We start from the raw sequence: 72,089 nt of genomic DNA on the forward strand, positions 1-72,089 counted from the left end.
GAGAGTCTATGTCTGATAGTCCAATCGACGTCAGAAGCGGTGTCGATGTTGGCTTCACATTCTCCATGTTGAAGCGCTTTAGCACCTTGCGGATGTATTCAGACTGGAAGAGTCAAAGAGTTTTTGGTCGTCCGATTTCGCTCTATCCTCATGCCCAGTATGTGTTGGGCTTGTCCAAGTTCCTTCATCGCGAACTTTGCGTGAAGGCTCCGCTTCAGCTTACCGATCTCTGCTTGATTGCTTCCTGCAATCAACATGTCATCGACGTATAGGATTAGATAGATCCTTGACTCGTCGGCCAGTTGCCGAACATACATGCATGGGTCGGAGTCTTATCCATTCTGCCGTATGTGGGAGTCAAACTTCTGGTACCACATTCTCGGCGCTTGTTTTAGGCCATATAGACTTTTCTTTAGTTGACATGCAAGGTGATTGTCCTCCCCTGTCGCCGTGAAGCTTGCCAGTTTAGACATGTATATGTCTTCTTTCATATCTCCATGTAGGAATGTCGTCTTTATGTCCATCTGCTCGAGCTCTAGATCTTCTGTTGCCACAACTCCTAGTAGGAGTCGGAGGGTGGTCATCTTGACTACTAGTTAGAATATCTCGTCGTAGTCGACCCCGTATTCCTGTTTGAATTCTTTCGCGACAAGTCGAGCTTTGTACTTGGGTTTCTATGAGTCAGATACATACTTGTATCCGAAAACCCATTTGCAAGGTAGCGGCTTCCTTCCAGCTAATAGTTCGACTGGCGCCCATGTCTGATTCTGTTGAATCTAGTCCATTTCGGATTTCATGGCTTGTAGCTATGTTTCGGCGTCCAGTGCGGCCATAGCTTCTTCATATGTGCTTGGTTCGCCTGCATCCGTGTAGTTGACATAGTCGAGGCCCGGTTGATAAAACTTCGTTGGCCTTCGAGCTCATCCAAATCTCCTAGGTGTCGTAATATCTAGTTCACATCCTTCGATCGGTTCCAATTGACGATCGGTATTTGTTGAACCAGTTGTGGCAGGAGTCTTGTTAGGTGTCCCGCCCCCGGTTTGGGATTTCGGCAGTGTCTAGTTGTCCTCCCCTGTGGTTGTCATCGACTCTTTTCTGACTTGTCTCTTGGTGACTTTGCCTTTATCGATCCTGGTTGATTCGGTTGTGTCTTTGATGACTTTGTCTTTGAGTTCGACGATAGGACTTGTTCCTGATTCGGTGTCGGCAGGGAAGTTGGTAGCTTGTTGGAGTTCGACGGTTTGTCGAGTTTCCGATTCAGCCCGGTGGGTCGGTCCTTCTACGACAGTTTTGTCATCTTCGAAGGATACCTTCTTACCAACTATTTTCTGTTGGTTCCGCTGAGAGAAGATAGAGTCTTCATTGAAGACTACGTCGTTGCCCCGGATCAATTCCCTGTTCTCAAGGTCCCATAGCCGATAGCCGAAGTCCCCATCAGTTCCATAACCGAGAAATATGCACTTTGTTGCATGGGATGCCAACTTCATCCTTTTGTCCCTTGGGATGAATGTGTAGGCTTCGCATCCGAATATATGGAGCCTATCGTAGGTCGGTTGTTTGCCTGACCATAGTGCCTATGGCACTTCGAGCTTGATTGCTCTTGACGACGCCAGATTTATCATGTACACTGTCGTCTGCAATGCCTCAACCTAGAATTCCAACTTCAGTCCCGCTTGCTAGAGCATTGCCGTCACCCTCTCCTGGATCATCCTATTGATCCATTCTGCCACTCCATTTTGCATGGGTGTGTAGGGAGCGGTCTTTTGGTGTGATCCCTTTTCCGGACATGTACTGTTTGAAGGCTCTAGAGGTGTACTCACCTCCGTTGTCGCATCGGAGTGTCTTCACTTTGTATCCCAACTGGTTCTCCACTTTAGATATCCATTGAGTGAAGACCTCAAGCACTTCATCTTTGGACTTGATGGAGTATGCCCAAACTTTCCGTGTACAATCATCTACGAATGTGATGAAGTACCGGGAGCCTCCTAGTGATCGCTCTAGCATGGGCCCACATACGTCTGTGTGCACGAGCTCTAGGGGATGTCGTACCGTCTCGTAGTGGAGAGAGTGCAGACTTTGGGTCTGATCCCATATCGACAATGCTCGCAGAAGTCCGTCTTTGCCTGGAGTTTCGGGATGTAACCGACCGACATCAGCTGATCAAGTCCGACTTGAGACATGTGGCCAAGTTGGCCATGCCATAGGTTAGGGTTGGTTTTCTCGGCTACGTTCACGGCCCCTTTAGGGTTGATCGCCATCAATGGGTATAGATTATTATACTTGTGCCCACTACCGATTTTGAGGTTTCCTTAGCTGATCACCCATGTCGACTCGTGTAGAGTCGTTCGATACCTATCTTCGGTTAACATGCTGATGGAGACCAGACTCCTTTAGATTGGGTACGTGCCGAACTCGGTGCAGGGTTATTGTGTTGCCATTTGGCAATCTAATGGAAACCTCCCCGGTTCCGGCTATCTTGCACTCCTGCTCGTTTCCCAGTCGGGCTATGCCGCTGGCGTCGGCTGAATAGTTCGAGAACCATTCAATGTTGGGGGTCACGTGAAATGTGGCGCCAGAGTCTAGTAGCCACGTGTGTGCAATTGTGCACTATAGAGGACTTCTCCGATCATTGAGTCCTCTAAGGAGAGGATTTCTTTGGATCGAGTGTTGGCAACGTTGATCTGGTTGCCGACTGGAGAGTGGTCCAAGTCAGAACGTCCCTGATTCTGCTCGGATCGCCAACCACTCTGTTTTCTTTTTAATGACCAACAGTTGGAAACATTGTGGCCAGCTTTCCTGCAGTGTGTGCAATACTCGCTTGATCGGCCCGTTTTCAACTTCGACCGTTGTCGATCGCCCCTTGTTTTCGACCTGTTCTGTCGGCTTGTTCTTTCATTCGACTCTGTTGGTCGAGTGATGGGCTTCTGTCGACTCATTGATGGTTAGTCCCATCGATTTTTTCCTGATGTCCTCTGTGACGACTTGGCTGATTGTTTCGTCCAAGTTTAGGATCAATCGACTATTGGCGAATGTCGGGCAGAATATGTCCCAACTTGCCGGCAAGATCAATAGGAGGGCAAGGGCTTTCACTTCTTCTTCGAAGTTGATCCCTTGTCTCGAGAGCTCAGACAACACCCGGCTGAAGGTGTTGATGTGGGAGGTCCCCGGATCAGGCTCTTTCATCTTCATATTGAACAAATGTTTAATCAAAATTAATTTCGAAGATGAGGACTTCTTTTCATAAACGGCATGTAGCTTCTCCCACAATGAGAACGATGTCGTCTCTTTCTCCATGTTGAAATAGACGTTTTCGGCCAGATGCATTCGGATGGTGGAGCGTGTGATTTTGTCCGTTGATCTCCACTCCTTGGTTGTCATTGAAGCAGGTTTTTCACTATGTCGAATGGCTTCAACCTGTCTTCGAATGATCAGCACATCCTGCATCATCTCCTTCCACAAGGCAAAGTTTTTGTCGTCGAATTTTTTGATTTCAACTTTTGTTCCGGATGTTGAAGCCATATTCTATTTGTGAACTTGAGATTTCTGACCTGGTCTTTTCTTTCAGCTTCTTTTGTTGTCTGTTGCCACCGAACAACAAAGATTTGGCTCTGATACCAGTTGTTGGTAACGTGTGCGACTTGCGGAAACGTGTATGGATCTGTGTCGGTTCTGAACAGCAAACAACACAGACAGAAAATAGAATGGCATGGACTTACACTGTGCAAGCTCTAATGGAAAGCTTTATTGCTTCGTTCTCTCTCTCTCTCTCTCTCTCATTGAGATACAATGCACAGAGACTTAGTCTCTTTGTCACTAGTCATTCTATACAATGTTAGGAATTCGCTTATATACTAAGCCCTAACTTATTGACAAGTTCACACTCGGACGGATACAACTTGGAAGGAGTCAGTCTTTTATGCCAACATGCCCATGCACCTCTCCTTTCACAAAGGCGTTCAAAATTGTGTCTCCCGTGTATAAACCTTGCTTGTGTGTTCGCGTGTTTTGTAACAAGGGAGCGTTCGGGCTTGCCCATGCACCTCTCTTTTCACAAAGGCATTCGAAACTCTGTCTCTTGTGTGTGTAAGTAAGCCTTTTCCTTGTGTGTCCGTGTGTAAACCTTCCTCACGTGCATTCGTTCGCCTTGTGACTAGGGGTTGATTCGAGCTTGCCCATGCACCTCTCCTTTTCACAAACACGTTCGAATACTCGTGCCTTGTTTGTGTAAGCCTTCCTTGTGTTGTGTGTGTAAGCCCTATTTCCTTCCCGTCCATAACCCCGGCGGTTCCGCCTCATGATCCGCACATAGTGACGGATTTTCATGACAACGGCAAGCATGGACCTCGAGGTAGAGCAACTAGGCATCAAGACGGCATTCCTACATGGCAACCTCGAAGAAGAGATCTACATGCATCAACCAGAAGGATTTCAGAAGAAAGGGAAGGAGCACCTGGTGTGCCGGCTGAAGAAGAGCTTATACAGATTGAAGCAAGCTACCCGGCAATGGTACTGGAAGTTCAACTCCTTCATGACCGACAAGGGTACCACAAGACACAGGCCGATCACTGCGTGTTTGTGAAGAAATTTGACGAAGGAGATTTCCTGATACTCCTATATGTGGATGATATGTTGATCGTCGGACGAGACCAAGGCAAGATTCGGATGCTGAAGAAGGCTCTGAACCGGACCTTCTCAATGAAAGACTTGGGTCCGGGAAGACAGGTATTGGGAATACACATAATTCGGGACCGGTTGAAGAAACAGTCGTGGTTGTCACACGAGAAGTACATGACAAAGGTGCTTCAACGGTTCAACATGTCGGACGCAAAACAGGTCGGATCGACACTTCCGGCAAATAGCAAGCTATCCAGAAAACAAAGCCCGAGGACAAAGGTAGAGAAGTTGGATATGACGAAGATAACAAATGCCTCTGTCGTTGGAAGCTTAATGTACGCAATGGTGTTCACCCGGCCGGATATTGCGTATGTTGTTGGAGTAGTCAGCCGGTTCATGAGCAATCCCGAAAAAGAGCATTAGAACACGGTCAAGTGGATACTCCAATTTTTGAAAGGCACCTCGAGTATGTGCCTCCGGTTCGGCTCCGGTAAACCCCAACTTGACGGATTCATGGATTCGGATATGTCGGCTAATGCGGATACTAGACGGTCTACATCCGGATATGTCATGACTTATGCAGGGGGAGTAGTTTCATGGCAGTCAAGGCTACAGAAGACGGTTGCGTTGTCCATGACGGAGGTGGAGTACATGGCAGTTGTGGAAGCCGGCAAGGAGATAATCTAGATGAAGAACTGCATCGGAGAGCTAGGGATCCAACATGAGGAATACCGGCTCTACTACAACAGTCAAAGTGTCATCCACCTTGCGAGGAACGCAACCTACCAATCCCAGATGAAACGTATCCAGCGGAGGTACGACTGGATCTGGGAGAGAGTAGAAGATCAAGAGTTTGTGCTGACAACGTTCCACACAAAGGAGAACGAGTCGGATATGTTGACCAAGGTGTTGACAACCGACAAGCTGGACGTGTGCCGAAAGTGGATCGGGTTGACGAGACATCCCATGCCGGAGTGAAGGGGGAGATTGTTGGGAAATCGGTCCCTCCGGATGGGATCCGATTATGAATGAAGAGGACCCGGTGAGAATCGGAAGAGATCCGGAAACCGGATCGGACGAACCTGGTGAGAACCGGAAAAGGAGACATATTTGTAAATATGTTTTGAGTAAGCCTATTGAGGCTATATTTGTAAATAGCCCTAAGTTCATATGAGTATAAATATGACCTAGGGAAATCACAGTTGAGAGAGTTGCCATATTGTTGTATGTGTATATTGTTGTAGAGAGAGTGAGACAGTAGCTACGAGCACTTTCTGTTGTAACCGTCGGCCGGCGAAGATCACGAGCACGAGGTCATTGCCTCTATGTTTCCACTTTGTATTTCCTCTCATATAGTGATTGTTCGGAGTCCGTGAGCTCCCGTGGTTTTTCCCGATTAGGGTTTTCCACGTAAACATCATGTGCTTCTCTATCGTTATTTTGTGTACATGCATCCATCATACCTATTTCCCATTTCTGTGTTTGGTCCTTCATAGAGTGATTGTGACTCGGTTGTGGCCGAGCAATACTTCCACACTATTTCCTATCAATTTGGTATTAGAGCAAACAACACAGGAAATGGAAGAGTTGTTCGGCGACATGTTCAAGCTCAACGGCTCCAACTACTCAGTGTGTAAGTCGAAGATGAGGGACATGTTGGTGGTTAAAGATCTTTGGTTGCTGGTACAGTTCGGGGACAAGAAACCGGATAAGATCGATGTCGCGACATGGGAGGTGATGCACATGAAGACGACGACGTACATCCGGTGCTTCATCGACATGAGCGAGCCTGTACAACAACTTCAATGAAGAAAGTAAGGGTCATGAACTCTAGGAGAAGATCGGCATCATGTTCCAGAACAAAAATGTCGTTAATCGGGTTTCAGTATTCCAGAAGTTAGTGAGGCTCCGGTACCAAGATGGCTCCAGTATGGCGAAGCACATGAATGCCTTCCAGGGGCTAATACACCAAGCCACCTCGTTGGAAGTACCTCTCGCGGATGAGGTACTTGCATTGCTCTTGCTCGGTTCCCTCACGGATAGTTGGGAGACATTAGTTGTCACGTTGGGCAACGTCGCGCCGGAAGCAAAGTAGTTGTCCCTAGCAAGGGTAAAATCAAGCTTGCTAAATGAAGAAGCTTGCCGAAAGGACTGGGAGTCCAAAACTGATCTGAAGGCCTTGGTTACGGAAGATGACCACAATTGGGGAAGAGGCTAATATCGAAGTCCCCAAAATCGAGACAAATTGGGGACGAGATCAAAGTCAAGGGGGAGGCCTACTTGCTTCTACTGTGGGAAGCCGAGGCACTTCCAGAAGAACTGTCAACATTTCCAGAAAGAGAAAGAAACCGACACTACCGAAGAAGAGTTTGGACTGAAACGGTTCGGACCAGAGAGGCCCAGATTGGAAAGGAACGTCGACGATTGTGACAAGTGAAGAAGAACTTATGCTCATTACCAAGGAGAATGAGTTAAACCTTGTCGGCGACGAGACAACGTGGGTTGTCGATTCCGGAGCGTCGTTCCACCTGACACCGGACCGGAGGTGCTTCTCATCCTACACAACCGGAGATCACGGTTGTGTCCGGATGGGGAATGAAGGCACATGCCGAATTTTCGGCATAGGAGATGTGTTGTTGATGACATCAACCGAGGAAGTAATGGAGCTCATTCATGTCTTTCATTTTGAATCTGCCTGATAGGAGCGTTTTGACCTTATTAGATCCTTTCTTCCGATGACTAGATCATCCACGTAAAGGATGATGACAATTGGGTTGTTCGACTTGTTTAGGATGTATAGGGAGTTGTCCGATTTCGACAATCGGAAGCCGATTTGGTGAAGATATTAGGTGATCTTCGAATGCCAAGCACGCAGTGCTTGCTTGAGACCATACAACAGCTTCTTGAGTTGGCAGACTGCTTTTGGGTGTTTGTTCAATTCGAAACCGGGTGATTGAATCATGATGAGCTCCTCTTCTAATTCGCCTTGTAGGAAGGCATTCTTTACGTCCATTAGGTGGAGGTGCCACCCTTTTGTAGTTGCGAGAGCAATGACTGTCCGAATAGTCGTCATTTTTACCACATGGGCAAAGGTCTTTGTGTAATCGACTCAATGTGTTTGGGCATATCCCTTCGCTATGAGTCTGGACTTGAAGCGATTTACTGCGTCGTCGACATTATATTTTACTTTATATATCCACCTACAACCAATCGCTTTCTTATGTGGAGAATGGGGGACAAGATCCCATGTCTCGTTTTTGCATAGAGCCCACATTTCGTCATTCATGGCTTTGATCCATCGTGGATCGTTGGCTGCCTCCGAAAATATTTCCAGTTCTCGGATTGTCGCCACCTTCATCATAAAGGCATAATGATATGCCATATACTCATCATAGCCGAATCGACTAACCGGGTTTTTCTCTCAGGTGGAGTGACGGAGCTTCTCGTTGGTAGAGACTAAGGCTTTCTTTGCTCCATTCATCTGGATGATTGGGATGTCAATCTTGGCCTTTGAACTCACTGTCAAGGGAGTGAGTTGACTCGTTGTCAATCTGATCTTCGTATTCCGGCATTTTGGCCTTCCCTTTGTCTAGCTTCGAACTCGGTCGAGATGTGCTTTAGTCACTTGGGGGCTCTTGTGGTTCACTCAGTCTTGTCGTAATCTGACTTTCTTCGAACATGTGCCTCATTCGATCTTCGTGTTCAACCAATTCTGGGTCGACTAGGGTTGGAGTCGGAGTTGTTTCTAGCTCGTACTAGGATGCCGACTCATCGAAGACGACATCTCGACTCACCTGAACTTTTTGGGTGGATGGATTGTAACATTTATAGCCCTTTTGTTCGAGTGAGTACCCTACGAGGATACATTTCTCCGACTTTGGATCAAGCTTTTGTCGCTTCTCGTCGGGAATATGTATGTAGGTGATCAAGCCAAATATTCAGATATGTGATAGATCCAATTTCTTTCTAAAGAACTTATCGTGAGGGATTACATTGTGTATCTAGAGGTTGTACATATGTTCATGAGATAGACGGTTGTGTTAGCCACTTCTACCCAATATGATTTCGGTAGGTTTTTCTCGTTCATCATGGCCCTTGCCACCTCTACTATGTGTTGATTCTTTCGTTTGGCTACTCCGTTTTGCTGAGGTGTGTGTTGGCACAAGAATTCTCATCGAATTCCTTCCTTTTAGAGATACAATGTAAATTCATCTGAGAAATTGCCCCCATTTGATCGAAGGCATCAGACATGTCGACTTGTGGCTATTTTGATTTCGTTTTTAAACCTTTGGAAGTGTCTGAACACTTCACTCTTCTGTCGCATAGGGTAGATCTAACATGCCTTTAGAAGTCATCAATGAGCATGACATAATATCAACAACCATCGAATGTTGCCGTCTAAGGTCCCCACACATTTGAATGTACTACATCTAGGATTCCTTTGCTCACATTCCTCTCTTTCGGGAATGGTTGTTGGTGTTGTTTGCCGAATTGGCAGGCTTCACATACACCAACCATCTCCTTTTTAGTAAATGTCGGGAGTCTGATTACGACTCCTTTCGATTGCATTCCTTTAAGCTTTTGGAGATTGATGTGGCCAATTCTCTTGTGCCCAGTTTCAAGTCGGTGTCGACTTTGAGGCCTTATCGGTCTTCTTTCTCAATAAAGCATCCGTCATTATTGAATCATACTTACATGCCTTGTTCGACAATCTGGCCAATTGAGACCAGGTTTTTCGTGATGGTTGGGACATGCAAGATGTTCTTGAGGTAGGTTTGTTTGTCGTCATTCCCGAATGAGACATTTCCGATATGCCGAATCGAGGGAGTTGTGTCATCCCTGGTTTTGACAAAGCCGGGTTGATTGGGCTTTCTCAACTCTCGGAACCAATCTTCATGAGACATCATATGATTGGATGCTCCCGAGTCTACAAACCATACATCTTCTAAGGATGAGGTACTAGTTGGATCCTGTGCCAACATCGAATGAGCTTTGTGCCTCATTACGAACATTCTGCCATGGTCGCCATAATCAGAATTCGTGGCGTAATTTGTGAGTTGTTGGCTGGTCGAAGTTGACTCTCGCTTCTTCTTTCAACACTCCTCTTCATAGTGGCCGAGTTTTCCACTGTGATGGCTCGGTTCGGCGATATGGCTCCCCCTTCTGCCGAACTCCCTAGGATTGTTCTTATCATCTTGCCATTGGTGGGAGTTGAGTTCTCGGGTCGGTTGACCCTAACGCCCTCAGCCGAATCCTCTTCTATCATCCGATTGGGAGTAGAACATCTGACCATCTAGTGTGTTGCTCGTTTGTTGAGCATGATTTTCCTCCACCAGGAGTATAGATTGAAGGTCAAAAAAGTAAGGAGGGTTCTCCCTTGTGAAAATGGCCAATCTGATCGTGTCAAATCGAGGTGCCAAGCCGCTGAGGCATATTTGCACCATTTCGCCATCATCAATGATGACATTTATTGACATGAGGGCATCACACAACTCCTTCATCTTCATGGTATAGCTGGTGATTGACATGTCCCTTTGTTGCATGTTATTGAACTCTTGTTGGAGTTGGAGTTTTCGTGTAGCCGTCTTGCCCATAAAAATCTTCTTGAGATTGCCCCAAGCTTCTTTCGGCATTTTCGCCTCTTGAATATAGCTGAGCATGTGATCATGGACGCATGAGGCAAGACAATACAACACAAGGCTTGTGGCCTGCTCCCAGGTTGGGTAGTCGACGTGTGTTGGGTTGTGTTTCGTGAGATCCCTCTATATAGCTCCAATAACCTTGTCCGACAAGGTATTGATGCATCTTGTACTTGTTGATCGTCGGTGTGCAACGCAAATCAGTTGAATAATCTCGATTAGAAAACCACACACTCTGATACCATGTAAAGAGAGAGAGACGTAGTTGGTGTTGTGCAACAGAAGCAAACTCTTTGTGTGTGCGAGTGCATATAAAGCAAAATAGAGAGAGGGACAGAGAAAGCTCAGAACAAGAAGCTATATTAGAAAAATATGATTACATCCAATAGTAACTAAGTTACAAGGAGTTGGTTTAAATACCAACTAGTCTAGGGCAAGTGCCCTTTCTACTAATTACAAAACTAGCCTAGTATGATGTCCACTGGCTAGTGTGAACACTATCTCTATGAGAAGTTGAGTTTGATTCTCAACAAACTGGATGAAGTGGACGGGAGGAACCTCAAGTTGAGCTTGAGGGGGAGTGTTGAGTGACAAGCTCGACATGAGCCGAATCGACTGAAGAGAGTCAGTTGACGAAGCTGAAAGCTGGACCAGTTGAAGAAGCCATTATGGGCCTACTTTCCTATTTTAGTAATAGGATATTATAGGCAAGTTAGTGCCAGAGCTCATAAGTGAGCATTAAAGTACTAGTCAATACTTGTGCCAGCCCATTGTTAGGGGTTTGTATAAAAAGTGCTCTATGAGCACATTGTATGTACTAAGAGTTTTGTAATAGAATTTTTTGGTCATTGTTTGCTAACTCAGTCTCCCTCTCCCTCACTGTGTATTTGTCCCCTACACTCATTTTCTATGTTTTACCTAACTATCTGTTGTTTGCCGATTGAGCCGACTGCTTGTTTAAGCTTCCACACATAAACTTTTACAAAAATGAAGATATATTTCGAATGAGACATGTTTTTTTTGTACACTGGTTGATGAAGATGGCATACATAGGTTCATTACATGCCCGATTGCTAAAGCCATTTGGGTGGTTATATCACAAATTTGGGCATCAATGACATGATGTTTTTTGTTACCTTTTGAGTGGGTTTTCATAGATGGTGCTAAAGCTCTACCCACACCATCATATCATGTGGTGTTTGATTACCTTAGGTATTGGGGGAATGTGGTTTAACTAGACCATGTTTTCATAGATGGTGCCAAAGCTCTAGCAACACCATCATATCATGCGGTGTTTGATTACCTTAGCTATTGGGGGAATGTGGTTTAACTAGACCATGAGAAATGGGTTCTTGTTTGATGGACTTCGTGGGGTACCACAACAAACTCTGTAGGATGAAAGGGAGATTGATTTGACAATTTGCAACTATGTTGTATGGAAATATATATATACATATGTATGTATTTATGAAAAAAAAGAAAAGAATGGGGGGAGGAGAGACCAAACCAACTGAATAGAGGGGAGGGGGGGATTCGGCGTAATATTAATAATAAATTATATATCATTTTCTGGGGTAATTCCTTTGAGACAGAGACAGACACAGAGACAGAGACAGAGGCAGAGGCAGAGGCAGAGGGCAGAGGCGAGAGGAAGAAGAGAGAGGTTTAGGGTTTGTACGCAGTGTTTCTGAAAGGCGGACAAACTTCTGTTGCGACGAAGTGACGTCTTTAGGTCAGCGTTAGGGCGTCCTGTTTCTTACTGAAGTTAAAAGGTACTTCGGTCTCTCTCTCTCTCTCTCTCTCTCTCTCTCTCGTTCTTCTCCATTTTGAAGGAAACGTTTCTCTTTCTTTCATTCATCTTGTCATGCCGTTCTGTTCTGTTCGTCTTCTTCAGAGGATTCTAAACACTCTCAAGAATTCCTTTCGTGCCGAACCTTCTTTCAGAAATTTGCAGAAAATAACTTTTTCTTCTTCCTGTAATGTGTCTTTTTTTGCTCTCAAGAGAGTCTTAGTTTTGGCTTCTCATCCAACAATTTGTCTCGGATCCTCAAGATATCGGTTTTTCTAGATCCTGAAGATATTATTGAAGAATCTCAACATATTAGTTCTTCATTCTTTGGGCGAGGATGAGAATACAAGAAAGTGGAAGGAAGCACAGACATTCAGACTCCCTGGTTAGCTCAGTTGTAAACTCTCTCTTTTTTTCTTGTGGATGTGGCATTCTCATTTCTTTGTTTCAGTTTTGGGAATTTGATTAACCTTACACAGATTGTCACTTCAACTTATTGCTAGCAGTGACTAATTTTCTTTGATTTCCCTATCTTCTAAGGTAGAGTTCACAAGGAAACCTAAATTAGGTTTGCCAAAGTTTATATTTCAACATATGTGTCAAATGTTTGTTCGTGTGGCCTGGAAAAATATGTTACTAAATAGTAAGGCATCAAATATATGATTAAAATCCCAATCTTGGTATATATACATCACAAAAATATCAATTGTGGTAATTTATATGGAACATTTTCACCAACATTTACACCTTGGAAACTCCTAGCATCTGAGTGGAAGTTTCAAGCAAGGAAACCAAAAAGATGATGATATATGTCATTTCCCTAGAAAATCCTAACATGAGACATCTTCACATGGACATCCAGATGGTTGAGCAGCTATTGAAATCTATGCCATCAGTATCCCACAACTATGTGACCATCTTGTACATCCATGTGAACATCTTCTACATTTACTGGCAATTTTTTGGCAATACAACATGCATGTGAACATGTATCATGGATGAAATTGATATGGAACAATTATGGCTTTGAAAATTTGTTGCCACACCAAGAATTGCCTGCCTTGACATATGCACTTGAGCTAGTAACTGATTCAGGAGCGGGAATTTTACAACTAAGAATGAAGAAATCTTTAATTACATTATGTTCTTTACCAACATATTTCCCTTCTGCTACGTATATTGTTTTTCCTTTTTATCCAAGATTTCACATTCCAAATTTTGATATTTCTTTCCACAGAAGATGCATTATATCCAAAATTCCTTTCAACTGTAACCAGACAACCACATTTAGAATCAGGATTTAGAGATCTCAGAGGATGCATAACATCCAAACTTCCATTTCAACTCTAATCAGACAACCGCCTTTAGAGTCAGGATTTATGCTTTAGTCAAGAATGTAGAGATCTTGAATTTTAATATCCTTTCCATTCCTCGCCCTTGTTGCAAACTACCACATTTCCCCTTTCTACAAATGCAAGATGTTTTACATCCAAATAGTTTCACCTAGAAACAGGCAACAAAGTATTTAATTATTCTTCATCATAGCAGAATATCTTTTTATTTTGCACGCTTTAGGAAATTGATCTCTGCTAATTGCTGCTGTAGTAACCAAACGAAAATGGAATTGGATCTGAAAATCGTGAATCATAACATATTTATAGAACCTTGTGAAAGGTATTTCATTGAAAGTCAACATATTCGTGACACGTTAAATGGACTGTTTTGCATTTTCCATCTTTTCTGATCCTTACTGTTGGTGGTGTTCTTGCAAGTGCAAGCTTGCCTTTAACTCTGTCACAGAAGGGTGTTATTCGAAAGCTGAGTTTAATCCCAATAATATTCAGCATCATGTCCTTTTTCACCTCACAATCTCAGCAAACCGCTCATTAGCAACTGTTATCATGCCTTGTTAGTGTTTATGCATCAAACCACAATGGGACTGGAACTCACAATATTCAGCATCATGGCTTTTGCACCTCACTATCTCTGCTAAATGCTCGTTAGCAACTTTTATCATGTCTTGTAAGTGTTGATGCATCAAACCACAATGGGACTGGAACTCACACTATTCAGCATCATGTCTTTTTCATCTCACCATCTCTGCTAAATCCATGTTAGCAACTTTTATTTTATCATGTCTTGTAAGTGTTGATGCATCAAACCACAAAGGGACTGGAACTCGCAACATATTGTGGAAGATTTACCAGAACATGGCTACATCCTAAAGGGTGTTATCTCCACATGCAGCCCCACAAAACCATCATATTCATTACTTGTGTGCAGGAGTTGTCTCTTTTTCTTTTCGGGTGAGATCCTCTCTTGTATCGGTTTTTTGGTATTCTTCATTATGGCAAAGTCTATCTGTTGCATCTCTGGACGTGGTAGAAACTCGTTTATCCCTTTAGCCTATACCTGTTCTTTGGTGTTGATGATTTGAATGGAGATGCTACATTATTTTCCTAGGCTATGGATGGGAAAGTTGATGATCTGGCACTTCTTGGGCTACCTACTCCAAGCGTGACTGTTACTCTTATATTTCTTCATTGTATGTTTTCATTTAGTTTTCACCTCTATTTTCAACTCTATAGGTTTGTCTTTTACTTCCTATATTTCCATGTCTGAATACTCATGTAAGTCCTCTTGAGCTTGAAGTAAGCTTAGAAGTTTGGGGATGGTTGGGGCTGAAGTAGTACCCAGAGGATCAGGATTTTTCAAAGGGGGGAATGGTTATACTTGAGTAATTCAAAATCATCCACAAATTCTAGGCATTCAGTTTTGAGATTGATTGGTCAATATCTGTATAAATCCTCCTTAAAGTTGAAGAAATAAAACCACAGAACATGAAGCTGATTAAAAGGAATGTGAATAAACCGTCTATGGGCCGACGATCCATCTAACCACTCAAATCCAGCTACCTAACACAGTTCTGGAGGTGAATGAGGGGGATGTTGTAAGTTGTGTTTTTCGTAAATATATTCTGGAGGCAATGAGGTTTATGCTGCAAGACTTTACTTTTGATGCTCAAAATTTAATGGTACTTATGTGATTAAGTGTCAAGTGATAGTCAACTTACATTAACGTGGCTCAATCTTCAGCTTTCATGGTACTGCAGCAAATAACGCCTTAGAGGTAGATTTGTGGAGGTGAATATATGAGTGAATCCAAAGATAAGATGATTCCTAACAGTGGATGGCATAACTGTACACCAAAACAAACCGAACAGTGGATGATAATCCAAAGATATGAGCGAATCCAAAGATAAGATGATTCCTAACAGTGGATGGCATAATAGTGCAGACATGAATCTAAACCTAAAGAATACCTGTGTGGCGTGCTAGCCAAAACACCAAATTACTTAACATGAAATATTCTTGTTTCTGAAAAATATGTAGGCTCAGATATGGGACATCATTGGCCCCTTTATTTTAAGATGAAGGTGATAGTAAGGAACTATGCAACATTATTTCAGGAATACAAGCCTTGTTGCACTGCAAATGAGATATGTTGGATTGATTCTAAGCTCGTAGATACTTTCTTAGCCACCCAGCTTTTATATACTCTCAGTTAGCCACACCAAAGCATAAATCTGTATATGTATATATATATACATACATATTTATGCTAAGCTTTTCTCTCGTCCATCAATTTACTTTTCCTAAGATGATATTAGATGGGGCTTATATAAAGCATTAAGGATAAAGAGCACGGCAGTTCACAAGATGTTGATTGAACTCCAATGCTCCTTTTGTTAATGACCTGTAAAGTGCTCTCTTACCCTAGTACAATATGACTCAATGCGATTCAAACATGTGACATTGATAGATTATATTGGATCTGTGGTTGATAAGGTGCATGTTGTGAGAGCAAGCAGCTCTTTGGCGTTGTAAGTTAACTGTACTGTCATACCTGATTGGGCTTGAATTGGAGACACTGGTAAGCAAACTTAAGAGAACACCAAGTTGAATGAAGATGGCTAAATTATTTCCATGGTTTATAGCATGACTGGACAGATCAGTTCTTATAATTGAAACCTAAGAAACATATCCAATCTTTCAAATGTGTTTCTAGTGCTCGTTCTTTTGGAAGATTCTATAATATTTTATTTTGGTTTTATTATATGATTGTAGAAAGTTAATACAGACATTTTGAACAATTTATTAAGAAATACCATTCCATCAATGCATAAGTTGCAAGCTCAGTGATTTCAAACAGCATGGGCTGGCTGTAATAATAATCAACATTCTCAGTCTATATTCTCTAACATTTAGTCCTGGCCCACCTCTTTAAGAATTTCACATTGCATCTTGACGTCAATTAATGATGGCTTTAAGTATGAAGAATGGTAAACAATTGGCCACCATTTCAGCATAGCACTCCCCAGAGTGTTTCCAAATTTATCTCCATTCAGACAAAGTAGTGTAGCTTCGTTTTCCACACTGTCAAATATATGTACCTTGCAAACTTGATTGTATGTCGATGTTACTATGCAGAACAGTGTAGATGTATTTTCCAAGCATTGTTTTGAATCCTTGCATAGCAGCCTGAAACTTGTTTATTGATGAATATTTTTAAATGGCAGCCCAAAAACCATTTGATTGATGCATTTGGTAACTATCTGGAATATCACTTGCCATAGTTTCAAAACAAGGAAATTCATTATAAATATGTTAGACATGCTGAATGCCTATGGATATGGTGAGGTTGTAAATTTTAGCGGACAATTAAGCATGTTACCCATGAGCATTACTTTGTCTGACGATAAATTAATGTTGTGCATCTATCATTCTGGACACCTATTAGCTAGCTATTAAAAAACGTTTCATGATGACTGGTCAACATGCTTCAAATGAGCCTCATAACTAGACCTAAATTGCTTCCATTTGTTAGACACAGAAGATGTTTGCAAACTAAGATTAGAGAAAAGCATATATGGTGATGGCTGCTCCACTTGCTTCCAATTATCCTCACAAGTAGGCTTCTAATGCTCTTTTTTGCATAGATACAGAAGAGGTTTTCATTGTTTCAGCAATAAATGGTTTTGAATCAGCAGCTGAATCAGATTCCTGATGCTAACCAGGTCCACTTTCAACAAAATGTCCTGATATTCTTCCATACCAACTGATTGCGAACCATTTGATGTTTTCTGTACCTTTCTGTTGTAGCTTGCCATGCAATAACTGCAAATTGCATCATGAAGGCATTGCCCCATAAATACACTTGTTCCTAAATGTGAAGTCAATGTACTGGAAAGTCAGACTAGCTTAGCTAGACTTTATTAATCTTAGTTACCAAAGAAGATATTCAAATTTGTTATGGATTATCTATCTGTTGGTTGAAGTCAAAAGGCCAGCACAACGTAAAGATCACAATCCAGAGAATTTTTTTACCATTGAATTCGATCTCAAACATTTTTAGTTTGCTTTCAAATCCTCTTGTAATTTGGGAACTTCAAATGCCAAAATATGGAGGAAATATCCAATACAATCCATTACTGTTGTAAAGCATTTACTTCCTGATTAGTGCACAATTTTGGTAAATTTCCTTCATATCTGAAAACATGGTCCATAAACCTTGACAAGGTTGCGAAACAACTTACCAGTAACAGTTGGCAATGGTTCGGTTTGAACCGAACCGTGAAACTGCGGTTTAACAGCTTAACCGTTTAAATGGTTCGGTTTGGTTTCAACTGTTAGAAACTGCGGCTAGTGGTTTTTTTTTCTAAAATTTTAAATTAAATATTTTTTTAAAACAATCTTTTCATTTTCAAGCCTTATTCTCACATTTTAGGAAAATCTTTAAAATCTTGAAAAATTAAAATTAAAAATAATGAAATAGTTTAAATTTTAAATTTTTTAAAATTTTAAAATTGAATTTTGACCTAAGTTGAAAACCGAAACCGAATCATGAAACCGCGGTTTTAATGGTTTGGTTTTAACGGTTTCGTGGTTTGGTTCAAGTTTCAACATTTTTAAATGGTTCAGTTTCAAACTGTTGCCGATTGTTACTTACCAGATACACCATACAACTCCAGGATTTTGCAACATCCTAGAGTAACTCTTGGATAGCTCTCATTTGTATCATAGCATAGTTAGGATCTCCTAGTCATCCAGTGAGAAGAGAAGGGACCTAATCTTGGAAATATACTCATAGGTTCCGTCTTTTCTCACAAGATGACTAGGAGGTCCTAGCTATGCTATAAAAGAGGCACGAAAAGAGAAGGGACCTAATCTTGGAAATACTCTTAGTTCCTTTCTTTTCTCACTGGATGACCAGGAGATCCTAGCTATGCTATAAAAGAGGCATGAAAAGAGAAGGGACCTAATCTTGGAATACTCTTAATTCCCTTCTTTTCTCACTGGATGACCAGGAGATCCTAGCTATGCTATTAAAGAGGCATGAAAAGAGAAGGGACCTAATCTTGGAAATACTCTTAGTTCCCTTCTTTTCTCACTGGATGACCAGGAGATCCTAGCTATGCTATAAAAGAGGCATGAAAAGAGAAGGGACCTAATCTTGGAAATACTCTTGAAAAGGAAATGAGGCGTCTATATAGACACTTTTTCAGTTGAAAAGTAAATATAATGTTCACTTAGGTGGCATTTGAGATGCATTAACCTTACTTTGGATTTCAGTACAAGGCGGTTGAATTTATTGGATGATTACAATTTTGTGTTGGATAATGAGAAAAATGGTTCCCTTTTTTTGGTCTGTATGTATATACAGCAGCGTGAGACCTATTTTGCGCGTCTTAACTTAAATTCACAACCTTGAGCTGAGGCTCCACAGCTTCTCCACAGCACATTCTTTTCCAAGGATGATCATAAACATGACATGAGGATGTATTTTTGAATCTCATCATTCACGAGTCATTGGAGGTCTTTTTAAATGTTAAAGAAAGAATAATCTGCTGCAATGACCTGAAACTGATTTTATGATTCAGATGCTCATAGTCAAAAGATGCAGTTTTCTATCCACTAAACTGAACCAAAGACTTACTTGCACATATGCTAAACTAAAGCACTCACTGTAGCCCGCCAAAATATATGAGTTTCAATAACATCAAGGGAGAAGTAACTTAAGACACAGATGTGTATGTCTGGTGTATCACATCATCTCAGCCCATATATGCGATCTGTACCTCTGGACGAGTTTTTTTCTTCTCCAAAGCTTCATACCATATATCCTGTTTTAATCTGTCTTATGTAATTTTCTGTTCCAAAACCTTCAACCAAATATCCTATTGTCAAAAGTTTCCTCTCTTTCAGCAGCATCTTTCCCCCAACAGCTCCACAACCTTCATCATGTGCACAAACGTGCCGTGCTGTTCACATTATAGTTCATGCCACAAATTTTCATTAATTTATGTTTCTTTCAAGCTCGACCCTTGACCCTTTTTCGCATACCACTCATGCATCCGCATCAATGTTTTTTTATGAGTGTGGTTCTGTTGATGATCCTCAAATTTGTGATATGCAATATCTTTGCATTCATCATCTCTTGACAAGATCCAAAGACCCATGGGACTGTTGATTCTTGCCCCTTCCATAAAAGAGTTTGGTTAGAAAACAGGGGTCTCCCCACACAGTAGAGATGGTTTCTCTTTTTTGGTTGGCACTTCTATTTGAGAAGTTTGAGCTAACTAAAATTGTATCAAAGGGGACTTGTTTACCTCAACCATAAGACCTTTTATGATTGGCAGTTTTGAGTACCTTGCCCCATGGGACTGATCCAAGCCCACTTTCATATAAAAAGTCACTCCAAAAACAAAATTTTCTACTAAGAAATCACACAGTAAATGGTTCTTCATCAATGTTATTGCCCTGTAGTACTCCCAGGCATAGTGAACATTATCTTTATTCCAAGCTTTGCCATTTTCCACCATTTGCCATGACTACCCACATTGTACAGAATAATTAGAGGTACAGAAGTTAGAAAGATGAATTACAAATGCATTTGGATAAATCAAAGCACTCAAAATTTGCCCCTTGTTCAGCATTGTTGCTCTGTAGCACTCTATGGTTTATGCTTGTTAATCGGTATTGTTGCAAACCCTAGACAACTCCAAAGAATGGGTCATCACATTCAATCATCATCCTCGCTTTGAAGAGGTTGGAGCAACAATGATTTTCTACCTGGAAATTGCACAAGAAATGGTACTCCCAGGGATTCTGTACATTATCTTATTCCAAGATTTTCCAGACTCTCAATTGAAAGTTCCATTACCTTTTGGAATCTGCAGCAGCCTAATGAAGGCTTGCTAGAATACAGACAAGATAGACCTGAGTGAATTCTGGTATGCAAGATTTTTATCATTTCCGAGAAATTCTTGCTGTCATATGCTAACCACTATACAAATTGTAATATTACAAAAATCACAAATAGTCGTTTTGAGATTTTTAGCAGCAAAGTTAATTTCTGAAAATTTTGTTTCAGGGTCCATAAATTTGAAAGAAAATAGAGCTTTCTCCATATTTCACAATGCAGGCTTAGAATTGGTAGGGGCAAAGCATATCCTTGTAGTTTCTTTTGTCGATTGTAACCTACCTCAGAATATAGGATACCGTTGACAAACACCTATTTAAATTAAGGATACCGTTGGAAAATGTACCTCCGTTACCCAACCTAGGGGTTATGATGCTCATATAACTAGAGCTTGTAACGTGGATTTTTGTGCCTACATAATCATGCTCCACGTTTGCAAATTGTCCCTTTGACCTAATTTGCAGCCTTGCCACCTCGAAACATAATTTATATTCTCTAAATATTCTGCCAAAAGCTTTTTATCTATTGCCACTTGAAAAAACTCTCTTGAGGTGCATTTAGTTTGCTTAATACGTTTTTATTCAACAACTCGAAAATACATAAAGTATAAGCGACATAACTTAGAAGAGATTAGAACAATGATATTCGGACATTTAATATGAACCAGGAATGTAGTGATTTAATCTATATAAATTGAATCATAGTAACCTACCTATTTATGCAATTTAGGCATTTGGAGGGATACCTCGGAAGCAATGACACTCTAAACGAATGCTTATTTGAGGAATTGAATTTGGTATATTGAAACCAACATGTAAATTAGCAAAAAGTACATGAAAGGAATCGGATATTGAGCTTATGACACTCTAAAAGAATGATTATTTGAGGAAATTGAGCTTGCTATATTGAAAGCAACTTGTGTCAGTTAGCAAAAAGTACATGAAATTGAGCTTGCTATTTTGTCTAGCAGGTTTTGTACAAGATATTCCATATAGCATTCAAATGCTGGGTTTTCTACCAAATCTAAGATTATTTTCAAAACCTCTCCATGTTTGTACCAATTTGCAAGATCTATAAACTAGAACAGAAGTATTTTATCCCACAACGTAGGACATATACAAGAGTAAATAATGTCATTAAGACTTGGTAACATTTTCAGTGATACAAAAAATGCTGTGGAATGAACATTGTACTCTATTTAACTTTATTGTGTTGATTGAATAACCAAAATTGCAGGGATATTTTATTTATGTTTCCATGTAATTTCCAAGTTGAGTTAAAATTAGTAAAGAAAACATTTGGAAAAAACTATGGCACGAAAAAAGCAGGACAGGTCTAAAAGAGATAATTTTGCAGGAACAGCATTTCAACAAGGGTTATGTGCTGAAATTTGGTTGTCTGGCATGTATCAGAGTCTAGTATATTTCGCTTACATGCATGTTGTACAGAAGGACTCCTTTGTTAATTGAACATATTATCAGTGATATAAAAGAAGTTCATAGAAGAGAGCATTTATGCCAACTACATTATTTTAGCTTGAGTCAAAGCTATGTATCCTTTTCGTATCTCTAGTAGTCATAGTAGCACAAAACAGCCAGGGGAACAAAAATGGTGAAATGATGTTTGGGAGTAGTCTTTTGTGAGGCAGTACTGCCCTTGGAAAACATTGTTAAGTTAAAAAAGTAGATTTTTAACGATGTGCTATGTATATATTATTTAATTGTTTTCCTTGTCTCTGATCTCAAATATTTCTAAATGCTGTATACAACATTTTCATAAATGTCCCTGTTGCTCTAATTTGTGTAAGCCGGAGAGAGAGATCATGGATTAACCATGGCTACCTTGGAACAGGGAAGGCTCCCAGTATATGATGGATCAAGCAGGCATGGTTTAAAATATAAAGACAAAGAACATGAATCTCAAATAGTTCCAATTCGGAAACACCTTGACGAAGCTTTGCCATCTCAACATTTGTGGGTGGGGAATGTCTCCTCTAATGTAACAGAAATGACACTTGCTGAGCAATTCTCAAGGTTTGGGGACATTGAATCTCTCAGGCTTTACTCATCAAAAAATTATGCTTTTGTGACCCTAAATACTGTAGAAGATGCAATGTATGCAAAAAAAGGACTTCATGGTACAGTATTGGGAGGGCTTGCAATCAGGATCGAGTTTGTAAAAGGAGTAAGCATCAACTTTCAAGCATTGATTTCTCTTGAGGCAGTTTTTTCTGAATACAATGCTGTGTGTTTACTTTGGTGTTATTTCGTTTTCCAATCACTTTTGTTGTTTCCTACAGCTAATAATGTGCGTCTATTTCTGTCATTGTTGTTAAGGCCTTCACCACTTGATATACTGCAGGATGGCAAATTCAACAACCAATATCAAGTGAATCAGGATAAACAGGCTCTGTTTCATGTTAGAAGTCCAAAAGATGATAAGACTATGATAAAAGAGAAAGGATTGGAAGATGGTAAAGCATCACAGATGAAAGATGCACAAGCAAACATTAGCTTGGATACTGGAAGTAAGCCAACTCTGGACAAACCAAAAGGGAACAGAAGTGGAGATCCAAGTGAAGTGTTATGGATAGGCTTTCCCCTTCACCTTAGGATTGACGAGAGGAAGCTTCACAAACTTTTTGCACCCTTTGGGGGAGTTGAAAAAATTACCACTTTTCCAGGGCGAACATATGCATTTGTGAGGTTCCAGAATGTGAAATCTGCTTCTCGGGCTAAAGATGCACTTCAGGGAAAACTTTTCGATGATCCTCGTGTAAGCATCAGTTTTGCAAAAAGTGAAGTGGGTCCAGTTGATCATAGTCAGGGATCAAGCAAAGTATTTTCAAGTTTGTCTACAGAAGTTGAAAATGTTGCAGTCAGACATACTCTTCCAGAATCTTCAACTGGGAAAGGGGAGGTGGGAATGAAAGAGTTTGCCCATCCTTCCACTGAGAAAAGGGACACTATCACATCAATACCAGAAACTGGAAATCCGTCAAGTTTGCGAAATAAATATATTGGACTTAACTCAAAGATGCCTGGTAGTCCCTACAGCAGCTCTAGGTCAGGGATTGTAATGAATGAAACAATGTTCTCTAGAGGTGGTCCTAAGAGCAAAGTGTATATAAGTGACGCTTCAAATAATGGATGGAGGTTAAACACCAATCTGGTAAACACAGAGATGTCGAAAAGAGATAGCCAACAGATTAATAAAGTTACAGTTCATGAATGGTCTGAGGTACAGGTCTGCACTACTGAGCAAAAAAGGCACAGGGGTGGCAGTGATTATTCTGATGGTGGACCAACTTCAAAACTTGGGTATACTGAACTTAAACGACAAAGGCTAGACAATAACCAACCTAGTCAGAAAGAGGTAGATGATATCGGTCTTTGGGAAGCAAATAATGGGATGCATTCCCTATGGGATAGTAAATGTACGCACGACGATGAATGTAACAATAGTCAGTTACATTGGGGATGTGCTGATGTACACATGGCTATACTGCCTAAACACGAAGATGCAACAATAGCTTCAGGTTCTAAGGAGAATCATGAAGAGGTAGGCAACAGGGATTTACTACTGAAGATGCCATTCCCTCTCTCAAATCCAGACCAAAAGATGGTGTCTCTTGATGAGGAAAGACTTCCAGTGGCCCCCTTTCATCCATTATCCAAAGATATTCAGCCACCACCCAAAGAATTATTCCGATGGGAAGGTACCATTGCGAAGGGTGGTACAGTAGTTTGCCATTGTCGATGCTTCCCTGCGACAAAAGAGATTGATGTTAAATTGTAAGTATGCTTATTCTGTCATATTCTGCTCATTTGTTTGGGTGCTTACACTTCTTGACTATTGGTTGGCTCAACTGACTATGCAGCCCTGATATCTTGAACTGTACTGCAAGAACAAGCCTGGATATGCTTGCTCAATACATCATGCAGGTTAAAAGCTTTGCAGTTGTCTTATTTATGCCGCAAGGAGTGACAGATGTAAAACCATACCAGGAACTGATGGCTTTCTTAGCTGACAAAAAGCGAGCAGCTGTGTGTAAGCTTTCAGATGAGCACACCCTATTTTTAGTCCCTCCATCTGATTTTATAGAGGAATTTCTGAAAGTTCCTAAGAGTAACAATATTTTGGGAGTAGTGTTAGGACAGCAGCAGTTCCTCTCTGACGTCCCTCAGCCTTTGTCAAGTCAAACAGTGCTTTCACAGCATGATAAAACACTTGTACTGGATGATTTGAAAGAGTTAAGCTATCAGCAACTTAATCCCAACTCAACTTCCGAACATCCTTTCTTTAACATACCTTGCATTTCGGATCCCGATAAGAGTGTTGGTCTAAATAAGAACTTGATTGGCTCTCATTCTCATGGAAAATCAATCGATAACAGGGTTTTGTTTCATGGTCCTGTGTCAGATAGTAACAGGATGCCATATTCAATGCAGGGAAACCTCATTCTAGACAGTAACAGGATGGCATATAAGAATTGGGGAAACAGTCCCATGCAACAAGATCTACATGTTAGTGATAAGGTAAATTTTCCTCAAATTAAGATGCAATCGCACAAGGATATTTCAAACCATACATTGCAGTCTGAGACATTCATTTCCAGTGAGGAACAATCCCGACCTGATCTCAGCTACAGCCAAACGCGAGTCACTATCGATAGCCGAAATATATCAGTTTGTGCACCTTTCCATAACCAGTCTTCTATGGTGGAATCTATAGTGCAACCTACGAAGGCTACCTCAACTCTGCAGCCAATATTGTCGTTGGCCCAATCGCAACAATTCACCTATAATTCACAACTGCCTCCTTCACACAATCTTAGCTATGATGCCAATCAAGGGCCTTGGGAAGCATCATCTAACTATGGTTTGAAACCAGTGCCGCCAGCTGGCAATCTACAACTACCTGTGCCACCACCACCACCACCTTCATTATTTAGTGTACAACCTCCCTCCCTCCCTCTGGGTAGAGAAAAACAAACTGAACAACAGATGCTCCAAATCGTTGAGAATCAGGAACAAACTGAATCGAATGAAGGTCAGAAAAAGTTTCAAGCAACTCTGGAGCTTGCTGCGGCATTACTCCAGCAGTTACAAAAGCAAACAAAACTTTAGACTGTTGTCACGTCTTGATTTTGCGCTGGTTAGGCTTAGAGAAATTGGCCATGTCTCCAGGGCATGTGTACACAGCTTTCAGCATGTATAACATCGTTTAGAATTTGCGTTTGGTCATTTGTTTCTATGTTAACTAATGACATAAGCTCTAGAATACAGCCTTGATTTTAATGTTCACAAGCTTTCTCATCTCTGACCGTAACCACAACCAACCAATGTGGTAAAGTGACAACCTGCAGTTTGAACATGTTATATGCCATTACGAGTCTACAAATCAATGCTTCACACTGAGGACATTCCATATAATCAAGCATATGTGACATGGTGATCATAACCAGTGCATTTCTCAAAAACTACTTTGATCCAGTATCCACCTAGTACTGTTGACAATCAGAATTCAAAGTTTTGATAATATAAGCTTTTGAGCTTTGGTAGTGTCAAACTGCCAACAGTCTGAATCAACCTTCTTGGTCACAAATTTCAAGCAACACTATATATAACCTCTGGATATGATTAAAGCAAGAAAATGACAAAATCAGAATCTCAAATTCTCAATGGTTTTGATTATCTAGCTACCTTGTATCTATGGTGTTGTTTTGGTGCGAAGCTTAGTGATTTGGTCTATTATGCAATATTTGTAGCAAAGAAATATTTTGCTTGATTACACATAAGCTTGGATATATGCTTTGGATAATTTTTTGGCAAAGACATAGCAATAGATATGAATGCATTGTTCAATTTGTGTGCTAACTATGAGGAAGCAAGAATAGCTTATGAATAACACAACCAAATACATATAAAATGGGAGGGAATTCTTAGCCATGGAAAGGAGGAAGAAGAAGAATTGAATTTAGGAGTGAGACAAGAAGAGTCTTAGTAGGAGGATGTTCATGATAGAGGAAGGAGAACAAAGAGTGAATATTATGGATTAGGATGATATTAGTTATTTAGTATGTAGTTGTGTTTAGGATTTAAGGAGTTACTATTCTGATTATATTAGTAAATTTTAGTGTTCTCTTCTCCGTTCTTCTCTTCTCTTTTCTTTTCTCTATCACCCTTTATCACTCTGATGTGTATTTTTCTCTACATGTACAAACAACTCCACCGCTTCTTCCTCATCCTCCAGCAAGATGATTTAGAGCCCAAAGGATGAGACAAAGACGCGCAAGAGAAGAACTATTTTAGAATGGTGGGTGTCATGATGCAATGTGGCATGTCCAAAGGAAGAAAAGTGTGAAAAAGAAGTTTTAGAGGGGTCAAGATTATGGTTGAAACGATCATCAATAAAAAAGGGGGGGGAAGAACAATATTGAATTAACGACAAATTATAGCTCAAATAGTAAGAGCTAGACATTAGTAACAAAAGGGTTAAGTGTTAGTGAATGACTAGGGGAAAATAGTTGCATAGGTAATGTTTTAAGAAAGCATATGGTAAATATGAATGGTTAAAATACATTTTGTCAAAACTAGAGGCCTATGGAAAGAAAAAGGCCAACTGCATATAAAAAGAGAGAATACTATTTTTCTTCCTTAAAAGGCCATTGTTGGGTTTGGGATTTGAATGCCCAAACTTCAACAAGAAGTTGAATCACGTTGGCGCATGGCAAGTCTGCAATGTCAAAGGAAACTATTTGCCTTGATCAAGCCCCGTGTTGACACTGGTTGTGTGTCTGGTCGATTGTGGTCGACTAGTATATGCTTATGTAGAAGCAAGTGTGGATCTTGTTGAGGAACAAGCAAGACATAGAGTAAGCGTGAGGATCAATGTAGCTCCTCTTGCCCTACGGAAAAGGGTTCGCCCATTGTAAAATCTTGTGTGAATTTGATTGGCACTCAAAGATCACACAATATCTTCATCAAATCAATTTTTAAATGTTAAATGACATTTCCTTGTACATTCGAAACTATAAAACTAGCATGATATTTATTATCTTGTATGTCAATGACTTGGTCATTAGTGGAGAATACATAATCGAACTTCAACGAGGTCAAGATGCTCCTCTCTTACAAGTTCGAGATGAAGGATTCAACGAAGCAGTTGAAGAACCAATACACAATTATTGTGACAACCCCAATAGCATCTAGTTAGCATAGAATATGATCTTTCATGCTCGGACTATGCACATGAAGGTGCTCTACCATTACCTCGAAGGTGCATCATACCAAGAGACATCAACCTCCAACATATTGGTATTGATCTTCAGACAATCAGACAAGTGATATCTTTAATCAAGCTCTCGTAGCTAAAAGGCTTTAACAATTCTCAACAACATTTGGTGTTTGATGCTTGACATGCCAAGCTTGATGGGATGTTGAAGAAGATGATGAAGGTGATGATGAGTCTAACAATCAACTAAATGACAAAGACTCTCTCTCTAGAGTCGGTATAAATGGATCACCCCACTAGAACCACTCTCATCTAAAATATTGTACTATAAGGAACACTTCATGCACTTCTCTAAGTTAGGTTTTATTACGCGGCCAAAATAGATGTATTCTTACCACATGCACTAAGGGTTGCCATTGGACAACTTACAATATCATCTCACCAACTTGAGATTGAGAATGGTCGTACTAATGGAGTCCCTAGGGAGGAAAGGATATGTAGGTTATGCCACATAGAGATAGAGAATGAGTACCACTTTGCATGCAAGTGTCCCACCTATGCCGAGATAAGGGCAAAATACCAAGACATACTTAGTTCCTCTCCTACCCTCCCCAAACTATTCGATACTCTATATATAAAGAATAAGTTACATCCTAGAGCTAAAACAACACAGAGAGAATAAGTTACAAAATGCTGAAAATAATGTTGCTAATGTTCATTAACATGTAAGAAAGGAAGTTTTTCAGGAACAGGGGGAGACAACGAATGTCGACACACCTGCACCACTCAGCCTTTTCCTTGATGAAGCAGAAAACCAAACAAGAACCAAACGCCCTCGGATGTCGGGTTTCAAAGTGTTGGGAAATTGGTCTCTCCGTATTATAGATCTAAGTACTAAAGTAAGCTTAAGATAAGGATAAAGTAATGATAGATAGAAAGGAGAAAGAGAAAGAAGGGTGCCGATCAACCCGACCACCCTCGAGCAAAGGGATCGAGACGGACTCGAACCTCGATCGGCGTCCCATACCACCGCCGTGGCGTCGAGTCGTACTTGGTGCTGGCGCACTCGCTACAAGAGTTGACCCACCACACGAGCAAAGTCTCGATGTAGTCAAAAGATGATCAAATGAGGGTAGCTAGGCCTCTTATTTATAGCGATACCCAAGGCCCCCAAGCAAGTTCACACTTGACCTAATGGGTTGTCTCAATCCCGAGGATTAAAAGTAATCCTCCCCTTCTTTACACTCTCATTTAACCCTCACACTTATCCACGTGTATAGAATACTACGGTAAATTCTTACCACGGGATATTATATGGTCATGCCCGTAACATAATCCCCCTCTTTAAAACATTGCACTCTTGCAATGGAAAGTTAGGGAAGTTAGTTCTAAGAGTATTTTCGCGTTCCCATGTGGCATCTTTTATTGATTTATCCATCCATTTTATTTTAAATTCTCGGATTTCTTTAGTACGTAATTTTTTTGTTTTAACATCGAGAATTCTTTCTGGTACATGTGGTTTAGAAGATAATTCTTCAGAAGTAACCAGAGTTTCAGTCGTAACTGTATTGTCGCCAGAACCTAGAAGTTCTTTTAGACGACTCACATGAAAGACTGGATGAATTCCGACACCATCGGGAAGAGCGAGACGATAGGCTGATGACCCAATGCGTTTGAGGACTGTAAAAGGTCCACAAAACCGTGGGGCTAACTTAGCGCACTTACCCGTAGACAATGTCTTAGAATTGTGAGGTACACGTAAAAATACCTTCTGTCCAGGGTTGAATACACGAGGTTGCCTATGATGATCAGCATAAAAACGCGCTCTATCTTGAGCTGTTTTTATATTATCTCGTGCAATATGCAACATATCTTGCATATCCCGAAGAAAGTTTTGCGTACTTCGCAACTCATCATGATGTATATTAACATCAATCGGGGCTCGTGGCTGAAAACCATACATCAACATAAAAGGACTATATCCCGTCGACGTATGCTTGGAGCTGTTATAAGCAAACTCCAAAATTGGGAGATAACGTTCCCATTTTGTTGGTTTTGCACCAACGTATGCTCGAAGCATGTCCTCAATAATTTGATTTACTCGTTCTGTCTGTCCATCGGATTGAGGATGATCCGTGGAGCTCATGCTCAACGTAGTTTCTAACTTCTTAAAGACTTGTGTCCAGAAGTCACTAGTAAACTTTGGATCTCGATCACTCACGATATCCATCGGTAACCCATAAAAACGAAACAATTCGTCCACGAATTGGTAAGCCAATTCAGGAGCTGTTACCGTGGTTTTAGTAGCAATAAATCTGGCCATTTTAGTTAGTCGATCAACGACAACCCAGATGGCATCATGATCTTTTTGGGTGCGAGGAAGGCTAACAATAAAATCCATGGATATACTTTCCCACTTATTATTGGGAATGTCCAAGGGATGTAAAAGTCCTGCGGCTTTAAGTCGCTCGACTTTGTTAACCTGACACTGGTGACATTTAGTCACATAACTATGTATGTCAGGACGCATCTTAGGCCAATAAAATTGAGTGGAGATGAGAACGAGTGTACGATGTATTCCAGGGTGCCCTGCTGAGGGTGCATCATGGCATTCAAAAAGAATCCTCTTTTTGACCTCGGGTAAATCTGGAACACAAACCTTCCCATTACGGTAGAGCAAACCGTTAGCAATGTGGAAGTATTCCTTCAAGGATGTGGTGGTGTCTGTTCCAGACTCAACTCTTGCCTAGTATTTTGCGAAATAACTGTCATCAGGATACTTTCCTCGAAGGTGATCATAAAGATCTGATGATATTTCAGTGAAGGTAAGCGTGTTAACTTCACGGATGCGACTTAGTGCATCAGCGACAGTGTTCATGGAACCTTTACGATATTGTATGGAAAAATCAAAGTCCTGGATGAGATCAGCCCATCGTACCTTACGACCTTTCAGGTCTTGTTGGTCACAAAAATATTTCAAGGACTCATGGTCCGTAGTTACCACAAAGTGATTTCCATAAAGATAATGGCGCCATGTTTTGAGCGCATGTATAACTGCAAATAATTCCTTTTCTTGAACGGTATACCGACATTGAGCAGAATCAAGTTTCTTACTCTCGAACGCTATTGGTTTACCATCTTGATATAAGACAACACCTATAGCATAATTGCTTGCATCGGTTTCAACCTCAAAAGGTTTTGAAGGATTAGGTAAAAGAAGTGAAGGAGCCTTGCAAACCAGGTCCTTGAGTTCCTTAAAGGCGAGGTCTAGTGTACCATTCCACACAATAGGTTTTGTAGACTTATGCGTTTCACCTTTTAAAAGATCAGTAAACGGCGTCGTCAATTGGGAGTAATTACGAAGAGACTTTCGCAAAAACCCGACAAAACCAAGGAATGATCGAACTTCTCGAATATTCCGAAGAGTGGGCCAAAGCTTGATTTTCTCAATGCGAGAAGGATCAATTTCAACTCCTCGTTCGGTTATGAGATGTCCTAGATAAGTGATTGATTTCTTGAAGAACTCACATTTTGAGATCTTCGCATAAAACTGTTTGTCACGCAATGTTTGTAAAACAAAGCGGACATGTCTAGCATGTTCTTGTAATGTACGGCTATAAACTAAAATATCATCCAAGAAAATAACGACAAATTTTCCAAGTTGTTCTCGGAAAATGTCATTCATTTCTTGTTGAAAAGTAGCCGGAGCATTGGTCAAACCAAAAGGCATAACCAAAAACTCGTAATGGCCATAGCGCGTACGAAATGCCGTTTTAGGAACATCGTCCTCACTTATTCGTATTTGATGGTAGCTAGTACGGAGATCAAGTTTTGTAAAATACCGAGCTCCTTGGAGACGGTCAATTAGATCGTCAGCCCGGGGCAATGGGTACGAATTCTTGATCGTCACTTTATTCAAGCGTCGGTAATTAATACACATACGCCATCTGCCCTCTTTCTTTTTAACCAAGAGAACTGGTGCACCCCATGGAGATTTACTATAACGTATATAACCCATTCATAAAAAGTCCTTGAGTTGCTTAGATACCTCATCTTCTTCGGATCAACTTAAGCGATACGGAGGTATACTTATTGGTGCAACACCAGGTACAATATCTATACGATGGTCTATATTACGTTTAGGAGGTAACCCATTAGGTAGTTAACTTGGAAAAACATCATGAAAATCATTTAAGATTTCATCAAGTTGTTGTTGTTCAAAATATGTTAATTGAACTGGGACATTATCGATATTGTAAACGTGAATGTCCGGATCAAGTACACAATAAAATAACGTAGAGCAAGACAACTCGGATATTGATGGACACGAGGAAACAATCGAGAGGGATTGTTTTTTTACACATTGAATAAATTGCGTACAATCGTTCAGTACAAAAGAAATGGAATGGCGAACCCAATCAATAAATAAAGAAGAGTTTTTATTATAAAACCAGGGATAACCTAGTATTACATCGGTGGTACAAAGATTCATTACATGGAAGTCTACTTCCTCTATATAAGTATCAATAGAAATTCCTAATGAATGAATCGCCCCGTTGATGTATTGTACTCTTCCATCAACCAAGTGCACCGTGTAGGTGTGATAACTTACGGTGGGTTGGATTCCCCATATCTGAACCAAACGATCATTCACAAAATTGTGTGAGCTTCCCGAATCAAATAAAAATTGTACGGGAGATCCATTGATATACCCGTTTGCACGTAGTAAATCATTGGGACCCAATACATAGTGAGGGAAAGAACATTGACAATTACTTAAATGATGTGTATAGACCTGAAGGAGATTAGGAATCTGACCTTTATGGTCTACAACTTTAGCTTTGTTGTCGTGCTCTTTCCGTTGGAGCTTTTGACATTGATCTTTTGTATGACCCTTCTTTTTGCAGAATACACAAAAAGGATGTTGTCGCTTACAATCGCGATCCAGGAATTCGTTGGGTGTCTTGCGTTTCCCAACAAATTGTGACTGCTTAGTCCCGGGCGCTTCGTTGGGTTTGTTATGGTCCTTCTTCGAAGTGCGTTGATAGCGAAGAACTATTTCAACGGCCTCTTCGAAGGATTTTGGATCCTTATCGTACACTATCCAATGATAGTCCGAATTGGGGATGCCATTGACAAAACAAGCTATCAACCAATTGTCCCCTTCTAGACCCGATTTTTGGATTTGGGTTCTAGCATGGTGAACATAGTCTTCTAGCGAGGAAAATTTCCTGCTAGAGAGGTTCATTAAAGCTTGTGCTGCCTCGGTTCGAGAGGGAGGTTGCAGAAATTGGCCCTTAAAAACCGTGACAAAATCTGTCCAGGTATCGGGCAATTTCCCCATAGTACGGAGCCCACGCCACCAGGCGGCGGCCTTACCCCCGAGTTCTCGGCCGACATATGCAATCTTCGTATTATCTGGCGTGGGATAGAGCTCAAAATGAGACTCCCATTGTCCCAGCCATGTGCAGATTGCTTCTTCGGTTCTTTCCTTTTTGTCTCCCGTAAATGGCTTAACGACAAATGATGGTTCACCTTGTCGCTCATCAGGTCTATTAGTCTCACGTTGTAGACTAATGACACGTGCCTCAAGAGCACTCTGAGATTGCCGAAGTTCGGTCATCTGTTGAGTAGTGAAACTAAGGTATTGGGTTATTTGTGCCAAATACATCTCAGTGGACATTTGTCCAGGAGCATTCCCTTGAGTTCCTTCCGCTTGAGCGGATGACATGGGGTCGTTAATTTGAGCCATTAAAGATTATTTCTGGAAAAGAAATAGGACAAGGTTAGAGATATAGTCATAACATCATGTCGTGATGTAAACATATCATGGGCGAGCATTAATCGATATCATTATCTCACGTCAATACCCCTCTAGATGTATGAGATGAGGTTCAAGATCAGGTTACTATGGTAACACAAAGGTGTTTTAAAAACCATGGGGGTGACAAATAAATGTCTTTCCCTGATCTCTATATCGATTTTTTCATGGTGGCTCCCCGAGGCTCAACCATGTATGTTCGCGTCATGAATTGTTTATACACGAAAAAAATGTTAATAATAAACTATGTTTCGGTGCCCACATATGTGGTTTCGGCTCTTTAAGTCCTATTACGAGGACCCCGAGGTGCACTTAGACCTTAAGTCTAAACATGTGTTATAGTCATATGTATCAAGGATGTTGTATGGTCTTGGTCATATTTGAACTCGAGACCTCGAGAACAAATACATTAAACACTTGAGCCAACCAAGTAAGTTGCTCTTCTCGAATGCTTAATGTTTGATGCGTATAAGAGATATGCGAGGCAATTGATCATATATGTTTTTTTTTAAAAGAACATATATGTCAAGGGTCCTTATTTCGTCCTCATTTACCAAAACTATGTTGGTACGTTACCTAACCTCAAGTCTCGTAATTACGATGGCATACGTCAAAGTGCAACCTAATGGTGAAGCCAAATGAGCCCTTGTTTCGTAGTAGGCTCACGTGGGCCATCACATGGTCACGTCATTACGAATGCCTCTCGTAAAAACGAGCTCATGGTGGCATCGTATCCATGTAACGAGGGAGGGATGTTGGATACGTGCGTCATTGGAGCGACCTCACTTGAAGTGGGTCAAGCCCTACGTACTCAACATCAATTTGGCTATTGGCGTTTCTTTACGTAACGAAATCGAGGTCGTCAACGGGGTTATCAACAATAAAAAAATGTTGAAAAAGGGATGGTGACAACGCCATTCTCACAAAAATGTGAGGACGGCCACCAACATCCTTTTCCCGACAAGGACAACTTTCGATATAATCACGTAATAACGAATATACACATATGTTTACTTATCACATATATACGATCAAATACGTATATATGTGACCACATATGCCTATATTAAACATATCGTTATATTAAATAGCCACAAATGATGTGATCGAGATACGTAATCGAGGTATATACCTCTACGCACACGAAACATCCACAAATAAGAGATCATCGTAATACGCAATTGAGGTATTGACCTCTTACGCATACGAGACCAACCGCATATCATTTACAACAAATCAACAACTCATACGCAAATGTAACATATGTTCGTGAACGTAATACGTAATTGAGGTATTAACCTCGTATGCATACGACACTCATCACATATTATTAATATGTCAAACGAGGTATTGACCTCGTGCACATATGTAAACGTTTTAGATAATCAATTAAAGACCACTACAACATCATTGACTTAATGAAAAAAATTACATATAAACTAAACACATGATTAGATGGGAGAAGAGAGAATAGAAAGAAAAATTATGGAAAGAGTTACCGAAGTTCTTTGTTGATCGTTGTCTGGATCAAGGCCGACCGCACATCGATCGATCAACATCAATCAAAAGACAAATGAAAAACAAAGAAACATTAGTACGTAAATCTGATACCAAATATTATAGATCTAAGTACTAAAGTAAGCTTAAGATAAGGATAAAGTAATGATAGATAGAAAGGAGAAAGAGAAAGAAGGGTGCCGATCCACCCGACCACCCCCAAGCGAAGGGATCGAGACGGACTCGAGCCTCGATCGGCGTCCCATACCACCGCCGTGGCGTCGAGTCGTACCTGGTGCTGGCGCGCTCGCTACAAGAGTTGACCCACCACACGAGCAGAGTCTCGATGTAGTCAAAAGTTGATCAAATGAGGGTAGCTAGGCCTCTTATTTATAGCGATACCCAAGGCCCCCAGGCAAGTTCACACTTGACCTAATGGGTTGTCTCAATCCCGAGGATTAAAAGTAATCCTCCCCTTCTTTACACTCTCGTTTAACCCTCACACTTATCCACGTGTATAGAATACTACGGTAAATTCTTACCACGGGATATTATATGGTCATGCCCGTAACACTCCAGATGGGATCCGATGATGAATAAAGAGGACCCGGTGAGAACCGGAAGAGATCCGGAAACCGGAGGAGACCCGGTGAGAACCGGAAGAGAGACTCGGTGAGAACCGAATGAGAAGACATATCTGTAAATATGTTTTGAGTAAGCCTATTGAGGCTATATTTGTAAATAGCCCTAAGTTCGTATAAGTATAAATATGACTTAGGGCAATCACTTTGTAATGAGGTAGTTATCATACTGTTGTAATTGTTGTCCAGAGAGCGACAGAGAGAGCGACAGAGAGAGAGAGAGAGAAAGAGAGAGAGACTGTGTGTGAGATACAATGAGATACTCTGTTGTAACCGTTGGTTGGCGAAGATATAGAGCTCGAGGTCGTTGCCTTCGAGGCTTTGATTGTACCTTTCTCCCATAGTGATAGTTGGAGTCTGTGGGCTCCCGTGGTTTTTCCCTATTTGGGTTTTCCACGTAAACATCCTGTGTATTTCCTTTGTGGGCTCCTTTGTGTACTCTCCATTTCCCATTACTTGGTTGAAAACCGGACGCTAACCAGTAACCGGATGACACTCAACGAACCGGCTAGATACGGACAAGAAACCGAACCAACCGAAGAAGAAGAAGAAGAAGAAGAAGAAGAGGAAGAAGAAGAAGAAGAAGAAGAAGAAGAAGACACCGGAATCAGACAAGATCCCGAATCAGATTCGGATTCGGAACAAATGGAGGAACCAACAGTCAGAAACCAGGGACAGACATATCCTCTCCGAGAGAGAAGAGCCCCCTAGAGAATTTTGGATGCAGAGCATGTGTTGCTAATAGATGAGGGGGAGCCGGAAAGCTTCGAAGAAGCAAAGAGAGACACCCATAGCTGCAAGTGGTGGAGTGCCATGCAGGATGAGATGGATTCCCTACATGAGAACCACACATATGAATTGACGGAGTTGTAGAAAGGGAAGAGAGCACTCCGGAATAAATGGGTGTACAAGTTGAAACTGGGAGATGCCGGAAATCCACCCAGGTATAAGGCCCAAATCATGGTGAAAGGCTTCCAGCAGAAGAAAGGAGTGGATTTCGATTAGATCTTTGCCCCGGTAGTAAAGATGACATCCATCTGGACGGTATTGGGCATAGCGGCAAGCATGGACCTGGAGGTAGAGCAACTGGATGTCAAGACAACATTCCTACATGGTGACCTCGAAGAAGAGATCTACATGCACCAACAGGAAGGATTTGAGAGGAAAGGGAAGGAGGACCTGGTGTGTCGGCTGAAGAAGAGCCTAACCGGACTGAAGTAAGCCCCCTGGCAATGGTACCGGAATTTCGACTCCTTCATGACCGACCAAGGGTACCACAAGATGCAGGCCAATCACTGCTTGTTTGTGAAGAAATTTGATGGAGGAGATTTCCTATTTCTCCTCCTGTATGTGGATGATATGCTGATCGTTAGACGAGACGAAGGCAAGATTCGGATGCTGAAGAAGGCTCTGAACCAGACCTTCTCAATGAAAAACTTGGGGCCGACAAGACAGATATTGGGAATGCACATCATCCGGGACCGGTCGAAGAAGCTGTTGTGGCTGTCACAGGAGAAGTATGTGACAAAGGTGCTTCAACGGTTCAACATGTCGGAGGCGAAACCGGTCGGATCGACACTTCCGGCAAACTGCAAGCTATCCGGAAAACAAAGCCCGAGGACAAAGGCGGAGAAGAGGGATATGATGAAGATACCATATGCCTCTGCCGTCTGGAGCTTGATGTACGCGATGGTATGTACCCAGTCGGATATTGGATATGTAGTCGGAGTGGTGAGTCGGTTCATGAGCAATCCCGGAAGAGAGCACTGGAACGCGTTCAAGTGGGTACTTCGGTATCTGAAAGGCACCTCGAGTATGTGTATCCAGTTTAGCTCCAGAAAACCCCAACTCGATGGTTTCACGGATTCAGATATGTTGGCTGATGCAGATACTAGCCGGTCGACATTCGGATATGTCATGACTTATGCAGGGGGAGTTGTTTCATGGCAGTCGAGGCTGCAAAAGATGGTTGCATTGTCAACCACGGAGGCGGAGTACATGGCAGATGTAGAAGCCGGTAGGGAGATAATCTGGATGAAGGACTTCATCGGAGAGCTAGGGATCCAACATGAGGAATACCGGCTCTACTGTGATAATCAAAGCGCCATCCACCTTGCAAAGAACGCGGCCTACCATTCTCGGACAAAACATATCCAGTGGAGGTACCACTGGATCCGGGAGAAAGTAGAAGATCAAGAGTTCGTGCTGACAAAGATCCACACGGAGGAGAACGGCTTGGACATGCTAACCAAGATCATGACAACCGACAAGCTGGACGCGTGTTGAAAGCGGATTGGGCTGACAAGATATCCCATGCCGGAGTGAAGGGGGAGATTGTTGGGAAATTGGTCTCTCCAGATGGGATCCGGTGATGAATAAAGAGGACCCGGTGAGAACCGGAAGAGAGAGCCGGTGAGAACCGAAAGAGAAGACATATTTGTAAATATGTTTTGAGTAAGCCTATTGAGGCTATATTTGTAAATAGCCCTAAGTTCATATAAGTATAAATATGACTTAGGGCAATCACTTTGTAATGAGGTAGTTGTCATACTGTTGTAATTGTTGTCTAGAGAGCGACAGAGAGAGAGAGAGAGAGAGTATGTGAGATACAAAGAGATACTCTGTTGTAACCGCCGGTTGGTGAAGATACAGAGCTCAAGGTCGTTGCCTCCGAGGCTCTGATTGTACATACCTTTCTCCCATAGTGATAGTTGGAGTTCGTGGGCTCTCGTGGTTTTTCCATATTTGGGTTTTCTACGTAAACATCCTGTGTATTTCCTTTGTGTACTCTCCATTTCCCATTTCTGTGTTTCATTCTCATAGAAGTGATTCAAGACTCGGTTGTGGCCGAGCAATATTCCATGCTAATCCTCGACATAAAGCAACTCGACGTGGTGTAGAAGAAATAAAGAAAATAAGGGAACTTGAGGTACACCGCCTAGAAACTATGGCTGGGGCGCACTCTATACACTGAGACCATGGGTCACACCCACACCAAAACCCTTTGAGTACAATACTATGAGTACAAGACGAGTACTTTACATCCTTCAATAAATACTGATTTAGTGTAAATACAACATACAACATAGTACAATGTGTCTATGGAGAACACTTCACATGGATTAAAAGATAATTAGTACAATTCTCTTAAGGATGGACAATACTATGAGTACAAGACGAGTACTTTACATCCTTCTGTAAACACAACATAGTACAGATACAACACACAACATAGTACAATGTGTCTATGGAGAACACTTCACATGGATTAAAAGATAATTAGTACAATTCTCTTAAGGACAGACAATACTATGAGTACAAGACAAGTACTTTACATCCTTCTGTAAACACAACATAGTACAATGTGTCTATGGAGAACACTTCACATGCATTAAAGATAATTAGTACAATTCTCTTAAGGACGGACAATACTATAGAGTACAATACGAGTACTTTACATTCTTTAGTAAATACTGATTTAGTAAAGATACAACAAACAACATAGTACACTTTGTCTATGGAGAACACTTCACATGGATTAAAAGATAATAGTATTGTGTGTGAATAGTTACAAACATAATTAGTATGCATGCACTAACACAAGAATTACTTCCTTACACATTGCATGATAAGTACTAAACATATGGATTAAAAATTACCTGGCAATAAAGTAGAACGATCGTGCCACCTTAAACTGCGAGGCAGCACCATCAGACCAAACCCAATGACGGTTAAAGGTTAACCCTAGAGACAATAAATCTGCATGGTGAAGCTTAAAACAATGTTGAACAAATAGTGTATCATGCTTTTTATCATCTGAAATGTAAAATATTGATTTCTTATGTAACTCACCGTCTTGCCTCCAATAGCAAATATGTACAAGTATTGTACATTGATCATTGTACCAATGCATTGATTGAACCTCATTTTGAACTTTAAATGTATAGTTTTCTGCAAAGTCAATAACGGATACGATGACACCCGTTGGTAAGTTATTAATACATTCCTTGAATTGTGAATTTTGCCAATAACTCCGGAAGTTATGTGGAATGAACTCCCCAAGTTGTTTCTTAAATTCTGAGACAAGGGTAGCAACACATGTCTCCTTATATACTTCCTTGATACGCTTAGTTACAAGTCCCTTGCCAATATTTTCAGTCACATACTCTAAATATTTCCATTTCACGATATGACTGTTTCCCAAATCAAACTCCTGCCTACAAAATAATGGTAGCGGACAAACCTTACATGTTCTTAATAGACATGTGCGACGATGCCACTCACATGATGGTTCTTTTTCACAAACACAAGACCTCCATAGCTTAGAAACGGATGCATAAGTCATGTTTCGTGCGTTACACCTATTATCCTCCCCATTTGGTCTACAAACCTCACAAGTGCAGACACATAATTCCCCGTGTATACCCTTAGAATCAGTACGCATTGCATTCACTCCTAGCCTTAACATGTCCATCTTCACGTGGTACACACAACAACATGTATTCCTCTCATTTAATTTTCTAACATAAAATGGTTTCAAACCTTGGAACTTGCGGAATCCAACAGTCAAGCTTGGATGTTGGTCTTTAAAGTTCATGTACAATTCAGCCTACATCAACCAATATATATAGCAAACATTAATATACACTTGGTCAAAACACAAATTTATAGAATGTGAATTGATATAAAAAAATGGAATACCTCTGTCATCTCCAAGAAGTGTCTAGGGTGAATCTGGTACTTACCTTGACTTATTCGTTGTCTACACACGTCCTTCTTATTTGGTGAGACACGCATATTTTTGGCCCAAAATGAATCCACTTTCTCAATAATCTCGTGAGATAAGGCATCGCATCGTCGTCTACGTCCCAACCCCAGCCACTTGAATTGGCTTGAGTGTATATTTCTGCGATGTTTCCTCAAGTTCCTTCTTTGAATACCCAGGGCTAAGGCAACTTTAGTATCACTATATTTTTTTTCTCTCGCACCGTTCACAACCATGTGTAGGGCTGCCCTCTTTGCAGCAAGTTTGTCTATGCTCTCTACACCTTTCACTAGGTCTAGGGATGACTTCATAGACTCTACAATCTCTTCTGAAACACATTGGTCCCTAAATTTTATTCTCTCCATGTCTTCATTCAAACGTTGATGGTGTAACACTCTACATATAATATCCCTACGATCCTCTTCACTAAATCTCTTCGTTATTTCTACCAAATAATGGACTATGTGAAGAACCACCCGTCTCTTGGTCCTTTCAGATATACATGAGTTACTTGACAACTCACTCTCGTTGGGTCCCCCATTTGGTCACTAGATTTATCCAAAAAAATTAAGCATCCGGCGAGAGTAGTTAATGTTATATAGACTACACTAAGAAAACACAGTCAAATGTTTTTAAATGTGGCCTGCAAAGTGAGAAATAATTTGTTTTGAACATTAGAATTACGAATCAAATATGACAATTGTAAAATCTAAAAATTTAGTACTGAAAAATGAAGAAATGAAAATTTTTAGTCCTGAAAATAAAAAAATGGATGGAAGGAACCTCCAATGGTGGCGGGAGCGTTGATTTAGTGTGATATGCCGCCTCGATTTGCTGGAAGGAACCTCCAATGGTGGAAGCACGACGTACAAATTTGACAATTGTAAAATCTAAAAATTTAGTAGTGAAAAATGAAGAAATGAAAAATTTTAGTCCTGAAAATAAAAAATTGGATGCAAGGAACCTCCAATGGTGGCGGGAGCGTTGATTCTGTGTGATAGGCCACCTCGATTTGCTAGAAAGAACCTCCAATGGTGGAGGACGCCTTGATTCTTTGTGATATGCCGCCTTGATTTAGTGGAAGGAACCTCCAATGGTGGAGGGCGCCTTGAATCTTTGTGATATGCCGCCTGGATTCGGTGGAAGGATCCTCGTCTCGATGGAAAAAGCCCCAAATCACCACGACATAAACTACAATCGGTGGAAGTAAGAAAGTCGTTGTCGAAGAAGTCACTATTGGCTGTTATAAGAGGCCTCAGAACAGTCTCTGTTCCTCAACCTAAACCCTAACAAAAATAGAAACCCTAAAAAAACCAGAAATCCTTAACTCAAAAGCTCCAACCTGACATGGATGTCTGAGATTTACTCCCTAACCCCTAACAAAACTCTTAGATTGGAGGAAAAGCAGAAACGTGACATGGATGTCTAAGATGAAGACCTCAGAGGGATAGAGGAAGAGGAGTATGAGGGGAACCACCAAAATCGACGTGAGGGGAAAATAGCCCCCAAAATAGAAAGAACATCTCCTCATGTGTTCCCCCCACTCCTTGTAGTAAATGACACTTGTACTACAGTCACCCCACTCTCCAAAATCAATTTTTTTTTTTCTCTGATTTTTTTTTCTGAATTATTCAGCACTAACAGTATCGAAAGTACTGACAATTTTTGTGGCAAAAAACAATACTTTTTTGGTACACTGTAGCGTGCTTCCACCGTAGGACAATATACGTTGGCATAGTCGTATGTTACGATATTTGGCGGATTTCGCCCCGCCATTACATGCTGCCGTCCACCGTACACCTTTCAACTGGACGACAACTTAAGAAAAAGCATACGATGCGCTTAAAATAATCCTAACTCAAGCACCAGTCGTACAACCACCAGATTGGGGGAAACCATTTCATGTTTTTGTAGATGCCTTAGACATAGCAATAGGTAGTGTGTTGATGCAGCTCACGGAGCCGAATTGGTACAGACCAGTGTATTACGCCAATAGGAAACTATCAAAGGCGGAGGAGCGTAACTAATCCACACCAGAACGAGAAGCGTTGGGGATGATATACAACATCAATAAATTCCGACATTATTTACTGGGTCGGAAATTTATGTTTCACGTGGACCATACGGTGTTACTATACCTGGTGGGAAAGCAAGTGCTAACAGGAAAATTGGATAGATGGATGTTGTTGCTCTAGGAGTTCGACTTTGTTATACAACATCGGCCTGGTACGCAACACGCTCTAGCGGATTTCTTAAGCAGGATAGATAATGGAGAAATGGTGCGAAAGGATGACGACAACTTTCTTGATGCAGACATCATACGGATCACAACTATAGTGACACGTACGGAAAAAACTTTTCCCAATCGTTGGTTGATGGAGATGACATTCTTTCTGACCACAGGATTACCACCACCGCAATTAAGGACGAACGAAAAGAAACGATTGGCCGTCCGAAGTCGTAACTTCTGTTTGGTTGAAGGGGTCTTGTATCACAAAGGCAACGACAGAATCTGGCGACGCGGAATACGCCAGGTTGAGAAAGATGCGGTTTTACGCGAAGCTCACTGTGGTACGACAGGAGGACACTACGCGGGCAATGTTATGGCTCGTAAAGTCTGGCAAGCCGGCCTATGGTAGCCGACTACGCAAAAGGATGCGCATGAATATTGCAAACAATGCGATCTATGTCAATGGATGGGCCAGCCCAGGGAGGTCGCAAGAATGCCTCATCAACCAGTGTTGCCGTTGGATCCATTCCAGAAATGGGGACTTGATTTCGTGGGGCCGTTTACACCAGTGGTAGCTTGGACTGGCAATAAATATATACTCGTGGCTACTGATTATTGTACCAAGTGGGTGGAAGTGAAAGCACTATGAGAAAATATCGTGGCAGTGACAATGAAATTTCTTTACGAACACATCTGGTGTCATTTTGGCTGCTCTATCGAGCTCATCAGAGACCAAGGAAGCCACTTTCTAAATTCGGTCATCCGGGAGCTGACACAACACTATGTCATTGTCCACAAGAAAAGCACGCCGTATTATCCATAGGCGAACGGTTTAGCGGAGTCCACGAACTGTTACAAACCATACTAAAAAAAATCGTCAATGAGAACAAAACAGATTGGGATACCAAATTACACAGCGCGTTATGGGCATACCGAACCAGCTATAAGACTAGCATACAATCCACGCCTTTCCGGCTAACATTTGGGCTGGAGGCCGTAATGTCAGTCGAATTTGAAGTACCCAGTCTGCGGATTTAGGTACGAGACTGGCTATCAGAAGACAAATCCGAACAAATCCGGCTACAACAGCTGCTCGAACTAGGCGAGACACGATTACAAAGCATGGCCATACTAGAACAAGAGTGGCGTCGGTGTAAAGCATTCGTGGACCAACATCGAAATGCGCGTGAAAAAGATTTTGTGGTCGGCAAAGCGGTCTTAGTCTTTCAAACACGGATGGGGCAAATGGCAGGTAAATTAAGATTCTGCTGGACGGAGCCGTACTAGATAGTTGGCGCGGAAAACGACACGTTTCAACTAGGCACCCTGGCCGGCGAAGTGTTACGACAAAAGGTGAATGGGTTTCGACTAAAGCCCTACCTGGGACCGACGCCCCCAAACCCGTTCCATGTCGTAAACGACACGGCTGAAGTATCCGCGTATTAATTAAAGGGACCCACATGTATTATAGTGTAACAGTAATATTGTATTTAACCGTTAGAGAAAAGAAAAAAGAAAGAAAGAGAGAAGATAGTGACGCTATTAAAAGGGCTTGATGCATGCGCAACTTCTAGAGCAAGAACACGCGACACCACGATGGCTCACAGACCAATGAACCCTAGGCCACAAAAAGAAGAAAATAGAAGGTTTTTTGCATAGTACAGAAACCAATCTTCAGCCTTTAACCCTCCTCGCTCTCGTCGCTCTCCTCACTCACCTTACTCCCCATCATACCACAGAGCCCACGTCTGTCATAGCCAACAAACCTCACCCACTACCCACGAGTCTCACCCACCCATGATGCCGATCACTATTTTTGCTGCGTTGCGCAGATGGCTCCTCGAAAAGAGACTGGATGGATACATCAAAGTCATCGAGGCACCTGCTCACCCTGAAGCCCGAGAAATTGCCAGGAAGCTCAATATAGACACGGTCACCAACGCTACCATCCGGAAGAAGCTTGACTTATCATCGCTTGGAGAAAAACATTTCGACATCCCTCCTGCGGAAACCTTGCAGAAATATTTCAGGGCATATTCGGTGTTCGCCAAAGCATACAAGACAAAGGAAATCCCCGGATCCCTTCTTTTGAGAAATAGCCAAGTTCTTGCTGGAGGTAGAATGCGTGCACGTAAATGCCTATGGGATGCCCAAGCAGAAGGCAGGCATCATCATTGATAACTTCGAAGGGCGCACGATCGATTGGGGGGTAATTACGGGACCAACTTTACGGGAAGGTGTGCACGCGTATCAGGGCGGCAAAAGGCTAAGGCCAATCATACAAGAGTATTTGACAATACTATTTCCACCCCGAGGTTTGCCCGCACCACAACCCAACCAACCCACACCGCCGCCACATTCCGCAAAATGGAGGTTAGCGGAGTTGGCTACCACGGAATGGGAAGATGAACCACAATCTTCCTAGCCTAGCATGCAGACAACATAGGGAGAACGGTCGGCAAGCAGGGAGGAAGCTCCACATGAGTAGGAAGCCGAGCAACGCTAGGAAAGCCTGAGGCCGAAACGACGTACGCTAGATAGGAAAGATTGGCGCAGACTAGTAATAGACACAACCGCGGACACAGACACGACCTCTTTGGTCGACAGTTCCGCATCTACGGAGTTCAACACCACTTTCAGAATAATCCGGGAACCACGGCCGATCATTACAACCTAGTCGCATCATGGGAAAGGCGTACTCACGATGGAAAGCGAAGTCCTAAAGTACCCGGACATCCCGAATATAGCCCATGAGTTCGGTGCGCTACTACAATTCGGAACAACTTACGAACTCATGGAATTTTTGGCCACGCGGAAAATCAAGGTATCGCAAAGAATGGTGGAGGAGCACGTTGTCGCGGTAATCCGCGATTGCATGTCGGATCCGGGCGGGACCATCAGGGACATCGATCAGGAGGGGAGGAGTTGCTGGGGACCCGAATCCTCTAGGGCTTGCCGCGTTGCCAGCCAGTTCGATCCCGGATACTCTTCGGACGCGACCGGTTACTGCACGGGAAGCGAGAGAGCGCGCCCTCGTCCTTGCCGCCCCTTTTGCCCATACGTATAAGGGACCCAAAAGAGGCACGGGAGACAACCTAGTTAACTGTGCCCGCAAACATGCACACACCCATATACACACCTGGTTACAACCGGCAACCACACACGCATTCGCTCTCGGACCCTACGCTAACTGGACACACACACACACCCTCACACGCAACGCTCGCTGCGATGCCAGTTCCACACGAAGAGGAAGAGGGAACATGCATCCTAGGGCCGGTTGGGGAGCTCCCAGGCTCGTTTGCGCGACGGAACCCTCGTGCAAGGCACGCCTCTTCCAGAATGACCGCCTCTTGTGCCAAGCCACCTTCAGGGAGCGCATGGGCTCGCTGAACCAAGTGGGGTCTTGCGCACCAACGAGGGAGACCTGCCAATAGACCACCTAGCACGTGGACTCTGCACAAGCGACAAAAGCCAACACCTACGCACACACTTGTAGACATGCCGGACTGCGGTATGCTGAGAGCCAACGATTAGGAACTCAGGGAAAGCACAGACAGTCCGCATGCCGCCTGCCACAACCAAACACACTGCCTACGCATGCACAGAGAAGGCCCCGAAACCCTAACAAAAAACAGAGACAATGCACCCACACAGCAAGATGAAGAGGAGACAAAAACAGACGTTATACGCAGAAGCTTATTAACACTAAATGGAACCTCAAAACGAGGAACAATGAGGAACAAAACTGTTTGGGACCCAATGAGTGGGAACCCCTGTTCAAGAAGCACGCCCTCCCTTTTATAGAACAAGGTAAGGGTCGCGTGATTATGTGGGATAAATCCCGACTTACATGGGATTCTCCGTCCCAAATAAACTTCTACTCGGCGCCATAAAGGCACCCCTATTCCCTATACAAGTTTTACAAGAGTGGGTGCACATGGTGCACCTTGCCGATTCCTCCAATATCTCCCAGTTTCTCACCGTAGCCCAGAATCTTCACGACAACGCAGAGCAACAGACTGCACATCCATTGGTATGTGCCAAATTCAGGGAAAGGTGATAGATTCTAGCAGGTGAGGAACCGGTCTTCCTTAATCAACACTCCAGTTTCCGCGTCGGCCTTGCCGTTCTGAACTGTCGGCCCTGGTTGTTCCTCGCGCTCGCCTCTCCGTAGGCTCGCTCGACCCGTCAATAGGTCCTTGCCGCGATTTGTCCTGTGCGCGTGGTCCCTTGTTGGCTCTTCTCTCGACCGCCCGCATGCTTCCTGTTCCTCCGGATATGTGGTGTCCTTCATCCGAGGAGTAGCCGTGATGGCCCGCTTAGCCTTTGTAGACCTTCACATCGTCTTGGTTGCCATCCCTTGTCATCCGTTGCCTTCATCCCCTGCCTCGCCACCACCTTCCTTCTCCTTGGTCTTACGTTGCCACGTCGGCTCGAACTGCCAAGGTCTCGGGAACATGTATGGCGGATCCTACTCTGACCTTTGATACCGTTTCCGGCTACCGACCCGTGCAGTCTACTCCGCACCCGGTTCCCTCGTTCCCGGCACCACTGTGTGCCATCTTCCGTCGTCCTTGTTCGGCACTGCCTGTGCCGAACACCGTCCCGTACTTGTGCTTCGTTTTGGCCCTTGATGGCCATTCGCATGTCTCATGATCCGCTCCTTGCTTACCCCTCACCAGCTTTCCTCCGAAATCATAACCGGCCGATAAGGGTTCAACCTCTGTCAGCTCTAGCCTCACTGGCTCCCGAACCGCTCTTCCCGCATCGTCAGTTCCCGTTTCTTGCCGCCACCATCCTTCTCACTCGGTCTCACGTTGCCATGTCGGTTTGAACTGTCAGTGTCTCCGGATTGGTGTGAGGATCCCATAGGACCGTCTTCCTTTCTCTTCTCTCGTCTTCTGCCTTCCTTGTTCACCACCGCCTGTGCGGATCGTCGTCCCATACCCGTGCTTTGCTTCAGCCCTCGATGGCCACAAACATGTCTTTTGATCCGCTTTTGGGTGTGCCCCTTTCCGGCTTGGCACACCGCTCCTTATTCGGGTGTCTTTGGCAACTCACCGAGAGATCACCCTTGCCGCGTCCCGGCCCGCATGACCTCCTTCGTTTACGTAACGCCTTGGCTTGTCGGTGGCTTTGTTGTTGCTGCCTTTGTCCCCTTGCCTCCACCTTCCATTACCCTTGGTCTCACGTTGCCACGTCGGCCGAACTGCCGGGGTTTCCGGACAGATGTGAAGGATCCTTCTTGGGCCTCCGATTTGTTGGGTCACCCACTCGTGTACTAAGCGCGTCCGATCTTTGTCTTGCCGACTCTACCGGTTGGGTTCGTATACGGTTCGTGGCCGCCTCACCGGCCTCATACCTCTTTTCGCTTTGCTTTCCGTCGTCTGATCACGTTCTGTTGAGTTACAAGCTCAACATTGAGTGCGTAATACGGTGTGTAACCTAGTGCGTGGACTGGGTGCATAAAATAGTACGCATAACGTGGCCGTATTTGCGCGTAAACCGGAAGGCGGTTAGTATGGTATTCCTCGTAAGGAATAATTTTGGGAGTTACTGTAGTAGGCTCATTTATGAGCATTCAAGTACTCTCAGTACTTGTGTCAGCCCGATAGTCAGGGCTTGTATAAAAGATACTCACTGAGCACGAAGAATGTACAGACTGAGTATTATTTTTGAATTGAGTTTGTGTGTATTGACTCTCTCTCTCTCTCTCTCTCTCTTTGTCTCTCTCTCCCACGTACTGTGTGTCCAAGCTTTCCATTAAACCTGCATTTTCTGTATTCGGTTTTCTATTGCTTCCGCACACTATTCTTTACATGGTATCAGAGCGAGAGGGTTGGGAACCTTTGCAGCTGACATAGCTTGAAAGGAAAACCAACCAAGAAGAATAGGTAAAACCGATGGATAGAGGCATGGTTAGCTCGCTTCTGATGGAGAAGCTCGACAAAAACAACTACGCGTCTTGGTCCTACAAGATGCACCAGTACCTGCTCGGGCATGGTTACTGGAGTTATGTCGACGGAGCAAATGACACAACACCCGAATGAGCACACAAAGATTTCCCGGTGTGGGAACAGTCGACGAGCAGAGTACTGTACTGCTTCGCGTCTTGTGTGGGCGAACAACTCCTAAGCTACATTCGGGATGCAAAAACGTCAAAGGATGCTTGGGGAAATCTGAAGAAAATTTTCTCCGCAAGCACCACAACCAAGAAGCTTCAACTCCGACAGGAGCTGAGCAACTTACGACAACGCGACTTGTCGGTGGCTGACGGAGAAGCTCAACAAAAACAACTACGCGTCTTGGTCCTACAAGATGCACTAGTACCTGCTCGGGCACGGTTATTGGAGCTATGTCGATGGAGCAAATGACACAACACTCGAATGAACAGACAAAGATTTCCCGGTGTGGGAACAGTCGGCGAGCAGAGTATTGTACTGCTTCGCGTCTTGTGTGGGCGAACAACTCCTAAGCTACATTTGAGATGCAAAAACGTCAAAGGATGCTTGGGGAAATCTGAAGAAAATTTTCGCCGCAAGCACCACAACCAAGAAGCTTCAACTCCGACAGGAGCTGAGCAACTTACAATAACGCGACTTGTCGGTGGCTGATTACACCTCGAAGATCAAAGAGATATGCGACTCCTTAGCCTCTATCAATGTGAACGTCGAGGAAGGCGAGATGGTGCAGATCTGTCTCGGGGGACTGGCGTCGAAGTTCAGAGTGTTCCGAACTGCTGTGTGTACACGGGAGAATACGATGTCGTGAAGATCCGTCACTATGTGCGGATCGCGAGGCGGAACCACTGGGGTCCTGCACTGGAAGGATTCGAAGTTTGCACTAGCCTTAGCGAGAAAGGTTTTTAAGATAGATTGAGAGAGATTGAGATTAATATGAGATTTAAACACTTGACTTGAGGTTGAGAGAGATTGATATGGTGAGAGAGAGATAGAGAGTGAGAGAGATAAGATCGAACTTTTATCTTTAGATTTAAGAGACAAGATACATCAACAATAGGGTTACATGTTTCTTATTTGATTATCCAAAATTTTTACATTAGTCCTTTTCATCTTTTTTCTCCCCTCTTTTATAGATGCCCTCATGCATTTGAGGGTACAAGACATGCATAAAATGCATGTTTGCCATTTGGCGCTCATGTATTACATGTGGTGCAGGATAACCATGTCACTCATTTTAGCTCTTATATATGAGAGTTTACATGTGTAAAGTTACAATGATAAAAATATAATTCCAAGAAAATGTGGTGGCTTCGTGGTAAGCCTATTGACTCTCAACTTGGAGGTGCAAGGTTCAAATCCTTACTTTCCCTCCTTGTGTATATGTATATATATATATATATATTTATTTATCCATCTGGCTGTCTGTTGCCGAATGCCGGTTATCGTTCGGTCGCCGGATGTTGGTTACCGTCCGGTTGCTGGTTACGTTGCTAGCTCATCGGCTTCGTTGCCGGTCCAATTTTGGTTGGGCAAAACCTTTGCAAGTAGCCAGGCCACACCCATTCATCCAATAGCTTAGTTCAAGTCACCTTGAACTCTCTATGCTCCACACATAGACACAAAGATAATAGCTTTTGCTCTACCTTATATATGGTGAAATCCTTATTTCTTGTCTATGTGGGATATCTCACAACTTTATTTTTCTCTTTGTCTTTGCAAACTTCCTACCCACATAAGTCGACACTTAGATGTCCGTTTCTTATGTAGTAAAGTGCATCCGAAAGCTCTTCAAGACCTCCATCTTTTTGTAGTTTTATGTGATTTTCACACCATTGCCGAAAATCTTCACGACAACGTCGTCGTTTTTCGACCTATAGTCGTTGCTCCTTATGGAGGAGAACCACGCAAGTGCGTCGACGAGCACACATGACGACAACAAGATGTTGTACATGGAGGGAGATAGGCCCTATGGTTGTGGTGGATGAGGCGAGTCGGTGTGCAATGGAGGCAGCCGATGGGATCAAGGAAGAAGGCACCGAAGTGATGCCGACAACAAATCCAAACCCTCCAGAAACAGGGGGAGTCAAGGCGACGAGAACCGGGATGGGAAATCCGTCGCGGAATGCTGGTACTATGTCAAGAAAGGCCACAAGGAGAGCGAGTGCTGGAAGAAGCGTGTCGATTTGGTGAGGACCGGATCCAGATCAGGTTCCGGCCAAACCAAAAAGGGTAATCGACAATGATCGCACTATGCCGAAGGATCCGGAAAAAGGGTTAGCCTTCGTGACGAGACACAACACGAACTCAATGAAGAAGTCCACCCCGAAATTGGACGAGGTGTGGTACGTAAACTCCGACGCGTCAAACCACATGACGTGCCACAAGGAGTGGTTCTCATACCTTGAGAAACCGATGCAATCGGGAGTATTCGCAACCGAAGACGACATTCCACATCCGATCGTGAATGTCGGAGAAGTTCGCCTGAGCCATGTCGGGCAGAAAGGGAAACTCATGAACGTCTTACACATCTCAACAATCATAAAGAATCTGGTGTCAGTCGGGCAGATCGTCGACCAGGGGATGCAAGTCCGGTTCACGCATCTCGGGTGCTTCATCGAGGAAGAAGGCCGAGTTATTGCGCAAGGGCGTAGAGACGGGAGGATGTTTATCCTCGACTAAAGTGACGGTGGCACGGTAATGTTCACGAAAGAACAAAAAGTCAAGTCGGATATCGACTTATGGCACAAGCGGATAGGCCACGTCAACTATCAACGGCTTCAAAACGTGCAATCGAAACAAATGGTGTTCGGATTGCCCAAATTTAGTGGCCGAAGGGCACAAATTTGTGAAGCCTGCTAGTAAGGGAAGCAACATCGACTTCCTCTCCCTAATGAGCGTAACCGGAGCCAGAACAAGCTCGACTTGATACATTCTGATGTATGGGCACAAAACGTTAGTCTTGGCGGGAGCCGATATTTCGTCTCCTTCATCAATGACTATACGTAGCACACGTGGATCTACCTCATCGAGAAGAAGAGTGAAGTCTTCGAATGTTTCCGGGACCTCAAAGGGTTTGTGGAAACGGAAACAGGAAGAAAGATCAAGTGCCTACGGTCAGATGGCGGGAAAGAGTACTTTTCTGGCCAATTCAGTTGCAGGTATACGCCGGAGCAAAATGGCGTAGCCGAAAGGAAACATCGGTCGATTGTAGAAGCGGCGCGGGCAATGCTGGAAGAAAAGAGCTTGCCCAAGTTCTATTGGGCCGAAGCGGTACGCACTGCAGTCTACATCCAGAATCGGATCAGAGAAAAAGTGTCGGCACATGAGTTATACTTCGGAACGAAGCTGAATTTGCGACAATTAAGAGTTTTCGGTAGCATTGCGTATGTGCATGTACCGAGGGAGAAGCGGAGGAAGCTGGGTGTGAAAGCCGAGAAGGGTATCTTGGTCGGCTATTTGGACGAGCAGAAGGGTTATAAGTGTTATAACGCTCGCACCAAACAAACTCGCGTGAGCCGCGGTGTTGTGTTCGACGAGTCCGTGTCCTAGTACTTGCCTCCGGCTTCGGACCTCAACTCCAACTCTAGATCTCCAGACCCGAGTTTTGACGATGAGGTCAGCGAGGCTGAAATGTCTCCGGATGAGCCTGAAATCGGGACCCGCGAAGAGAGTCTGATTTCATTTTGGTTAAGCGGACCGAATGGAGGATTGAGTCAGTTCGACTAGTCCGATGAAGAGCTGGCGAGTAGTGGAGACTCGGCCGTCCATTCCCCACGTCGGAAGCTGAGGAGATGGCTTATGCACAAGGAAAAAGGGAAGAAGAAGGTGTCAGATTACGGCACGGATAGGAACGAGTCGGATCGATGCGAGTCTGACTCCGAGGGAAGTGATGACAGGTCTTCGAGAGCAAAGTCCGCATCGGCTAAGATAGCCTCAACGTAAGCTAATGAGCAATTATGTTGATCTACCCGCCAGAAGAACCCTGTTGTGGTTTTCAGATAATACGAGTACATGGCGCAACACTATGTGTACATGACCCGTTGTCGTGAAGAAAACCGTCCCTTAGTGTAATCGGTGCATAGCGCGCGTGAACCGGCTCTTCACGCGTGCACGCTCTTTAATGTATATAATAGAGAATGGGGTACAAAGGTATATCCTAGGTAGTTAGATTCGGTAGGTAGGAAATTAATGAGGGAAACGGCTCCCCTCTTGAAGCTATAAAAGAGAGGGAGACACGGGACAGAGAGGGATAAAATTTTATTGAGGAGGACGAAGTGCTGTCGGACCGAAACCGAACGCTTCTCCTCTGTTCGTTCTCCATCGCTCTTCTCTACAGGTTTTCGGGAGGCTCGCGCTGCTTCGAGGAACGCCCGTGTGCTTCCGGAAGCACCTCCATCCTATCCCCTTTCGTGCGCAGACGAGCAGACATCGGCATCTGTTCACCGGCCTGTTCGGTTGTAACCGCTCGCGTGCTCTGTTGTTTATTTGTCATTCATTAATATACAAACATTCGTGTCTCTCTGTCTCTGTGTCCATGAGTTTCTTTGCTCATACGTAACCGAGCGTCTCTCTCTTTCTCTTTCCCCTTCTATCACCTGCTCTTTGGTTCAAGACCCCAGTGGTCCCGCCTCGTTCTCCACGCACGCGCGTAGCAACGCGACATCTTTGGTAAACCCGACGTGAACGAGGTGGCAGAGGAGCAGAAGATGAGGGGGTCGGATCTTGCAGAGGCCATGGCTTCGGCCGTGGACCGGATAGTGAGCGTGCGCGAGGGCACCAGCGCCCTTGACAGGGCTATTGAGGCGATCATCGGTACGATCGGCCGGTTTAGTGGAAAGGATGCCACGAGTTATTTGGCGTCCTACTGGGCGGAGATGTTGATGAGGGATATTCCGGGAGAGAGGCGTCTTGCCGGATTCCCTCGAGTGGCGATGCCGGGCATCCATGCGGAGATGCTCGAGGTCCGGGCGGAGAGCCGGACCTGGGAGGAGTTCGAAGGACGGCTCCTGGAGAAATACGGGCTGGATGACGCGCTTCGACTTTCGAATTGGGGCTTCATGGAGTGGGTGGAGTCCCCCAACAAAGGAAGAAATGCGTCGGTACTCCTCCGGGAGTTTGAGGAATGCTTTGTGCGCCTTTCGGCGCTCGATCGGATCGTTCTGGACACAAGTCGTGTCCTACTGTTTGTCAAATAGGTTGATGAACGGAATCGGGAGCAAGTGGGCTCCTTAATGGAAACCGAAGATGGGTTGACGGCCGACTGGGCCGCGGTAAAAAGAGTCTGCGGCCGCTTTGACAAGCGGTGGGAGTGGGTTGATACAGGGGCGACCGGGGCTGGTCCTGTCGCAGCAAGGAAGCTCGAACCGATACCGCAGGCGTGAAGGGAAGAGACCCGGGAGTGGCTCGAAACCGGTTCGGCTTCGACCGGCGTGGTCAGAGGCTCGTTCGGGGGAACAACTTTGGAGGAGTTGACACGGGTGGTAAAGGATCTCCAGAATTCCCAGGCTCGGAGGGAAGGCGGCGAACAGGCTCGTGACCGACGGCCTCCGACAAGAAATAGGTGCATGTGGTGCGATGAGGTCGGCCACATCTGGAAAGACTGCGGAGACTTTGCGGAGGCTTTGAGAAGCCGGGTAGTGTACCTGTGGGAAGGTCCGGTGCACGCTAGCGATACCCGGAGGGCCCTGAACCGAAACGACGGGCGAGGAGGAATGAAAAGGTTGATGGAAGAGGTAGCGGCCCGGCACGCGGAGACCATCCACTACTCGGGGTCAGCCGATATTCGGGTTGGAGGCAGCGAGGCCCGGAAGGAGAGCAAAGCTGGGTTCTGGCCGACGATGCTGGAAGGCCTCGCCGGTGCCCGACTAAGGAAAGACGAGGCGGACCGCGCGGAGAAGCGGGTCCAGGAGGTAACTGGGTGGAGTGACCCGGTCGAAGAAAAGACGGGTTTCGTCGAAGCAGCTTGCCAGCACTACGAGGCTCTAGTTGAAGACAAACGGGTAGGTAAAACCGGAGGGGCCGGACCCTCACAGAGATACGAAACCCGATTCGGGCCGAAACGAAACAAGGCCGGCGAGACCAATGCCCGGGATAACCACAAGAAGGGCGGATACCGGTTGGGCACGGAGATCGAAAGGACCACGGACCTACGAAAGGTCCTGGAAGAACGAATCCTCGACAGTAAGGTGGAACTGTCGTTGCGGGAGGTGCTCGGAATCGCCAAGGAGTTCCACGACTCCATCGTAGACTTGGTAAAGAGGAAGAGGCTGTCGACGGAGACAGAACCGGAAAGGCCGGTGGAGGTGCGGACGACGCACATAGAGGACATGGCGCTGGAAGACGAGTGGGCGGAGAGCCACTATTCGAGGCCACACTAGGCCCGAGCTACCACGGAAACCCCGGTCAAGATTGCAGATGTTCAGGAACCGGTGGTGGCGCTGGTGGACCACGGTTCGGAAATAAACCTGATGTCCATGGACTTCTACAAGAAGGGGAAATGGCCGATCAACACCAAGCACGGGTGGAAGATACAAGCGGCGATGCGCGCCACTGAGGAACTACACGGGGCCTGCCCAAACGTGCGAGTCAAGATCGGCGACGTCGAGATAGACCAACACTTCTTTGTGCAGGAGACGTCCTCGCACCCGGTCATATTGGGAGAACCGTACATTATGGCAGCATGGATGGAGACCAAGGTGCTGGACAACGGGTCGGCTTATGCGAGGGTCAAGAGTCAAGACGGGCGTCATTCGGTCCAGTTCCTGACGGTGAGACCGAACCACGAGCGAAACCGCGAGTCCCTCAATGGCGAGAACCGAGAGGTGTTTTAGAGAGGGCTGTCAAGGCGTGGGGCCGCGATAGTCCGGACATTCTGGGAAACCCCCACAAATGTACGATAGAGACGAAACCGAAGAAACCTTGTACCATAAGTAGGAAGTTTTGTTTCTCTGACAATGGAGGGTGTACGATAGTTGGCGTCGTTGGCCGAGAAAAGACGAGGGCGGAAGAGCGACTTCGGGCGTGCGGAGTTCTCGGGCCCAGCGAGGAAATCAACGGTGCCGTGGAGGCGGTCTCCTTCGACGATACCTTGGGAATACTGCGAGAGGTGGTCGGAGAGGGCCTTAAAGAGGACCGGACGATACCGGTTTGTTCGGAAGAGATGTACGAAGTCATCGCGGACTTCAGTCGGGGGCTCGAGTCGGATCAGACGGCCCGGGTTAACACGAAGTACAAGATTGTGGACCGGAAGGTAAGGCTAGTCGCGGCACCCTTACCGGAGGGCAGCGAGTTGCGAATCAAGGGGGTCGAGTCGGACCCCAGTCTACGAGATCCGGCTTGCATAGGACACACCTTCACCGACAGAACTCTACGGGAGCTCAAAATCGGTGGGGGCGGGTTCCTACTGCCGGCGGAAGAAGACCGGTTTCGGAGAATGCTCGGAAGGCACGGGAAAGCCTTCGCATTCTCACCGGAAGAGATCAGGTGCGTAGACCCGACAGTCGTGAAGCCGATGGTGATATTCACGGTACCACATGTGCCGTGGAATCTCAAACCAATTCCGGTACCGAGAGCTCACATCCCGGAGCTGATGGAGCTGTTGAGGTAGAAAGTCGATATGGGCATCCTCGAACCGTCGAGTGCCCCGTACTCGAACCGGTGGTTTACGGTACCGAAGAAGAACGGGACGTTGCGCTTCATTCAAGACCTGCAACCGGTCAACAGAGTGACCATTCGGAATGCAGGAATCAGACCAACGATAGACGAGTTCGCGGAGGCCTTCGCCGGAAGGTCGATCTACTCGGTCGGTGATCTGTACTCGGGATACGATCAGTTCCAACTAGCCGTGGAGAGGAGAGACATTACGACTATGCGGACTCCTCTCGGCCTAGTGCGGATGTGTACCCTGCCACAAGGAGGGACGAACTCGGTGGCCCACATGGTGAATGCGATGAACATGGTGCTCAGGGATTGTATCTCGTGTTGGTAGACAGGTCCCTCCGGATGGAAAGGGAGAAGAACCGGATGGGGAGATCCCAACTGCGGATAGTCGGATGGTGTAGGCCCGACTGCGGATAGTCGGATGGTGTAGGCCCGACTGTGGAGAACCGGATGAAGCTCATCAAGGCTACATTTGTAAATAGCCGAAAAGTCATATTAGTATAAATATGACTTAGGGCAAACTTTTAGTTATGTTGTTGTCATTATTATTCTTCCTTGTTGGTGCAAGAAGAAATCAGAGCGCGTAACTGTACAGAGAGATAGAGAGAGAGAGAGAGAGACGAGGTCGTTGCCTCTGTTGTAACCGCCGCCTGTGGCGAAGATCTGTGAGCACGAGGTCGTTGCCTCAGTGATCTCACTGTTGTATATTTCTGCATAGTGACAGTTTGCAGCTTGTGGGCTGCCGTGGTTTTTTCCCCCTATTTTGGGGTTTTCCACGTATACCTCCTGTGCACCATTTCTCTCCCTTTTTTTTGTGTCGCGTTTTCATTACCTGTTTTTCTGTGTATGTAAAGAATCTCGGTTGCGGCTACCGAGCGTGGGACATAAGGAACATCGAGTTCTCTACAAGTGGTATCAGAGCGAGATCGACACAGAAAATGGACGAATCGTTTGGCGGCATGTTCAAGCTCACCGGCTCCAACTATTCAGTGTGGAAGTCGAAGATGAGGGACATGCTCGTGGTTAAAGACCTCTGGCTGCCGGTTCAGTTCGGGGACAAGAGACCGGACAAAATCGACGCCGCAATATGGGAGGTGATGCACATGAAGACAACGGCGTACATACAGTGCTTCATCGACATGAGCCTGTACAACAACTTCAATGAAGAAAGTAAGGCTCATGAGCTCTGGGAGAAGATTGGCACAATGTTCCAGAACAAAAATACTGTCAATCAGGCGTCGGTATTCCGGAAGCTTGTAAGACTCTGGTACCAAGATGGCCACAGCATGGCGGAGCATATGAATGCCTTCCAGGGGCTGATTCACCAGGCAACGTCATTGGAAGTACCTCTTGCCGATGAGGTCCTAGCGCTACTCCTGCTCGGTTCCCTCCTGGATAGCTGGGAGACGTTGGTTGTTACTTTGGGCAACGCCGGGCCGGAAGGAAAACGGATATCCCTAGCAAGAGTAAAATCGAGCTTGCTAGATGAGGAGGCTCGTCGGAAAGACAAAGATACGAGCTCCGACTCCAAAGCGCTCCTTACCGAATTGGAACGCGGAAGACAGAGAAACCGTAGTCCCCAGAACCGGGAGAAGTCGGGGACACGATCAAAGTCAAGGGGGAGGCCGACTTGCTTCTATTGCGGCAAGCCGGGACACTTCCAAAAGAACTGTCGGCATTTCCGTAAAGACAAGGAAACCGACGGTACCGATTCGAAGCAAACCCCGAACCGGAACGGTACCGACCGGAATGGTAAAGACCGGAGGGGTCCAGACCGGAAGGGAACGACGGCAATTGCGGCAAGTGAAGAGGAGTTGATGCTCATCACCGAGGAGAGTGAGATAAACCATGCCGGCGATGAGATGACCTGGGTGGTAGACTCCGGAGCGTCGTTCCACCTTACCCCGGACCGGAAATGCTTCTCATCCTACTTAGCCGGTGATCACGGCTGTGTCCGGATGGGGAATGAAGGAACATGCCGAATTGTCGGCATAGGAGACGTGTGGCTGACAACACCAACCGGATGCAAGTTGCTGTTGAAAGATGTCCGACACGTTCCGGAAGTTCGTCTAAACCTGATATCAGCCGGTCGGCTAGATGATAAAGGCTACACGGGTAGCATCCGGAACGGTGTCATGAAGTTCAGCAAAGGGAGCCTGATTGTGGCTCGGGCCCGGAAGGTAAACACACTGTACTTGATGAATACCCGGTTATGTCCGGAAGAAGTGAACGTGGCTTCCGACACTGCCGGTGAGCTGTGGCACAAGAGGCTATGTCACATGAGTGAGAAGGGGATGAAGAGGCTTAGAGACGACAACCTCATTCCAGTGAAGAACGTGCACTTAGAGAAGTGCACTGATTGTCTGGCCGGTAAGCAGAACCAGACCTCCTTCCGAACAAGGCCACCGATGAGACGTAATGCACCACTGGAGTTGGTGCATACGGATGTTTGTCAAGTAGACACGAAGTCACATGCCGGAGCGCAGTACTTCGTGACGTTCATAGATGACCACAGCTGGAAGCTGTGGGCCACACCGTTGACGACGAAGGATCAGGTGTTATCCGTCTTCAAAGAGCTCCACGCGAGAGTGGAAAGAGAAACCGGCCGGAAGCTGAAGGCGGTTCGAGCAGATAACGGAGGTGAGTACCGGGGGCAGTTCGAGGAGTACTGCCGCTCGAAGGGAATCCGGCTCGAATTTACCGTGCCGAAGACGCCGGAACTAAACGGACTGGCCGAGAGGATGAACCGGATCATAATGGAGAGGGTCCGGAGTATGCTAGCGCATGCAAAACTACCCAAGAAGTTTTGGGCTGAGGCACTGTCCACGGTGACATATGTGATAAACAGATCACCCTCAGTACCCTTGGACGGAGACACGCCACAGAGAGTATGGACCGGTAAGGAAGTGTCCTACCGGCATCTGAGGGTGTTCGGGTGTCTCGCGTACGTGCATGTAGCAAAGGACCGGAGAGGAAAGCTAGATCCAAAGACCTGGCCATGCATATTCCTCGGTTACGGTGACGATGAGTTCGGCTACCGAGTGTGGGACCCGGTCGACAAGAAGGTATTCCGGAGTCGAGATATTATCTTCATGGAGGACAAGACGCTCGCCGACTGGGAGTCGGAGAAGAAGATAATGAACCCCGAGTCGACCGGTAAGGATAGACTCTACAATGAGCAGACCCAACCGGCAAGAGACCGGTTAGCACTCGAGGAACCAGCCGGTTACGGTGAGGATACCGAACCGGCAGAAGAAGAAGTAGAGGAAGCTGAGACCGGAACCGGTCAAGACCCCGAATTGGATTCGGATGAAGAGCAAATGGAGGAACCGATTACCGAAGCCCGAAGACGTAGATACCCTCTCAGAGAGAGAAGGGCGCCCCGGAGATTTCCGGATGCCGAGCATGTCCTGCTGACCGATGAGGGGGAGCCGGAAAGCTTCGAAGAAGCAAAGGAAGACACCCACAACCGAAAATGGTTAAGTGCCATGCAGGACGAGATGGATTCCCTGCATGAGAACCATACGTACGAATTGGTGGAGCTGCCGAATGGAAAGCGGGCATCTCGGACATCACCATGCCATTCTTGGACGACATCCCGATCAAGGGATGTCCAGTGGAGGAAAAAGAAGAAACGATCGGACCGGACGGATGTCGGAAATTCGTGGCGACACACATTGACGACTGCGAGAGGGTGCTGCAGAGGCTAGAGGACGCGAGGCTCACCTTCTCCGGGGAGAAATCGGCCTTCGGGCAATCAGAGGTCATGGTCGTCGGACATCTATGCGGACCGTATGGCCGGAAACCGTCTCCGGCTAAGGTGGAAGCCATCTCCGCAATGAAGCCCGACTGTGACTCGGTCACGGAGGTGCGGAGGTTCTTGGGAGCATGCGTGTTCTACCACATATGGATCCCGCATTACGCCCACGTTGCCGAGCCGCTATATGGGTTGCTAAAAAAGGGGTGAGAATTCGAGTGGCGAGACGAGCATACAGAATCGGTCCGAAAGATGACGAAGGCTCTTGCTGCAGATCCGGCACTCCGGAAGGCTGTCTACGAGAAAGGCACTCCCATCTACATAACGGTAGATACAAATCCGACCGGGATCGGATGGGTTGTTAACCAAGAAGATAAGGACGGCATTCGGTTCCCAATCCGGTTCGGTGCGAAGGTCCTCAGCGAGCGACAGCGAGGATACGCTCAGGTTAAACGCGAACTCTGGGGTATCGTTTCGGCCGATAAAGACTATCTGATCGGTACAGAGGTGATTATTGAGACGGACTGCCTGCCGATTCTCGGCATGGTTTCCGGATGCGCAACCCCGAACCTGGCGATGCTCAGGTGGATAGCGTACATCAAGTCCCTGGATCCGGAAATACGACACATTTCCGGGAAAGACAATGCCATGGCCGACATGCTTTCGAGAGCGCGATTCGACGACGAGGGTGGCATGGTTTCGGAGGACGAGGAAGTTGGCGTGGACTTCTTCGAGGCGGCTTACGTAACAACCAAAAGGGGGAGCACTCCGGCACTTAACGATTTCAATGAGAGCAAGTACGACGGGGAGTGGCTGCAGATTGGGGGATTCTGGAGGACGATGATGCCGGACGCGTCATGGACAAAGAACGAGGCCAACCGGATCCGGAAGAAAGCATACCGATTCTTTCTCCGGGACGGATACCTGTGGAAGCACCCGAAGAAGAGAAACGACATCCCGCTCCGAGTAGTGGCGATGGAGGAGGAACAGGAGGAGTTGTTGAAGGCCTACCACGACAGCCCCTGGGCTGGACACCGTGGGACTTGGGCCATGTTCGAGAAACTAAAGGGGAAGTACTGGTGGCCGGGACTGTACCGGGACGTGCATCGGTTCGTGACAACTTGTGAGAGCTGTCAGTTACACTCCATAGTCCGACATCGGGACGAGCTTCACCCTACATACCCTCCGGCCATCCACTTCAAATGGATGGTAGATTTGGTGACGATGCCGATGGGCGTAGGGCAGATGCGATATCTAGTGCTGGCCCGCAAGGACCTGACGAACCAGGTGGAAGGACGAGCCCTGCAGAACAAAACGACTGCGGCCGTGTGTCGGTTCCTAATCGAGGACGTGATATGCCGGTACGGGTGCGTCGGGAAGATCGTGGCTGACCGTGGGGAGTTGGACGTCGAAGAGGCCGAGGAGTTGTTCGACCGGTTAGGGGTCAAGCTCTCGCTCACCACAGCGTACAATCCGGAGGCGAACGGGAAGGTGGATCGCGGACATGGACCGATCGTCAAAGCGCTAGTCCGGGCGTGCGAAGGCCAGGTCGGGAACTGGCCACGACTGTTACCTTATGCCTTGTGGGCGGACCGGACAACGCACAGTTCGGTAACCGGGTTCATGCCGTCAGAGCTCATGTTCGGACAGAAGCCGATCATACCGATGGAACGGACGATCTCCTCTTGGGCGACAGTGGACTGGAGAGACGAGATGACCCGGGAAGAACTGCTAGCGGCGCGTATACGATAGCTCGAGCGGAGGCCAGAGGATGTGGAACGAGCGGCGGAGAGACTTCGGACGGCGAGGATGAGGAACAAAGCCCGGTTCGACCGAACGCACCGGCTCCGACCAAAGAAAATCGAGGAAGGAGATTGGGTGCTAGTCTACGACAACAGCCTCCACAACCAGCACAGGGCAACACGGAAGTTCGCCAAGCCGTGGTTCGGGCCTTACGTGGTAACGAGCACCAACAACAATGGGACGTATCACCTGGCGGAACTCGACGGTACGAGGATGGCGATACCGGTAGCAGGGAAGCGGATCAAAGCGTTCAAGAAGCGCCACGACGGAAAACCGGATCTAAGAGGCCTGGGCACCGACGACGAACAGTCCGAAACGGAGGACGAACCGATGGACGAGGAACCGGAACCCGGACCGGTTTTCTCCAACCAGAACCCAATTTTGGCGCATACCGGTGGATGCGCGGTTAGGTGGGGGCGGATGTCGTGAAGAAAACCGTCCCTTAGTGTAATCGGTGCATAGCGCGCGTGAACCGGCTCTTCACGCATGCGCGCCCTTTAATCTATATAATAGAGAATGGGGTACAAAGGTATATCCTAGGTAGTTAGATTCGGTAGGTAGGAAGTTAATGAGGGAAACGGCTCCCCTCTTGAAGCTATAAAAGAGAGGGAGACGCGGGAGAGAGAGGGATAAAATTTTATTGAGGATGAAGTGTTGTCGGACCGAAACCGAGCGCTTCTCCTCTGTTCATTCCCCATTGCTCTTCTCTGCAGGTTTTCAGGAGGCTCGCGCTGCTTCGAGGAACGCCCGTGTGCTTCCGGTCGCACCTCCATCCTATCCCCTTTCGTGCGCAGACGAGCAGGCATCGACATCTGTTCGCCGGCCTGTTCGGTTGTAACCGCTCGCGTGCTCTGTTGTTTATTTGTCATTCATTAATATACAAACATTCGTGTCTCTCTGTCTCTGTGTCCATGAGTTTCTTTGCTCATACGTAACCGAGCGTCTCTCTCTTTCTCTTTCCCCTTCTATCACCTGCTCTTTGGTTCAAGACCCCAGTGGTCCCGCCTCGTTCTCCACGCACGCGCGTAGCAACGCGACACCGTGTAATGGAAGTGCGTGAGCCGGAGAGCTATGCAAAAGCGGCAAAGGACGCAAATTGGCGTGCCGCAAAGGAGGAAGAGATGCGAGCATTGGCAAAGAATGAAACCTGGGACCTGGTTGACGCACCAAAAGGTGTGAAGCCAATCAAATGTAGGTGGGTGTACAAGGTCAAGTACAACACTGACGGCCCGGTCAATCGATACAAGGCCCGATTAGTAGCGAAAGTCTACGCGTAGAAACACAGCATCGACTACGATGAGACGTTTGTGCCGGTCGCGAAGATGACGACCATCTGTGTTTTGCTCGCGGTAGCTGCGACAAACGGGTGGCACTTACATCAGATGGATGTAAAGAATTCGTTCCTGCAAGGTGATCTTGAGGAATAGGTGTACATGGTACAGCCCCCCGGATTTCACTCCAAAACGACCACTTCGGCGGTGTCCGATGGAAGAAGTTCCTTTACGAACTAAAGCAAGCCCCGCGTGCCTGGAACGCGAAGATCACGCAACAATTGCGTCGGATTGGCTTTGCGATGTCGAAATCAGACTCTGCTCTATTCATCCGGAAAGGTCAACTCGGGCTGGTTAGAAGTTTACTTTATGTTGATGACTTGGTCATTACCGGCGCCGAGCTAGGTGAGATTGACTGTGTGAAGCTCTAGCTTGCGGCATCATTCGACATGAAGGATCTAGGGGACCTTCATTACTTCCTCGGGATCGAAGTGATCTGCACCCCTGAAGGCATACTGATCAACGAGCAACATTACGTGTTGAGTATGCTCTTCAAATTCAGGATTGCCAACTGTAAGTCCGTCGCCACTCCTTTGGATAGAATCGTCAAGCTTTGCCCCGATTCCGGAAAGGTATGCGACCCGACGAGGTTCAGACAGATAGTCGGAAGCCTTATATACTTGACCATCACCCGACCAGATCTCAGCTACCTGGTCAGGGTGATTAGTTAGTTCATGGCGCGAACTACCGAGGAGCACCTTTAGTGTGCACAACGCGTACTGTGGTACGTAAGCGGCACTAAGGATCGGGGCTACTATATCGGACGGGTACAACCCTGCAGTGGGTCGGCTACACCGATGCCGACTGGGCCAGCAATGTCGCCGATCGCCGATCCACATTCGGTTTCACGTTCTCTCTTGGGAGTGCCACGATCATGTGGAGTAGCAAGAAGCAGCTGACAATTGCATTGTCGAGCATCGAAGCCAAGTATAGAGGAGTGGTTGTCGCGACATGTGAAGTGATCTAGCTAAAAAAACTACTGCGACAACCTCAACAGCATCCAGCTAGCAAAGAACCCTGTCTTCCAGTGAGGTGCACTACCATTTCGTCCGTGAGCGTGTCCTCTCCGATGAAGTCGAACTTCAGTATGTTCCGACGGATCAGCAGACCACCGACATCTTCACCAAGCCTCTTGGTTTGGACAAGTTGCGGCAATTCTCGGGTGCGCTTCGGTTGCGTCACCTCGACGTGCCGAACTTGAGGGGGTGAGACGTCCCGAATGACCATGGAAGGGGAAGAGAAGTTTCGGAAGACCACGATGCTGTGTCGGATGACGATTTCGATTTCGAATCAGCTGAAGAAGCCGAGGGCGGATCTGCGGAAGATTTCAAAAGCGGACATAACGGGAGCAGTCGAAAGAAAGAGCCGAAGCCAACCAAGCATGGGGGAGACGAAGCCATCAAGGGCGAGAAGACCGAAGACGAGTTGGAGACCGCCAACTCGGATGAAAGCGAAGTCGGTTCGGATATGCTAAATCAACCAAGGGCCAAGCGGAAGAGAAGGCAACCGAAGAGGCACCCACACCTCAACAACAAGGAAGCTGCGAAGGGACGTGTGAGCAGACAAGACGATCGGAAGGGTCCAGGTGCGAGGAATCGAACAGGTCGAGGAGCGTGAGCAAGGTGTGAAGTCCGAAGGAACCGAAGTGTAGATCTGGAAAAGTAGATGGAACCTCATGTTGAGCTTGAGGGGGAGTGTTGAGTTACAAGCTCAACATTGAGTGCGTAATACAGTGCGTAGACTGGGTGCGTAAAATAGCACGCATAACGTGGCCGTATCGGGGCTTAAACCGAAAGGCCGTTAGTATGGTATTCCTCGTAAGGAATAATTTTGGGAGTTAGTGTAGTTGGCTCATTTATGAGCATTCAAGTACTCTCAGTACTTGTGTCAGTCCGATAGTCAGGGCTTGTATAAAAGGTTCTCACTGAGCACGAAGAATGTATAGACTGAGTATTATTTTCTAATTGAGCTTGTGTGTATTGACTCTCTCTCTCTCTCTCTCTGTCCCACGTACTGTGTGTGTCCAAGCTTTCCATTAAACCTGTGTTTTCTGTGTTCGGTTTTCTATTGCTTCCACACACTAATCTTTACACCTTCTCCTGCCGACATCATCCTTCTCTCTAGGTCTCACGTCAGCTCTCATTCTCGGCTGTCGGAGTCTCCGGATCGGTGTGAGTGTCTCCGTGGGACCTCCCCTTTGCCGTCTTTGGTTGCCCGCCTTGTCACCGCCACTGTTCTTCTCTCCAGGTCTCACGCCGGCTCTCGTTGCCGGCTTCTGGAGTGTTTAGAACCGGTGTGTGTAAGGTTGCGGCAGCTCTGCTTGCCATTTTCCTCTTGCCATAGTCCCGACCTCCGCGTCGGCCTCTTGTGCTGGTCACATTCACTTGCCGCCAACGTTCTCTCATATAGGACTCGCGCTGGCTCTCGTGCCGACCACCGGATTGGTGTGAGGATCTCTGTAGACCACCCATATGTAGCCTTTGCCTTCAAAGCCTTGCCGCCACCGTTCATCACTCTAGGTCTCACGCCGGCTCTCGGGCTGACCGCCGGAGTCTCTGGAACCGGTGTGAAGGATCCTCTTTGGGGTTGTCGTATTTCTGACCCTTATCCCAAGTCTTCCTTCTTCACGTGTCAAGAGGGTGGCTCACTCCACACCCTCTCCCATGGCACCGACATACCGTGTTCTCGGTCTCTTCGTAGGCCTGCTCTCTCCTCCCTCCCGAATCGGTTATCCGGAAGTCCGCTCCGCCCGGTTCTCATCCAGGTCCATCCGTCATTCTCTGGATTGCCAAGTCCCGTTCTCCTGTCGCCACCGTCAGTATCTTGGTCTTACGTCGGATATGATGCCGACCACCAGAGTCTCTAGCCCGGTGTGAGTTGACCCATAAGACCGGTCTTCGTTCTCCGCTTCATCCCTTGTACTTCTCCCGGACTGGTCGTCGCTCCTTTTGTTGTGCTCCCACCTCCATCCTCCATCTCTTTCGGTCTCACGTTGTCACGCCGACCGAACTACCGAAGTCTCCGGTCAAGATGTGGGGACACCAATTTCGTAATGACTCCCGGCAACCCGTCCAGGGCCACCGAACCTTTTAGTGGTATCGGTGGAAAGCAGCCGCTCTATGATCGATCATGTTAGGATCTCGGTCCCTAAGGATGGGATACGAAGGCCCGGCATTGGAAGATCCGGTGAGAACCGGATGTGGAGTACCCTCCAACGGAAGACCTAGTGAGAATTGGATGTGGAGTACCCGGCAACGGAAGACCTAGTGAGAACTGGATGTGGAGTACCCAGAACCGGATGATGAGTACTCGGCAAGGAAGACCCGGTGAGAACCGGATCTTGCAGGCCCGGTGAAAACCTCTCACCGGATGAAGGGACGTATATGTAGATATGTTTCTGAGAGCCCATTGGGGCTATATCTATAAATAGTCCTAATGTCATATTAGTATAAATGTGACCTAGGGCAAACAATGTGTTAGGGAATATAGTTGTTATTATCTTTGTATAGTTTTCTTTTGGTGTAACGACTGTACTGAGAGAGAGAGAGAGAGCGATACAGAGCATGTCTCTGTTGTAACCGCCGCCAGGAGAAGATTGTGAGCAAGAGGTCATTAGGGAGGCCTACTTGCTTCTATTGCGGCTAGTCGGGACACTTCCAGAAGAACTGTCGGCACTTCTGAAAAGACAAGGAAACTGATGGTACCGATTCAAAGCAGACACCAGACCGGAACGGTAAAGACCGGAGGGGACCGGACCGGAAGGGAACGACGGCAATCACGGCAAGTGAAGAAGAGTTGATGCTCATCATCGAGGAGAGTGAGTTGAACCTTGCCGGCGACGAGACAACGTGGGTTGACGATTCCGGAGCGTCGTTCCACCTTACCCCGACCGGAAATGCTTCTCATCCTACACAACTGGTGATCACGACTGTGTCCAGATGGGGAATGAAGGTACATGCCGAATTGTCGGCATAGGAGACGTGTGGTTGACAACGCCAACCGGATGCAAGCTGCTGTTGAAGGATGTCCGACACGTTCCAGAGGTACGATTGAACCTGATATCAGCCGGTCGTCTAGATGATGAAGGCTACACGGGTAGCATCCGGAAGGGAGTCATGAAATTCAGCAAAGGGAGCCTGATAGTGGCTCGGGCCCGGAAGGTCAACACGTTGTACCTGATGAATGCCCGGTTATGCCCGGAAGAAGTGAACGTGGCTGCCGACACTGCCGGCGAGCTGTGGCACAAGAGAATGTGTCACATGAGCGTGAAGGGGATGAAGAGGCTTGCCGACGACAACCTCATTCCGTTGAAGAACGTGCATCTTGAGAGGTGCACCGAGTGCCTAGCCGGTAAGCAAAACCGGACCTCCTTCCAATCAAGGCCACCGATGAGACGTAATGCACCATTGGAGTTGGTGCATACCGATGTGTGTCAAGTGGACACGAAGTCCCATGCTGGAGCGCAGTACTTCATGACGTTCATAGATGACCACAACATGAGGCTGTGGGCCACACCGTTGAAGACGAAGGATTAGGTGTTATCCGTCTTCAAGTAGCTCCACGCAAGAGTGGAAAGAGAAACCAGACGAAAATTGAAGGTGGTTCAAGCAGATAACGGAGGGGAATACCGGGGGCAGTTCGAGGTGTACTGCTGCTCGAAGGGAATCCGACTCGAATTTACCATGCCGAAGACGCTGAACTAAACGGGCTAGCCAAGAGGATGAACCAGACTATGATGGAGAGGGTCCGGAGTATGCTAGCACATGCTAAACTACCCAAGACGTTTTGGGCTAAGGCGCTGTTGACAGCGACGTATGTGATAAACAGATCACCCTCCGTGCCCTTGGATGGAGACATGCCGCAAAAGGTGTGGACCGGTAAGGAAGTGTCCTACTGGCACTTGAAGGTGTTCGGGTGTCTCACGTACGTGCATGTTGTTAAGGACCGGAGAGGAAAGTTGGATGCAAAGACCCGGCCATGCATATTCCTCGGATACGGCGATGATGAGTTCGGCTACCGAGTGTGGGATCCGGTTCACAAGAAGGTTTTCAGGAGCCGAGATATTATCTTCATGGAGGACAAGACTCTTGCCGACTAGGAGTCGGAGAAGAAGATAATGAACTCCGATGAGATTCAGACCCACTTGGCTAAGATCCGGTTGACACTCGAGGAACCAGCCGGTTACGGTGAGGATACCGAACCGGCAGAAGAAGAAGTAGAGGAAGCTGAAACCGGAACTGGCGAAGACCCCGAATCGGATTCAGATGAAGAACAAATAGAGGAGCCGGTTGCTGAAAGCCAAAGATGGAGATATCCTCTCAGGGAGAGAAGCCCCCCCCCCCCGGAGATTTCCGGATGCAGAGCATGTTCTGCTGACCAATGAGGGGGAGCCGGAAAGCTTCGAAGATGCGAAGGATGACACCCATTGCCGCAAGTGGTTGAGTGCCATGCAGGACGAGATAGATTCCCTGCATGAGAACCACATGTATGAATTGGTGGAGGTGCCGAAAGGAAAGAGGGCACTCCGAAACAAGTGGGTGTACAAGTTGAAACCGGGAGATGCCGACAACCCTCCAAGGTACAGAGCCAGGATCGTGGTGAAGGGGTTCCAACAGAAGAAGGGTGTGGACTTCGACGAGGTATTTGCCCTGGTAGTAAAGATGACTTCCATCTGGACGGGGCTGAGAATAGCGGCAAGCATGGACCTCGAGGTAGAGCAGTTAGACGTGAAGACGACGTTCCTCCAGGGTGACCTCGAAGAGGAGATCTACATGCAACAACTGGAGGGATTTGTGAAGAAAGGGAAGGAGCACCTGGTTTGCCGGTTAAAAAAGAGCCTCTATGGGTTGAAGCAAGCTCCCCAACAATGGTACCGGAAGTTCGACTCCTTAATGACCGATCAAGGGTACCACAACACGCAGGCCGATCACTACGTATTTGTGAAGAAGTTCGAAGGTGGAGACTTCCTGATACTCCTCTTGTACGTGGACGACATGTTGATCGTCAGACGAGACCAAGTCAAGATACGGATGCTGAAGAAGGCCCTCAACCGTACCTTCTTAATGAAAGACTTGGGTCCGGCAAGACAGATGTTGGGGATGCATATGATCCGGAACCGGCCAACTAAGCAATTGTGGCTGTCACAGGAGAAGTACGTGACAAAGGATCTTCAGCGGTTCAACATGTCAGATGCGAAACTGATCGGATCGACACTTCCGGCAAACTGCAGGTTATCCGGTAAGTGTTGTCCGCCGGAATAGTAATCGACGGACAAAAGCGTAGGAATAAGAAATTATATAAGAGCATAACGCATGTAATGGTTCATGCAGGAAGCGTGAACAGCTAATTAGACCCTGCATATATAAAGGGTAGAAAACCTCTGATGGGGGTGTGTAATGTTGGGAATGTAAAGGAACGCCTGATAATAGAATTCTATCTTCTCTGATTTTCTGTGTATAGCTACGGCTAATTTAGTGTGGGTGTCTTGAATACTTAAGCATTGTAGTACGTAAGTGTAACCCTTGATAGGGATTCAGTTATAGCCGTCTTCCCTTATAACCTGATAGGTTACAGGGGTTCTTCCCTTACACATTACGCTTAAACACCTATTCGTTGTTCCACACCCACTTTGAGGTCTAGGTCGAAGGACTGACCGCGGACCGTGTTCCTAAACGGCAACACTTTTGGCATGCCCGGTGATCTGTGTTTCCTCATAGACGAGCAACAACGAATGGATGTTTAGCCGCAGACGACCCAGAGAACCAACACGACAAGACCGGCCAATAACAAGGTCCATCACACGCCAGGCAAAAGAATGCGCACGGCAAAAGCCGCGCCTCAACGACCTCAGTACTACTTGCCGTGAGTGCAAAGGGGATTCTTCGCTCCCCAAATACCTCGACGAGACGCGGGGACCACGCTCACCACAACCACCCTGTGGTCTTTCCCGATCCGCCGTAGCTCCCACTATGGCCTTTGCCTACCCCCGCTTTAACGGCGAAACCGACGCCGTAACTCATATTCGCATGTTCCTGAATGTCTGGAATGCGAACTACATGGCGCAGAATCTCTCCGAGATGGTGGCACACCAGTCGAAAATGACGGAGTTCGGATTAACACTAGATGGATGTGCGGTGTTCTGGCATTCACAGATGGATTTACCAGGCATAACAACCTTCGATCAGCTCCAGTCCGCTTTCTTGCGATTCTTCCATCGGAGGGTTCCACAACACGAGATTCTCAGGCAGTTTTATACAATTAAGCAACTACCGACCGAGACGATAGCGGAATTCAGCTTACGTTTCCAAAATTTACGACGGAAACTGGAACGAAGCCCCGCGGAGGAAGAGGCTCGGGAAACATTTATGGTAGCTTTACACCGGCCCATCCGGGCAACGCTCAACAACAATACCGTGAAAGGGGAAACGATGGATATGGTAATTGAACGAGCGTTACAGCTCGAGTTGGATGACGAGGAGGAAAGGTTTTCTATGTCCTCCTTACGACAAGCGTTACCTCAGGATGAGGAAAGCCAATTTCGTCAAGCAATCTAGTGCACGATTTGCTTGAACTCGAGGCATTCCGCAGTGGAGTGCAATATGCGAATCCACTACCCAATCTGCCACTCGAAGGCTCACACAGTTGACCAATGCGAGTACAATATGTTAAACAGAGCCACTCCCGCAGTCCGCAGCATGGACACACAACGTCAACCGCACCGGGCTGAACAAAGGAGGCAAGAAGACCGACCCCAGTATAAGGATCGCAACCCGTGGGAGGACCGGTACAACCAGAATCGCCGGAATCACAACGATTCCGAGGAGGACGACCCAGAGGACGAGGATTATCGTGGACATTTGAGTTACGCCAAAGGGGGTCGGCGCTACGAGCATCAACGCCCGACAAACAAACGGGGCGGCTTCAATGGCTACCGGGGTAAGCCTCGGCAATATAGGAATCACCGGCGTTACGACGAAAGCTCGGGGGATGAGCGGTACCAGAAACAACGACGGGACCAACAGCAGCCACTGCGTACGTTCCGACAAACGAGGCCAGACCGCGAAGAGCAAGTAGCACCCGGAGAGCGGCACACACCACCTAGGGCCGAGAAGGGCGAATCAAGCATCCATTGTTTTATTTGTTAGCAACCCGGACATTATGCCACGCAATGCCCAACACGCAATGGAAAGGGGCCCGTTGTCAATATGATTACGGCGGAGGTGCAAAAGTCACGACACGCCAGCAAACAAAAACGGCGGATTGGACTGCGCAGGACGAGGTACGCCGACAAGCCCAAGCGTGGGTGGAAAAAGCAAACGCGACCAATACGGAATGTATGCGGCAGGAGTCCGCGAACACAATGGAGCAAACAGAGAACAAAAGACCGGGTCCGGAACCCCATTTGGCAGGTGTTAGCAAGCTGTGAAATAACGTTAACCATGGAAAAACTGCTACAGCTAGTTCCACGTTTCCGCCAGACCATGGAAGCACAGGTGGCGGGCATACCCAGGGCAAGCGTCGCCACAAACTTGATAGACGTCAGCGATGGACCACCGGTGGTGGATCAACACAACCCGGCTATTACAATAATATTGCACGGACAGGAAGTTCCTGGATGCGTAATCAACGGCGGCTCAGGCGTCAATGTAATTAGCCCGAAAACTTGCGAGCAATTAGGCATTTCTGAATGGGAGGTGTGTCCATTCTGGCTCCGCATGGCAGATACCCGCTCAATGCGACCGTTGGGGTTAATTCGCAAAATAGGCATCATCGTGGGCGGACACCACTTCGACATCTCGGCAGTCGTCCTCGCTTTGGACGCCCCAGGAGCGTACCCAGTGCTTCTGGGCAGACCATGGCTTCGGACAACAAATATCAAGCAAAGCTCGCAACACGAGTGTATCACTTTCCGGCATGGACGCACCAAGGTTCACGTACCTACGGAAGGCAGCACGCCACAACCTAAGGGTATAACACTGTTATATGCGGAGGGCATAAATATGCTGGTTGGAGTGGAGGATGCAGAATTGGAGGCGTACCTCGACGAACACCCTCGGATTATTCCGTTGTTCGAAATAGA

At 45.7% G+C, this 72,089-nt stretch overlaps 1 protein-coding gene across 3 annotated transcripts; it reads left to right on the forward strand.

Moving 5' to 3' along the window:
• The first annotated feature begins 12,080 nt into the window (after nt 1-12,080).
• On the forward strand, nt 12,081-25,550 carry LOC147865088 (uncharacterized). 3 transcript variants are annotated; one of them, XM_087317829.1, is made up of 5 exons: nt 12,081-12,229; nt 12,322-12,439; nt 22,156-22,488; nt 22,666-24,098; nt 24,185-25,550. In XM_087317829.1, exons 2-5 carry the CDS (start codon nt 12,380-12,382, stop codon nt 25,431-25,433), a joined length of 3,075 nt encoding a protein of 1,024 aa, XP_087173955.1. In that variant the 5' UTR covers nt 12,081-12,229; nt 12,322-12,379; the 3' UTR covers nt 25,434-25,550. The 3 variants fall into 3 exon arrangements, with proteins under 3 accessions (XP_087173955.1, XP_087173956.1, XP_087173954.1); XM_087317830.1 differs by having other exon boundaries at nt 12,322-12,427; XM_087317828.1 differs by having other exon boundaries at nt 12,087-12,439.
• Nucleotides 25,551-72,089: the final 46,539 nt, after the last annotated feature.

Source organism: Azolla caroliniana, unplaced genomic scaffold (assembly GCF_043228905.1).
Source record: "Azolla caroliniana isolate FFs.n. ecotype wild unplaced genomic scaffold, voAzoCaro1.0.p SCAF_4, whole genome shotgun sequence".
Classification (NCBI taxonomy): domain Eukaryota; kingdom Viridiplantae; phylum Streptophyta; class Polypodiopsida; order Salviniales; family Salviniaceae; genus Azolla; species Azolla caroliniana.

Excerpts from the sequence above, each read along its gene's own strand:
- LOC147865088 (XM_087317829.1), top strand. The coding sequence starts at position 12,380 with ATGAGAATACAAGAAAGTGGAAGGAAGCACAGACATTCAGACTCCCTG. Across the intron at positions 12,440-22,155 it reads ACTCCCTGGTTAGCTCAGTT|GGAAGGCTCCCAGTATATGA; the intron begins GTAAACTCTCTC and ends ACCTTGGAACAG. Across the intron at positions 22,489-22,665 it reads GGATCGAGTTTGTAAAAGGA|GATGGCAAATTCAACAACCA; the intron begins GTAAGCATCAAC and ends GATATACTGCAG.